The following is a 72089-nucleotide window of genomic DNA, read 5'->3' as shown; positions in this document are numbered from 1 at the left end:
GGACGTGTTCAGCCAGTTTGGTTTCCACAGATAAGACGTGGGCTCGTAATGGGGCGGTGACAGTGTCTTCATAAATCCTGAGTTTGCTAACCAATGCTCCCACCTTGTCCTCTCCCTCCCTCCATTGCAGCGTTGCTAAGTAGCGGGAATACATTTCTGGCCCGAGTCGTGCAAACTTTAACCACATTTGGGAGGTGCACTGTACGGCATCTGGACTCTTAGGGAATCTTTCATCCTCTGAAAAGATTATCTCCAGTACAGCTAACTCCCTTAAGCACCGGATACCTTGTTCCATCGTGTTCCACTGTCCTTGCTGTACGTGGAGGTCCTCCTTGCAAAGGTATCTCTCCCTCCCACTGGACAACAGTCGCCGCCAGAGGCTGAGAGTTTCCTGCCTCCTTCCAATCCCCTGATCAATGACTACATCTCGAGACAGGGATCCCAGCTGTCTGGCTTCACTCCCATCTAGGATCGTATCGTTAGCTGCGGCATCCCAGATTCGGAGCAGCCAGGTCAGAATGGACTCGTTCGCCTGTCGTGTGAACTCTCTCCGGAGCTCACGTAGCTCACCCAGGGATAGGGACCGAGTGATTATTTCTGGCTCTGTCTCCTCCGGTGGATGTGAAGGTCCCGCCTCTTCGTCATCATTTGCTATACGGACTGATTTAGTCTTTGATTTCCTTTTCTGGACAGAGGCGACTGCTATTGGTTTTGCTTGTTCTTCTGGCTCCTCGATGGTTTGTGTGGACACGGTGCCGGTTGGTTTATTTCTTTCTCCCTCTGACTCAGCTGTGGTTTGGGTGGACGTGGTGTCTGCGGATTTGCTCCTTCTCTCCTCGCCCTGACAGTGCTGTACCATGTCAAGCAGTGCCCGGTAGGCAGTGGCCAGGGCCCAGCAGGTTGCTGTGAGCTGGCCGTCTCTGGAGCTGCCAGAGCATTTTTCCTTCACCAGTCTTATCATGCTAACAGGATCCTGCAGTTGTTCAGGGGTGAATTTCCAGATCATTGGAGGAGAAAACTTTTCCAAATACTGGCTGATGTCCTCCCACTTCCCGTGCCACTCAGCATTATCTGCTCCCAGGGCAGGTGTCCAACCAACCTCCCTAAAAGGCACTTTTCTGACCCTAAACATGGTGTACACAGTACAGAGCAGACAGAGCAACACTAACAATAACATTATGCTGTCCTTAACATCAAAAGGGAACTCAATATTTTCAAAAACTGTTGTAGCAGGTCTGAAGGGGAAGAAGGAGGTGAGAGGCTGGAAACCATCCACCCCTGTTCCCCCAAAAAGCTGGGTACGATTTTTAATGAGGCCCCAGAAGTAGCAACCCAAACCAGGACAGGCAAACAGGACTGAATACACATTTACAATGAAACTCATTGCTTCTGATGTTAGAATGACATAAACATAATATACTAATAAAGCAATTTGGATCCCTCTCCCTGGTCTTAAAGAGAGCATCAAAACAGGCAAATAATACCCCATCTGTGGAAATATGAACAGGCTCAAATACAACATCCATGTGAGTGCATCAAACAACATGGTGATCAGGAGTTTCTATATCCAAATAGACAAATGCTTAAAATGAAATTGTGATTCTGACTTCTCTCTCTCTGCCCCACGTTGGGCGCCAAAATGTGCTGGTTTAAAAGTTAACCAGCAGGGGGAATGAACTCAACTCAAAGGAGAGATTATAAGTCAGAATAACAATTTATTAAAATGATGCAGTAAGTACAATAATACAAACCAACAATTGGTCTCAACCCACAAAAACCCAAATGTATAACCCAGTGCCCTGGGGCATGAACAAAGTGGTGTTCCTTGGGCCCTGTTTGAGTCCAAAGTAAAGGGAGAGGGGAAGAACCTGCTGGTGGGAGAGCTGCTGCAGTCTGGCCAGAACTGGTGATCGCAGTCCAGTGGTGGTCTAAGTCTGGTTGAGAGCGATGAGATGCAGCCGTCCTCTGGATCCCACGAGTGGGTTGAAAAATGTTCCAAAACTCCAAGATTATATATCCTCCAGTTCAGGCAGGAATGTTCAGTGCTCCCCTCAGGGCGGGGAGTTCCACAAAGGGTGTGAGGACAGAAACATCTTCCTATCTCACAGGCCTCTTAACACCTAGTTTATAGCCTGAGGAGTCAGGCTCTATGGGCAGAGGGTGCGAATAGTCTATTGACAACAATAGTCTAGTTTCTGGGAAATGACATGGAAGGCTATAGAATACAGTTTTGGGTTACACCCACCATGATGAACTGATCTCAGCTGTCCTAACTAGGACATGTAGCCAGGTGAGAGTCGGTCTCTTCCCCCAAGTAACAAGTGACAAAAAGAGGATATGGCGTCAAGTTGCACTAGGGGAGGTTTAGATTAGATATGAGGAAAAATTTCTTCACTGAAAGGGTGACCAAAGCATTGGAACAGGCTGCACAGGGAAGTGATGGAGTCACCATCCCAGGAAGTATTTAGATGTGGTGGTTTGAAAAAAAGGCCTTTCCTCAGGGGTTATTATTTTTAATACTGAACCAATTGAAAGCTCCTATGCTTTTGTGGAAATTACATGCTCACAAAAATGGAAGAGAAAGGGGTAATTTTTTTAATTGCGCAACTAGAGGGAGAAGTGGCCATGCTTTGAACACGCCTCGTGGCAGGGCCGAGGAACTCCTGTCCCCCCGGCTCCTGGCCGGCTGGGCCAGGAGCAGCCAGGCATGGAGTGGCTGCTAGTGACCAAGGGGGACCTGGAAAGATCAGGAAGGCCCCCTGGGTTGCAGTTTCTCCCCCCTCGCAGCGCTGAAAATGAGCCAGGGCGACTTGAGGAGTGGCCGGAGCATGAGGAGCTGTTCAGCCATGACCTTTAGGAGGCGGCTGCAGCACACAGCCATGGAGTGGCCCGGGACAAGTTGAAGCGGCAGCACCAGTGAATCAGTTGGAATCAGTTCTAGGGTAAGAACTAAACTAAAAGCCCTTAGAACTCTTTGACTCCGGGGAGGAGGGGTGGAAATCCCCGAAGAAGTCTCCTGAAAGCTGGGGCTTGGGGGCCAGGACCTTCACGGAGCAAAAGCAGGGGATAAAGACTTTAAACTTTAATCCCTAGCACTTTGTGCTGCAGACATGATAACATGGGTGTTCCACGAAACCTACGGTAATACTCCCAGAATGAGGTGGCTGAGGAGCGAGAAGCTGGGGTCGACCCCGCCACACCCCTTAGAAGAAAGAAGAATTCTAGCTACAACAAATCAAAATTGCTACCTTAAAAATAAGAAACACTTCCAAAAGCGGCTGAAAATTAATTTGGAAGAGCTGTGGCCTAAAAGTGAAGAAAAAGAACTTCTTCTCCTTTCTTCCTGGACTCTTTTTGAAAGAAAGGAGAGACTTAATCTAATGTAAATATATAGCTTTACCATAGAAGAGATAGTTAAGTTGTTACATGTATATATATGTGTATAATAAATTGTAATATATATTTCCTCTCCTCTTATACCAAGGTAGTGTGTGTGTGTCTGAAAACTTCTTCTCTCTCACATTAGAACAAATTGTAACAAACCTTTTAAATTAGCCTTTTTGAAATTCCTGTTTTCTCAAACCACCACATTAGAATACATACAGATGTGACATGATTTATTGGTGAACACATTTGTACTGGGTTAGCAGTTGGCCTTGATGACCTTAGAGGTCTTTTCCAACCACGACAATTCTATGATTCTGGAATTCTTTTTCTGTTCAAGGGAGAGAGTACTGGTGACACACACCACGTGCAACCTTATAGTTCTTCCTGATCAGAGGAAGGGCATGATGAAGTAGAATGATGAGCCTGCTTGGGCACTAAAAGCACATGTACAGGTACTGTAAGGAAAAACAACAGCCAAAAGGCATCCATCCAGGCAAATTAATGCCCCACTGTCTGTTGAGCAGAGTAGAAGGGCTGATTGTACTTATGACTGATGAAGGGATTTCTGTTTTGCAGTTACAAACATTAAGCAATGCAGAATCCAGCTAGGAATAGAAGGGCCTTGCCTTCAATGAGGCAAAGGGACAACTGGGTTTACTGGACCGTATGGGTTCAATGGCCTGGAACATCAGCCCCACAGGAGTCTAAATCTCTAGTGGACACTGGTGGTATTGTATTAGTATACACTAATACCATCAGATTACAAAGGGACAGCATCTATCTCTGTTTCTGGAGAGATGCAAGGATCCCAAGAACTGTCTGTGTTAGAGGCTGAGGTAAGCCAATCTGGGAACAAGTGGCAATTGTGACTGGTCCAGAGGGTCCATGTGTCCTTGGCATAGACTACCTCAGGAGAGAGTATTCCAAGGACCCAAAAGGTCCTTTTGGTATAGCTGCCTTGAGTACAAAGAAGATTAAACAGCTGTCTACCTTGCCTGGTCATTCAGAGGATCCTTCCACTATGGGGTTGCTGCAGATTAGAGAACAGCAGGTGTCAGTTCCTACCATGACAATGCACGAGGGACACTATTGCACCAATGGAGACTCTGGGGTTTCCACACATAAGCTGATCCAGTGACTGGAGAGCTGAGGTGCGATTATTAAGACTCACTCACCCTTTAATAAGTCCCATATGGTCAGGGCAAAAATGTAAAAAAGTGGAGGCCAACAGTGGACTGCTGTGTCCTGAATGAAGCCACACTGCCACTGAGTGCTGCCATAGCAGACATGCTAGAACTCCAGTGTGAAGTGGAGTCAAGGGCAGCCAAATAGTATGCAACCACTGGTATCACTAATCCATTTTTCTTGATCTCCTTGGCAGCAGAGTGAAGGCCACAGTTTGCTTTCACATGGAGGGGTACCCAGTACATCTGAAATCAACTGGTCCAAGCGTAGAAACACAGGCCTTGTGATGCTCACAAACCGTTTGCCATGGACTCATCCAGACTGCACTCAAACAAGGTGAAGCTCCTGAACATCTGCAATATACTGTGTGGGGCAATACAATGAAGAAAGTCTGTAAGGGGAGAACATTAATGCAGATTCTCTTGAAAGCTGGTTTTGCTATGAAACAACATAAGGTCAAAGTGTGTGCACAGGAGATCCAGTTTGCAGGAATAAAGTGGCAAGATGGGTATTATCATGTTCCATTGGATGTGATCAATAATATAACAGCTATGTCTTCATCAACTACCAAAAAGGAAACACGAGATTTCTTAGGTGTTGTGGGTTTCTGAAGAATGCATATTCCACGTTAGAGTCTGATTGTAAACGCTCTCTATCAAGCGATCCAGAAGAAGAACAACTTTAAATGGACCCTGAGCAGCGACAAGCCTTTGAACAAATTAAATGGGAGATAGTTCATGCAGTAGCACTTGGGTCAGTCTGGACAGGACAAGATGTTAAAAATGTGCTTTATACCTCAGCTGGGGATAATGGCCCCCCTGGAGCAGAGCTCTTGCAGAAAGCACCTGAAGAGACTCATGGTTGACATCTAGGGTTTTGGAGCCAGGGGTATAGAGGATCTGAAGCCCATCACGCTACAACTGAAAGTTGTACCAGTTGGTACTTAAGCACAGTGCTTTTTAGCACCTTGATTGCCCATGCTGTTCTGGATGTTCCAAGGGAGACTCATAGAATCACAGAATCACAGAATATGTTGAGTTGGAAGGGACCCACAAGGATCGAGTCAAACTCCTAGCCCTGCACAGTACCACCCCCAAGAGTCATACCATGCACCCCAAGTATCATCCAAAAACTTCTTCAACTCTGTCAGGCTTGATGCTGTGACTACTTCCCTGGGGAGCCTGTTCCACTACCCAATCACTCTCTCAGTGAAGAACCTTTTCCTAATATCCAACCTAAATCTCGTCTAACACAGCTTCAGGCCATTCCCTCAGTTTCGATCCATGGTCACCACAGAGAAGAGATCAATACCTACCCCTCCTCTTCCCCTCACAAGGAAGTTGTGGACTTCAGAGGTCTCCCCTCAGTCTCCTCTTCTCCAGACTGAACAGACCAGATGACCTCAGCCGCTCCTTATATGGCTTCCCCTCCAGGCACTTCACCATCTTCGTGGCTGTTACACTCTGGATTTAGGCCACAAGCTGCTCAGAGCAGTTACATTTACTTAAGGCTTTTAAAAAGCCTTTGGTTCATTACTACCTCAAGTTCACATCCACAGAAAATGCTACTACGCTTTCTCTAAGAGAATTTCTTTTAATTTAGTGAGAGAAATAAGATATTTTGGCAAAAGAGTTTTACATAAAACAGATAACATACAAGCAAAGAAAAGCACTAAAATGCCCAGCATAAAGACCCATTCCACAAAAAATCCACCACAAACAATCAATACATTAGCTTTAGTAAAACACAGATCATTTGTTTTAAGTTACCCGCAAGAAAAAGAGTAAAACAAGAAAACAGATTAAAAGAGTAAAGAAGGAAGGAAGAAGGAAAGAGAGGAGGAGAGAGAGAAGAGAAAAATAGTTACTGCCAAGATTGGATGGTTCACATGGTAGCAGTTGAACAAGAAAAAGCTCACATGGAGCCATATGGTCCCGCATTTCTATAGTTTGGTCCTGCCTCCCAGGCAAGACACCTGGACCACTGAGTACTCTGTTCTCCTGGCCAGAGTAAGGCATGCTCTAGCCAAACACAGGCTCCAGGGGGTGTGGTGTGGGCAGGCTACCAGGCAGGCCTTCCTCGATTGACAGCCCAGCCACATGGCACCCATGGCCATGTGAGCTGCAGGCCGTATGCTTGCCGATCTGCCATGTGCTCTCAGCAGGCCTTATCATGTACCTGCAGCCTCAGCCCAGCCCTCCCCACACACACACACTCACAGTGAGTTGGCTCCGATGCATATGAATATATAATTCAGTGAGATTTGAATTCAGTATCTCACAGTTGCCCTTCTTTGGATGGTGTCTAAGAGTTTAGTATCTTTCTTATATTGCAGTGCCCAAAACTGCATGCAATATTCCAAGGTGAGGCCGCACCAATGCACAGCAGAGAGAGACAATCCCCTTCCTGGACCAGCTGGCGATTCTTTGCCTGATGCACCCCCAGGACATTGTAGCAAGTCAATAACTATGACAATTCCAGGGACGTAGAAAACTGGAATCCTTTATTGGACTTATAAGTTCATATTTAAAGGGTTTATGGTTTACATATTCATCGGGGGGTTGCATATTCATTCTATTAAAAATGGGGGGTTTCACAAGGATGAAGTAATAGGGAAAAACCTAGGTTGACAAATCCTGGGGGCTTAGGAATTACCTCACGGGGAAAACCCGTATTATCTCAGGGGATTTTACAGAGGGAAACAGGTATTCGGGTCTACAAAATGCAAGGATTCAGGGAACACAAAGGGAGAGATAAGGTACAATGGTTCTTCTGCACAGGTCTGATGAGATCAGGGTTCGGACTCTCTGGCTTGGGCAAGGCATGTGACAACATCATGTAAGGAGTCTCTTTACATCCTGCTGAAGAAGGCAGGAGAAATCCACAGAGATGAGGTCAATGAAGAGGGGTTTTCCCAGCTTCTGTAGCCCAGGGCTTTTAGCAAAGACCACTCAAATCTCTCTCTGCAGATGTCATATTTTGGAATCCAACAAGACATGGCTGGCCCTCCTGGCTGACTCATATTCAACTTCAGATGATGTGCAAGCAGTGGTTTGCTACTGCATCTTGAAACAGATGGAGAGATGGCCCTTGTGACTCCAGAGCACCATGAGTGAGACCACTACGCCAGAATTTTCCTTTAATTTAAATTAGAAGAGTGTCCTACATCTTCCTGGTTAAAAAAAGATACAACTCTGGTACAGCAGCCCCAAGTGCCAAGATCTGCAAGCAACGTGCTTGCAAGTTGAGCAAATCACCCCGTTCATCTCATCTGGACTCTATTTAACATCAGCAAGCCTGAACTCTGTGTAGGTTCCCAATACAGGGTAGGTCACCATCAATATAATTTCATCACGGACCTCTCCGTGTGTGGATTCCTTACCTGCTGTCTTCCCTATCACAGCTTTACAAAGACAGGCTCTACACAGCAACCTCTACACTCAGGGTCATCTGCACTTCAAATCTAACTGCTTCTGAAAGAAGAGATTACTTCCCTGCGACCAACATATTCTATGATTATATACATTGTGTAGACTCCTCTCTATACATCATGCAACTGATACTACATGGATTAAGTGGATCACACTGATAACTCAGTGGGCTCACATGGGAAGCCTAAACCACCCAGGAATCCTGGAAGTGATCATGTACTGGGAAGAGGGCTGAAACTTCAGACTGTCACCAGGTGACTGATGCTGAAGAGACCCCACTGTATAATGAGTTACCAGAAAATGAAAAGCAGTATGCCTCATTTACGGACATATCTTGTCATGTTGTGGGAAAATATCAAAGGTGGAAAGCTGCTGTGTGGAGTCCTACATCACCAGCTCCAGAAACTGCTGAAGGACAAGGCAAATTGAGTCAGTTTGCAGAAGATAAAGTTCTCCAGCTGGCTTTAGACATTGCTGAAAAAGCAATACTTTATCTCTGTACTGACCCGTGGATCATGGCAAATGCTCTGAGAGTTGCTACAGCAATGAAAGCAAAGCAGATGGCAGAGCAGAAGTAAACCCATCTGGGCTGTTGAATTGCAGGGATATATTGCTGCTCATGTGGTAAACCTTGTTGTAAAAGTACATCACATAGATGCTTACATACTCAAGCATCTGCCACTGAAGAACATCAAAATAATGAACAAGTGGACCAGGCTGCTAAAATGGAAGTGGTTCTGATGGATCTGGACTGGAAATTTAGGGGTGAGCTATTTATATCTCAACGGGCCCGTGATATATCAGAACATGTAGGATCGGGAAGAAATATACAAATGGGCTCATGATCAAGGCATGGACTTGATCACTGATGCCATTGCACAGATTACCCATGAATGTGTGCCATAATTAAATAAGCCAAGTGGCTGAAGCCTTTTTTGGTATAGAAGATGATGGCTGAAACATACATGCAGGGAAGCCTGGCAGATTGATTATATCACACTACCGTGAAATTGACATAGCAAGCACTTTGTCTTTACAGTGCTGGAAGTGACTACTGGATGGTTAGAAACATAACCTGTAACTCATGCCACTGCCCAGATTACTATTTTGGACTTTGAAAAGTAAGTTTTGCGGCTGCCATATATTGAAGGTATTGTAACAGGAACCTCTTGCTTGTAGCAAAGCTAGATGGAAGAGGAGGAATTCCTTGTCATGTTAAAACATACAGCCTAGTCCAAAGGGACTAGAGCTGGAGAATGTAATGGATATACTTTTAAATTGTTGTAAACCATTATTTGAGTTGGATGTTACAGAAAGTCCTATAGCAGAAATTACCTAAACCAATGAAGGATGGCCCTCATAAGAAGCACTGGTGCAAGTGCAGCAGTGACCTAACCTGAGCTGGTTTTTGTGCCAAACAACTCTATGCAACATACCATCTCTTCCATCCTGAGTGACAACAATAACAGATGGAGCCCAAAGTCAAAGACCAAGTGAACAAAGCGAGTATTTTTTGGATATTTATGGACATTTCACAAACATACTATGGGGAAATGGGATGTATTGAGATAGGGTATGACCAGAACATGACATAAATTATATGGAATAATGGGTGAGGAATGTACTGGTTTGGGCTGGGATAGAGTTAGATTTCCTTATGGTAGCTTTTACGGGGTGATGTTTTGGATTTATGCTGGAAACAGTGTTGATAATACAGAGATGTTTTAATTACTGCTGAGTAGCACTTACACAGCAACAAGGCCATTTCTGCTTCTCACGTCAGCCCACCAGCAAGTAGTCTGGAGCTATACAGAAGAAGTTGGGAGAGGATACCACAGTGGGTCAGGTTATTATCAGGTGTAAATGGTCAGATCCACTGTCTTCAGAAAATACCTCTGTAAAATATCTGGCAGATGAGTTTTCTGATTTATCTGCAAGTGATGCAGTCTTTCACTGATGAAGACAAACAGCAACATTTTCTGTATTTCTAATAGTTTTTCAAGCTGGAGAGTGTTACAACAGTGAAATGCTGAGGTGACAAAGTGTATTAGGGAGGATTTGGAACATACTGAAGCTTGCAAACCAAGACACCGTTGAAAGCTCAATAGAACAGATATTTATTACAAAGTGGCTGAAATAAAATGGCACTCGGGAGAAAGAGAAAACTAAAGAGGAAATATGACACCCTACTCACTTAGGTGCCATTTACGGGATGATCTTACCCACTCCAGATACTATAAAATTCTCTGCAGCAGCCGCATTTACCGGAGGGTTAGCAGGCTCCCATGATAGCAGGCGTCCTCGCTAAAGGCAACTTGATCCTTCGTGTAGAGCAAGCCCACCACACATGGAAAACCTGTCTGCTTTTATACAATCCATTGAGCACCTCTGCCCGGGAAGGTGTGGCCAGTACCGCCCCGCCAGAGGTTCCCAATCCCACCCTCTTGGTTATGTAAGTTCATCCCTTCAGCACATGCGTGAGAACTTCGGAAATCCCCCGACGCACGCGCAGTATGCTTTAGGGGTCTTTTCTAATCGAGTTGGGGGTCGAGCCTTCCTCCCTTCCTCTTCGATTCCTCCTTCAAATGCCCTCGGCAGACAATGAACCAATAGTAGAACACCAATTAAAATTGGTTATTATACAGAAGTTCTCCCTCCAAGGACGAATTCACTGTTTTATCAGTGAACTTGGCAGGGAGAATATAAACTACTACAGGTGGCTGGAGCCAAACACAGACCAAAAAATATCAACATTCCCACTACACAAAGACAGCAGGTATCTGTGGGGCTCCAAGAGATGTTTGAGTCATAGTCAAAACAGGCAGTCTGTCTCTGCTTCCCACCATTTCTGTGCCTGGGCAATCCTGCCCCATTAGCACAAGTATGGCAGGTTTTGGATTCCAAAGTGCCCCAGTTTATCTCACAAAATGACAGAAAAATGCAATCTTTTATTTCTTGGTGGAAAAGCTTTTGTAAAGGAAAACAGTATCTTTTGTATGACAACAATAAAACACACCAAAAGATATGGGCTGATTCCAATGGGATGAAGTTCAATAAAGCCAAGTGCCAGGTCCTGCACTTTGGCCACAACAACCCCATGCAGCGCTACAGGCTGGGGACAGAGTGGCTGGAAAGCAGCCAGGCAGAAAGGGACCTGGGGGTACTAATTGACAGGAGGCTCAACATGAGCCAGCAGTGTGCCCAGGTGGCCAAGAAGGCCAATGGGATCTTGTCCTGTATCAAAAATAGCGTGGCCAGCAGGACCAGGGAAGTGATCCTTCCCCTGTACTCTGCGTTGGTGAGGCCACACCTTGAGTATTGTGTTCAGTTCTGGGCCCCTCAGTTCAGAAAGGACATTGAGGTGCTGGAGCAGGTCCAGAGAAGAGCAACAAGGCTGGTGAAGGGACTGGAGCACAAGTCCTATGGGGAGAGACTGAGGGAGCTGGAGTTGTTTAGCCTGGAGAAGAGGAGGCTCAGAGGTGATCTCATCACCGTCTATAACCACCTGAAGGGAAGTTCTAGCCAGGTGGGGGTTGGTCTCTTCTCTCAGGCACTCAGCAATAGGACAAGGGGGTACGGGCTTAAGCTCCACCAGGGGAAATTTAAGTTGGATATCGGGAGAAAATTCTTTACAGAGAGAGTAATCAGGCACTGGAATGGGCTGCCCAGAGAGGTGGTGGATTCACCATCCCTGGAAATTTTTAAACGCAGATTGGATGTGGCACTGAGTGCCATGATCTAGTAAATGGACTGGATTTGGACCAAGGGTTGGACTCGATGATCTCGGAGGTCTTTTCCAACCCAATCGATTCTATGATTCTATTCTATGATTCTATATTTAAAAGATATACAAAATACTTGTTTGAGCTAAAAGAGCTCAAACTGGAGAAATTGGGAATGTAGTGACTTGCTCTAAGCTGGACCAAAAAGTCTGAAGCAGATTCAAGATCAGCACTCAAAAAATTCAAGAGACTACATCTCTTAAAAAATAAAATATGATTTTGTGATGCCCAGTACCGTGATTTGTTCTTTAAGCTCAGTCTTATAATTTATATGCATCTGGCTGATCTTACTTGACTTAGTGAGTTGTAGTCTTTTACTATTTTTCAATTTCTCTCTCCTGTTTTCTTTTATTACAGACAAATTTAGGAAGATTTGCTAGCTACCTTTCCCATTTCAGTATATTTGTAATCAGTATATTAAGTTTATTTTTTCTCATAAAAACTGACTAATTGCATCTTCATGCTACCTATTTAGAAAAAAATCTCAGCTGATCAAAATCTGGATTTTTCCAAGTACCAAGTGTGTTTAGGACATATGACACTCTTAGCTTACTTCCTCTTCTTTTGTCTGATCATAGAAAATGATAATATTTGAGTATATTGTAATCCATCTAATGGAAATATAAACAAGAATCTGTGAGTTTTATAAAAACTACAGGAATTTTAGTTTAATAAAAATTGCAGAAACTTTAGACACTCTTCTATATGTGCACTAGTGAGGAGCTTCCATAAAACCAAAAACTGTTTCACTCACCACAGTTAATATGACATGAAACATGCTCAGCCTCCAACCACTCAACAATGTTATGGAGAAAAGAGGCAAGACAGGGCTCAGAAATGTTTTTGTGTTTGGTACCTGTGCTGGTTTTGGCTGGGGTAGAGTTAACTTTCTTCACAGTGACTAGTATGGGGCTGTGTTTTGGATTTGTGCTGAACACAGGGTTGATAGCATAGAAATATTTTGTTATTGCTGAGCAGGGCTTACACAGAGCCAAGGCCTTTACTGCATTTCTTACTGCCTCACTGGCGAGGGGGCTGCGGGTACATGGGAGATTGAGAGAAGACAGCCAGAACAGGTAAACGCAGTCGACCAAAGGGATATTCCAGACCTTATGAAATCTTGCTCAGTATATAAAGCTGGGAGAAAGGAGGAAGAAGGGGACATTTGGACTGATGGTCTTTGTCTTCCCAAGTAACTGTTACTCATGATAGGACCCTGCTCTCCTGGTGATGGCTGAACCCGCCCATGAGAAGCAGTGAATTAATTCTTTGTTTTTCTTTGCTTGTGTGTGTGGCATATGCTTTCCTTATTAAACTGTCTTTATCTCAACCCACGAGTTCTCTGGCTTGTACTCTTACGATTCTTCCCCTGATCCTGCTGGTGAAGCAGCGAGCAAGTGGCTGCACGGGGCTTGGTTGCTGGCTGAGGTTAAATCATGCCAGTCCCCCAGCCATATCTGCTCACAGTAATTGTATTGGTAAGTTAAAGTATTCTTCCATGCCAGGCCCTCTCCAGAAATTGTCTTAGCAGGAAAGGGTAACGGAGGGGAAGGCGAAAGTATCTTGCAAGTGTTAGTACAAAGCACCAGGCTATAAACTCTTGTATGGAAAGGTGCCATAAATGATTTTTGGAAAGCTCTGCTATTTACCTCCCTTCAAAACCTGTATACTGATAAGGGATGATCAAAATATAGAATGGTGATAAAAGATTGTAGCCTTAGATACTTACTAGAGTTAATTTTAGATATCATACTGTTAAATTGCCTTGCTTGCTTGTGTTAACTCACAGACAGGATATAGTTAACTTTATAATGAGAACTCTAGTAGGAGCAGAAAACCTTGGAGTTTCAATAAGGCGCTTTGAGGCTTAAGAAGAGGGACCTTGAAGACTGATAAAGAGAGGTTCCTAGAGATGATACGGGGTTTGAGGTAATTGGACAATGCCAGCTCAGCAGTTCTTAGCAAAGGTGAAAAGTTTAGGGCAGAGGAAGATTGCTTACTTCATCCAAAAGATCCCCAAATGAAGATCCCCAAGGGGTGTTCTGAGGTGGAGTTGGAGGTGTGGTATATGTTAATGATTTTCCCTCCCAATTTTCAGGAATTTGCTGACACAGTTAATGCATATGAAACAAGCTAATGTATATGTAACACAACAATGCATATGTAACACTGTATCTCTTAAAAGGGGCTGCATGTTTGGCGAGATTACTCCCCATGCATCCAGCCGCTGCAATAAATATATCTGCTTCAATACCCTTTGTAAGTTTTGGGGTTTGTTTCCCGCAAGTCAATATATATGCACATTTTGCTAGTGAAGTCTGAATTGGAATGGGAAGGTGAATTCTCATTTGCTAAGAGCACCTCTTTTCCATAAAGATGAATACAAAAGAGCAGCAGGAAGAGACTTTCCTAAACCAGGCAGTAATTAGGTAATGAAGAGGGCATGCAGAAACAGGACGAAATTGTAGGAGGAAGAGGCTGAGCAAATGCAAGCAATATTCACAAAATGCACAGGTCACTTAATCCAGTGAGAAGGGTAACTTAGTGCGACAGGCAGTAGAATTTTTTTTTCCTACAAGAAACCAGGCATGTGTCCATTTCCGCACCTGCCCCAGGTTTTCCTAGTTCCTGTAATTTGTATTTATGTTTCCATGGGTAGTTTGCTCTGAACATTAGGTGCTGCAATCAGGGGTCTTGTTTGCTGAGACACACATGCTGTTTGACTCGGTTGGTTTCAGTACCTGGTGGTGCAGCAGTGTTTTCAGTTCTCCCATGAAAGAGACAACAACATCACATTCAGAAATTATTAGGCAGTTCTTGATTATATTGTACTAGTTTTGTGACTGCTGTGCCAATCCATTTATTTTCCATTGCATTTCCTGGGAGATGACTGCAATGCACACAGTGCACCTCTTCAACACCCGGGAAGTGATCCTGCCTCTGTACATGGCACTGGTGAGGCCACATCTCGAGTACTCTGCCCAGTTCTGGGCCATTCACTTCAAGAACATTGCTATGCTGGAGGGAGTCTAGAGAAGGGCAATGAAGCTAGTGAAGGGTCTGGAGCACAAGTCCTATGAGGAGCAGCTGAGATAGATGGGGTTGTTTAGTCTGGAGAAGAGGAGGCTCAGGGGCGACCTTATCCCTCTCTACAACTACCTGAAAGGAAGTGTAGCCAAGTGGGTATTGGTCTCTTCTCCCAAGCAACTAGCAGTAGAAAAAAAGGACATAGTCTTAAGCTGCAGGGAAGGTTTAGGTTGTACATCAAGAGAAATTTCTTCACAGAAAAGGTGATTGGGCATTGGAATGGGCTGCCCAGGGAGGTGGTGGAGTCACCGCCCCGGAAGCGTTTAAGGAAAGACTAGACATGGCACTTAGTGCCATGTTCTAGTTGACAAGTTGGTGTTCAGTCACAAGTTAGACTCGATCACCCCAGAGGTCTTCTCCAACCTAATTTACTCTGCGATTCTGTGACTGGAATTGGGTCCCGCAGAAAACGAAGTGGCGCGTTCACCCGGCTGTTGGTATGAGTTTCCCGCGCCCAGTCCCGGGGGAACCCTCGAACCCTCCCTCTTCATAAGTGCTTCCCGCCTCCTCCCTCTCCCTCCCTCCGCCCCTTCCCTCCCTCCCCGTCCCTGTCCCGCCCCGCTGGGCCGGAGGGCGGCCTCGCGCAGCCGGAACACCTCGCCGCAATCGGGCGCGCCGAGGGGCCCGGGCGCGCTTCCGCGCGGCACAATGGCGGGCGCCGGGTGGCGGCCGGGCCAGCGGTAGCGGGCGGTTGAGTGCCCTCTCTCTTCAGCGGTCGGACAGCTGGGCGAGGCCTTATCCTGACGGCGGGCTGGTGTCCCCCAGCGTTCTGTCCTCCTTAGCCCGCCCGTGCGCCCTCTTCTCCCTCCCTCCTCGGCCGACCCCGTCTCTTGCCGCGCCCCTCGCCCGGGAGCTCTGTTCCGGACTGAAGGTGGGGCGGGGCCGGGTTGTGTGTCGCCACCAGCCCCTGCACCGGGGTCAGGGGCGCGGCGGGCGGGAGCTGAGGGGCCTCGTCAAGCCCGATCAGCCGATGTGAAGACGGGGAGAAGGGAGTCGAGAGCTGCGGCGTGGGAGCAAGGGAGCCCTGGCCCACGTAGCGTGTTTCGTGCGCCGGTATCGTAACGCCTCCGCCTGCGTCCCGCTGGCAGCTTGTCCGGCGCTGCCTGGTGCTTCTGGCCCCGCAGGAGCCTTGTCGGGCCCGTCTGTGATGCCGCTGACCCTCTAGGGCAGCCTCCCCTTCCCCCTGCTCGCGCCAGGCTCGCACCTTCAGTCGTGGCTGGGAGCCGGAGGCGAGCGCAAACTGACTTTTTGCTTCGTTCCAGTGCAGGGAAGTGTCGTCATCCATCCTGGCGGCAGAGTATGCGCGTTGCTTCTGGGGATGACTAAAACAAGCTGGTTTTAGGTTGCTCTGAAATTCGGATTTGACAGTGGTTTCTTTCCTAAATTAGGAAGCAAGTACACTTTGTGCGTTTGAAACTTTTCTTTCAGCACTTAGCCGTCCGTAGTAGCTTCATTTTCTTAGTTGTACATAACTGCCTAAGAATTGTGATCTTTAGGACAGGAATCCTGCTTGGTTTGTTGCTTGTACAGGAGCAAAAAAACTGCTTAAGAGGGGGATAGAACTGAAAGTCTTAGGCCTATAGAAAACAGACACTGAGATGCCTAAGAGTTCCTTTGTGGCCTGCAGAACTAAAAAAAAAAGTAAGAAAATCAGGTACCCTACTTCAATATTAAAGGCAACAGAAGGGCATCTCCTGCTGCTTAAGTGCTTCTTAAAAATGCTCTACAGCTTTATCTGCATCCTTAAGCACCTGCACATATTTTGAAAGAGAAAACCTTTTTTATTTGGTTGTAAATCATACAATATTCGGTGTTGATAAGACCACTGCTGCTCATGTGGTTTATGCAGTCTCTTCCAGTAGTTCCCCCTTTCACAGTCCACATGGGTTTATGCCAACATGGGAGTTACAGCTCCCTGGAAATGTTTCACAGTAAGAACAGGAATGTGGCTGGGGAAGGGGGTGGAGGTACACAAGCTAATCAGTAGCCCAGATGTTTTAAGCAATGCTAAAATGATATGAACATGAGTACTTAATACTGAATGCTGTGAGACCTCACATTGGTGGTCTGGGTAAAATGTGCAGAGTCCACAGGGAGTGCATTGTTTCTAAATAATTGTATCATATTTGCCAGTTGCAGCTCAACTTCTTCACCTCTGTCTCCTCTGATCATCACAGTTTTCATTCTTAACAGGGTGAACGGTTTCAAGGTGAACAGTTACGTAGAATGGCTTTGGAGCCATCCTTGTTGTCATCTCCTACATTATCGACATGCCACAAAATTCCTTCAGTCATTCTTTCAAAACTTTCCTGTACTGAGCTGAAACTCTGATGTACTATGTCTTTTAAAGGCATCTAGACCTTAATGCTGGAAAAGCCATAGGCTGCCTCTGCATTTTATGAACAACCTATAGGTCTTAGACATTTTAAGAGAAGAAACCTAGCTGAGTTTTGTACTGCCTTTTGTTTGTTTCTGCCAAGACTTGCTTGCCTTATTTCAGAGCCAGGGCTTTGATTGTTGAGATTTCTGTAACAAATAAGAGCCAGTGTTTATTGCTTGATTGTTTTTAAAATGCAACTTTTAACTTTTTGATTTCTAGGTGAGAATCACTAAATTGAACAGCAATAACCATGGGAGATGCTGCAAAACCTTGCTTTGCCAAACAAAATAAGGAACAGGACATTTTGCATCAAGAAGAATTAAAAGGAAGTCCCTTACAGAAAGACTACCAAGCCATGGATGAATATGGAAATGGCCATAGCAATAAAATAGATACCAGCCTTCAAAAGAGAAAGGGAACACCAGGTCATTATGGAAGCAGTCTGAGGCGAGGGCCACATAGTGTTTTGAGTAGCCCAAACTCACTTAAAAACGCAACGTCCAATCAAGGGTCAAAGTTAAATGACACCCAAAGAGACCAAATGAAGAAGTGGACATCTGATGACCACCATTGTGCTTTCGACACCTGGAGAGAGTACCGATCTGTTTCCTGGGTTCCTGTGCATGGCAGGACAAGAAAGGGCTCTTTTCATGAGGTGGAAGGTGCCGGAAAAAGAAATGTAAGACCACAACTTCAGGAAGACTTAATGAGCGAAGATGTACCAGATGTGCAGAAAGGAACTTCTGGTAATCGATATGTTTGTTTGTTTTTACATAGCTATCCAGTGAAGTAGCTTCCTACATGTGTTACTGAAAAGTAAAATTTCAAGTATTCACTGTTAAAGCAAAAAATTGTTTTGTCATATATTGCAAACTATTGACTGCACTGTACTGCAGCATTTTAAACAAATTGTTACAGCAGGTGGTACAGAACTTGTTTTATAAATTGTGTTGTCCTTGTAAACTGGTTTGTAAGTGGTAGGAGTGAGTAGGTTGCAGCGTCTGTGGTGTTCCTGTTTGCAGTTTTCCCTGTACAATTTAATTGAGTCGTCAGGGCTGGTAAGGGATGTTCCAATTAAGTCAATACAGTTGATACAGATTTTGGAGCTGCTTATGAGGTCTGTAACAGTGTGTCTTAATTAAGATTGAGAACAATGCCTTGTTAGTATTGTGAGGACTTAATACAGCAATAACACAAATCTAATTCTCCATACATATTGAACTTTACTGTGCACAGTTGGTACTAATAATGAGAGTACAAGCCCAAAGCATTGAAATGCAAGGAAGGACAGGCTAAGGGAGTACAAAGTGATCAGTACTCTTATATCTTCATTGAATGCAAGTAAAGCAGAAAGAGGAAGCTCTAAAGAAGAGGCTAAGATTAGATAAAATCAGAAAGACTAAGGCACAGATGAGGTGCTACTAACATAGAACACCTATTGACAAGAAATCTGTATTGTTTTAGTTAAGACTGGGAGCCAAAGACAGCACTGATCTGACCCCCCTGCTCAGAGGAAAAGCTATACTGGTTGATACCAGGAAGTCCAGGAATTAAATGTCCTTTCTTTTGATATTAACTGTCACTAAAAAGATAAACTGTGAGCAGGTACCCAGTGTCTCATTGTTAGAAGTAAACTGCACACAGTTCAACTTTGTATGAGGAGAGAGCAAAATCAGAATGCTTTCACAATTTTATTGTCAAATTTTCTGGATATAATGAACTTTTTTCTGTGAAACTTCAGGAACTCACTGAAATACATTTTTGGAACCACTGACAATCATACTTGAGAACTTACTCAGGGGAAGTGAGCTACTAATATAGGGAAAGGGCAAGTGTCTCTTTGAAGTGGAATTGAAAAAACTGGTATACAGCTTTAATCTTGAGAGTCTGTTTTGGAATGAATAAAGTAATCTATTTTAAGTATTTGAAAAGTAACAGAGATAAGTAGCAGTGAGTGTGGATTTGTTAAGAAAAAGGTATGTCAGGTCCCAATTTGTTTCTATAAAGTCCCTGTGGACATGGGAAAAGCAGTTGGTGGATATTGCTGGTACTATATTGTACTACTTTAGATATTCCTGTGTGACAGTTCTGTAAGTAAACTAGAGGAAAATTCTCTGAATTAAATTCATGTAAGAGACTTGCAGAGCTAATTAGATAACTATACTCAGAAAATACTAAAGATTTTGTCAAAATTATAAGAAGTAGTGAGTGAACATCTAGTGAGTGAGGATTCTGTCCTACTCAATGTTTATTATACTGCTCTAATGATGAATGAAGACTCCACGCTTATTAACTGTGTGCTGTTAAAATTGAATATGCTGTGGAGCTGGTAGGAATGGAATGCAGAAAAGCAGGAAGGTCAATTAAAATAACTTTGCAGAATTGGAGAAATGACCTACATATAGGATGAAATACAAAGGACATAAATGCCATTGTTAAAGTAGGTGTATCAACTGTGCAAATAAAGGAGGAAAAGTTATTATAAAGCAGTACTTTTCCCAGAGAAGAATCTGAAATCACAGTGAATCGGAAGATGATAACGACTGAAGTGTCATGGTGTTGTGAGGCATGAAAAATACAGCCTCGAGTACCCCTTTTTCTAAAAGCTTTTTGTAAACTCAGTTGCAGTACTGTGTCCAGTTTTGGCACCCCAGTTGTATGAATAAAATGGAAACAGTTGAAAGAAGGGCAAGAAGATTGTGAAAACATACAGAAAACAGAAACTACTCAAAACTGTGAACAACGCCCAATCTTTCTGCGAAATGATAGGGTAGGGAGGCATGATTCCACTGTCTAGGAAAGTATAATCTGTCTTGTTTCTTTCCAATAGATGAGACACAAAACAGTGGGCCCAAAATTGAGCAAGAAAGATTCAGATGAGGAATAAAGGGAAAGTTTCCAATGGTAAAGCTAGGAAAAAGGTACCTGAAGGCCTTTAAGAACTGGTTACCTGAGCATTGCTCAGGATTGACAAGGTTCCTTTCATTGTGCTGTGAAACAGAGGCTTGGCATAGCTCACCTCTTGAGGTCCCTTCAGAAGCTCTACTTCTATGGCAACTAGCAAAGAATTATTAAAAATGTTTCTTTTACCATTTTCTTTTACTTGAAATATTTTGTGTAGTTGTCCTTTTCCATTACCTTCATGTCTTTTTACCGTAGCTCATAAGTAAGGAGTTTACAACATCTCTGAGGCACTAATTTTTTTACTGGAGCTTTATCTTTAACTTGCCTTGAGTACTTTATTTAATCATTGGCCTATAATTAGGTTGTCACTGTTGTAACTACCAAATATGAGAAGTATTTATTTACTTTTAATTTTTTTTAAAGTTAATTAGTGGTTACAGAAATAATTGATAAGTAGGTAGTTGTCACAGTCTTTCCTGTAAAGACATTAATTTAATACACCTTTTTTTCAGTTTCTATCTATACTGCTCAGTTAAAAATGTAGTCAAACAGCTGTGGAAGGTCTTAGAAATTTGAGCAGGAGAGTCAGTGCAAAAATCGAAGGGCTGTGTAAAGTTCAGAAGCTCAGACTTCTGTTCTGCTCCTTGGAGGTTCCTTTGGAGTACTGCCCCTGCAACCTATTAAGCCTTAGTTCTGTTTATTCCTGCTTAAACTTGTGCTGCTGCTGAAAGAAGTTATATTACCATTCTTGTCCTGGTCCTGTTTGCACTGCTAGCACATGCATGCTGTTTAGTGAACTGAATCAAATAACTGAAAATACACAACCATGTTGTTTCTCTTTTGCCAGTTATTAAAAACAAAAATTGTGGTCACAGAAAAGAAACTTTTTAAATGTATTTGGTAGAGCAGCTGGGTTTTATCTGGGAGTTTTATTGTGTTTTTTTTTTTAATTATTACAAATTAAAACTTCATGTTATAATAAAGGTTTGGGAGTCTAAGGAAGTTACATAAACTTTCTTAGGAGAATGGAACTGTAGAAATTCCATACATCTGGATATCCTGTATAGCTGTACAAGTGAAAGGTAAGATCCGAAGTCAGTGTGAAAGTCTGATCTATGTGTATTCATTCCTGAGATGATTTTTACAGGTATGCTTTGGACCAATAGCAATTTCTGCTTCAAAATGGTGACAAAAGCTGCTTAAAAGTAGATGTGGTATTTACATTAATTTGTTCAAGAACTTTTGCTGTAAACATAGCAAGCTTCCTAAGCATTATTAGTATGTTTTGCAGCTTTACTAAGCAATGTGTGCAAATACTTAGCAAGTCTATTCTTTATTGATTTCAGTAGCCAACAGGGCTTCTTACTGTTTTCAGTTGTCTGTTTAATAATGTGAAGGCAATATTAATGCATATACTGATTTAATTGAAAGGCAAATGACATTATCACCAGTAATAACCATTTGTTAATAAGTTGTTATATGTCATGTAAACCATAGTGCTGTTAGCCTTTACAAATTATTCAGTCTGTGATACTTGTAGTGGCCAATGGGTCTAACCTATTCTTCTACCAAAGCCTGACCAGGCATCCTGAAATCTTTGGATATATTCTGCCTTATCATTATAATGACATACAGGTACATTCCAGCTAGGCAGTGAAATCTATTGCACTGAGTTTTGATTTTTTGCCAGTTTTAACAGAGGTATCTGAATAAGGTCATTGTTTTCAATGGGACAAATCAGTAGGGTTTTTTGTAGTTCATAACAAAGGTACTGTAGATTTTGAAACTAATATACACTCTTATTAGTATCAGACTTGCACAGAAGAGATTATGAAACCATACGGGGTAGATGAATTGTGCCTTCTTTGATTTGCACATAAATAGAATGGTAATTAAGGAAAAATAAATTTAAAAATGCTGTGTGGTACTCTGCAGTTATTTGATATATTTGCTCTCATAACTCTTTATAAGAAATGAAGAAGCTTAGAAAACCAAGAAGATCAAGAAGAACTAGAAAAGATGAGTGTGATCAAGATGAATTGGATGGTCCAGTCATAGATGAATCTGGGCTGTCAGCAAAAGAACTTCTCGGGCTGCAGCAAGCTGAAGAACGATTGAAGCGAGACTGCATTTATAGGCTGAAGAAGGTACCACTGTCTTTACTTGTATAGATCTCTCCTATTTTTTTTATTCTGTAAATACAATACAGAGAGTATGCTTTGAACAATTTCTCTGATTGTAGCTAAAAAGTTTAGTTACAGAATTTTAGTAAAATAAAAATGGTTTCTGTTAATGAATTGTCAAGCGAAGTCAGGTTATCCTTTTGGATTTTTTACTGCAATAAGTCTTTGACAACAATTTACTGAATGCTCCTTTAATTCATGAATTAACACCAGATGTTAATTAAAATGCTGGAGCAGTTGTTTGTTTAGTTAATATATTCTTTCATGGGCATTGGGTATTTTCTACTGTAAAAGATAGGGTGATTGACACAGTAGCATCATTATTCTGGCATTCTATTTGATATGCAAACTTTTTGACTGTAAATATGGAGTTAGGGAAGTTAGGGTAGTTCTGGATTTCAGAGTTAGTCATTCATCTTAGAAAGGGTATTGAATGAAGGTAATATCTTTGTATATTTTAGGGTTTTTTTGTTATCTTTATTTTAGCAACCTCGAAGCTACCCATCAGCAAAATATACCTGCAAATTGTGTGATGTTTTGATTGAATCAGTGGCTTTTGCTCATAAGCATATTAAAGAGAAAAGACACAAGAAAAGCCTGAAGGTGAGTTAAGGACAAGAAAAAGTATAAAATGCATATTTATGATACCTTCCTTACCCCGCTAATGACAATGAAACTGCACTGCTTTTAAAATCATTCCTTGTTCATTTTTTGCTATGTTTCAGTCTTTTTAAAAGCTATTACTTGGTGATACTGGTGAAAAGACTAAACTTTGGGACCTGCACTTTGGAATGAGCAGTAGCAATAAGGAAATGTACTTGGTATGGCAGAATTAGAAATTATAACGTATATGTCAGAGTGAATATTTCAGTTCAGAAATACTATAAAAATTAAGAACTCATTGATTAAGAACTTGTTTATATTCGAAAGAAATTGAGTTTGTTTTGAACATAGGCATCAAAATAATTTCCAGCACAGTGTCAATTTTACTGTTTTTTTTAATGAAATATCTTCTGTTCCTTTTACTTTCTCCACGTGAAGTGGACAAAAATATGTCCTGTGCAGGTTTTCTGTTTCTCCTACCTTTTCACACCTCATAGGTGAGGAAAGAATTAGTGATTTTTTTTAACATACCAAATACATGTATATGTACCTCTGCACATTACTGAAGGCTTCTGGAGTATCAGATTCTTTATTGCTTTTGATTGCCTACCTTATCTGGAAAACCTCTGATGGTGTTACTTGGGATGAGATGTTGGTGTTCATTCTAGTACATTAAGCAACTCAAGGAAACCATTAAAACATCAGTCTTATTATCTCGAAAGGAAAAGCAAGAAGAACAGCTGCTGACCGCTCTGCCTCCTCCAGCGCCTTCCCAGATACAAGCTATTGGTGTTGCTATTGAAAATGTAGTGCAGGAGTTTGGCTTAAATAATGAAGATCTAGAAGAAAGGCTCAACATTAAAACAGTGATGGAAAACTTACTGCGTCAAAAATTGCCAGGTATTATTTGCAATTCGTTCTAAGTGTTAGATATGCCAACTTAAAGACAAAACAATGACAACAAAAACTGAACAAACAAAAAAGAAATCAACTAAAAGAACACAAACCCCAGACAGCTTGTAAAGTGAAAACTGAATTAAAAATCTTGGCTAGCTAAACTGTGAAACAGTGTATTTAGTTACTAGTCTGTTGAATGACATGATGTAGCAATACAACCATGTTTCAGAATTAAATTACAATGGTGCTCATGACCCAAACAGACCTGCAGTAAAAAGTGAAGATGAAAAGGACATGGGGATCATTTGACCTTCATGGTAAGCCTTTACTAGCAGCAGCATGGAAGGCAGGATTTACTAACAATTCTGGGTTTTTGGAAGACCTTCTTTTCCTGGGGTTATCAAAACCAGTTGTAGGTTTAAGATCTATTGACAATGCTGTGAAGTAGCTACAGACTTAGAATTAGGCATAGAGTAAATGCAGTATAATTCTTTTTGTTGCAGAGTGTTCATTAAGATTGTATGGCTCCTCCTATAGCAGATTTGGTTTCAAAACTTCAGACATAAACATAGATACCCAGTTTCCTGCCCATGTAAGTAAGGCTATTTTATTAAGTATGTCTAAGTAGTTTTGAATGTTTGTATCTTATTTAGATTATAGTTTAAATATATCTTACAGTGTGGTAGCAACATTTTTTCTGAAAACCCAGTGAGTAAATAAAGCAGGTCTGGTCTTGGGATAACATTCCTTTCTTCATATAAGAATAGTGATCAGGCAATATAATACAACTTTGTGTTTTGTTGAAACTTCCTTCTGAAAAACTGAAAACATTTAAACATCTGTGCTCTAGCAGTCCCGTGAGACAGATCATTATTTATTTTCTCTTACATATGGATTAAATGGCACTTCTGTGATCTGGTTTCTGTACTGATCTTGTTACTGTACTGACATATTCACATATATGCATGTTTTGACTAGGTTGTATTTGAGCCATGAAACCATATTACGTGTTTTATAGGTAGACTAATTTAAAGTCTTAATTTGTCATGCTACTTGTTTCTATACATCTTTGTGCTTGAACACTGAAAAGGAATTAAGGACTTGACTCCATACTTAAACTTACTCCTGCTGTAGTTGATTTGACAGTGCTATTGTTAAAATTTAGCATTTCCTTTAGGAAACAAAGAATGATCCAAGTTCTTAAAGTGCATATGATTTTAAAAAGCTGTGATTGCAGTCTGTGACCTGATGTAGATCCGCTATGTGAGAATGCAGTCGAATTTAAGCATTGAAATAGTAGTTCTCATAGTGTTTTTTTCCCAAAACCGGGTCTTTGATAGAGGTAAAAATAACTTTACTTACAGTTGCTCAGAATTTTTTTTCCTTCAAAATGAGAAGAGTTCCTGTTCCTTTTGATACAACTTAATAATAGCCAAATACATCTAGAGGCAGTGTTTTAAATTTGAATTGTAGAAAATCACCTTTTTGACAGCTATGAAAACAGCTTTATTCCTTTTATTGACAGATGACTCAACCAGATGTTCTCTTACTGGTGCAAGAAAGTCTCCAGAGCAGTGGTAAGAAAAAAGTTGCTGCCTTCTCAATTCCACTAAATTATTACTGCTTAGTATTGTTGAGTTTCACCTCTGTTGAACAGATAATGCCACATGCTATCCCTTTTTTAGAAAGATCTGAGACTGAGAAATACTGTAGGACAGAATACATTGGCAGAACTGCTTTTGATTTGCTATTCAGTGTTATGAGGGTTGAACTTCCACTAGTTGTGCTGATGTGAGAAATTCCTAGTAGGAAGCTTTCTTCTACATTGTAAGTGAAGATGTCATTACACATGAGGTAGACTCTGCTGCCTTTCTTTCCCCAGACTGCTCTATTAGCCATGCATAGTACAGAAAGTAACCTAAGCTCTTTAGCATGTAACAGAAACTTGGTAAGGTACTTTCAGATGTGGTCTCTTTTCCTGTAATTGTGCACATGCCTCTTAGTGCAGTGAGGGCCATGTGCAAATGACTGCATACACACACATGGGGTTTTTTTCGGGTAATGAGTACAACCCTATGCATTAATACAGGGAAATGAAGTTTACAATCTTTTAAAAAGAGTGCACTTACTCAAACCAACTCAAGCATATGCAGGCAGAAAAAAATGAAAATATGCAGAAAAAAGTTCTGTACTTTTTAAATACAAATTGCAAAAAGCTTCACTGCTTTCTTGCCTTGCTTTGTGCCCGCAGTTGGGAAGTCAGACCATATGGTTCCAAACATGTATATTAAACGTGCATGTATTTACTGATCTAGATTTTTCTCAGTGCCACCCCCACCGTTATTGTATGTACATTTTATTGTCTGGTCAAGTGACCATTATGATATTGGAGAATTTTTCAGCCACATTAGAGAGATCTTGTAAGAATTTAAGATCTCTAATGTGTTTCAAATGCAAGTAATATTTGCATTAACATGTTGTGCAAAGCCTTTTCTATGAGTGAGAATATACAGGGATAAAGTATTAGGTGTTTGAGGTACCCCAATGGCAAAAGCAAGATACTTTTTAAAGAAATTAGGTGTCCAGTTGGCTAGGTAACATCAAGAAAACCTTGTCATTTCAGAATTTTTGAGTTGAGTTTCTAGAATTGTTTCATAGTTTTCTCTCCTCCTGGCCCAGTGAAACAGTGAGGCATCAAAAAATGAGTCCAGTTTGAAGCAATAAACACTACTCAGAGAAAAGACTGCAGCAGGATTTGTACTTTGTTAGTGTTTAGATTAAAATGAAACTGAATTGTATTTGGAAAACTGTATAAAGAATAGGAGGAAAAAAGATTTTAAAAGCATAGCAAAAAGACATTACATCATGTAGGCAAGATAGTTCTGTACTTATATAGAGCACTGTCAGATAACCAGGGAAAACAAACTTTGATTCTTTCTATATATAGTACTGACTTAACACTCTGGATTTTTATTTTTCATGCTAGCATTGTTCCACAGGTGTCATTTGTCTGTATGTTTGCCTAAATTATTGAAACCAGCTCTAACCTAAATATACCTCCTTAATTACAGCTATTGTGTCTGTGTATATATGAATTTTGAAAAGTTCCATTTTTCTTCAGTATTTTCTTAACAGTGCTTATTGTATAGACCATACTCTTCCCATCACATGTGAAAGTTAATCCAGTTGTTCTTGTAAATCATCAGATATACTTTTTTGTTTTTCTCAAAATTAGTCATTGTATTAGGAGCTGAAATTCTAGCTGTACTCCTCTAGTTCCATCCAGTTCAACATATTTTTTTGTCAACACCGTGCTTAACATGGCTTCTTTTTCTTTCTCCTATCTAGAATCTTTTACAGAAGTTGATGCAGATTTCCATGCTAGAGTACCAGTGGTGGTGTGCAGAGAAAAGCAAAGGTCTCAGTTGTCACTTTGTGTGTTCTAATAGTATATAGCAATGTAAATTATGTGTACCAACATCTGATAAATGACGTTTCTGTACTAAATTATTACAGTTCCATGGATCTTGAAACACAAACTAACACTCATGGGCAAGTCATTCCTAGCCTAGAATAAGAGGGTAAGGGTTGTTCTGTCGTCAGCTGTGTATTTCCCAATCCCTTCAACCATTATGGCTTCCAGCATGTACCCTTACCCTTCCATTTGGGATAATTGCTTAAGCAGAAACTTTCCTTTCTTATAGGTAGCTTACGTACCATATTAAATTATAGATTTCTGTAAGGACAAGATCAGTTCGCTTAGCTTTGCTAGTATTTTGAGAACAAGTGAAAGTTATTTTATTTTGCCCATTTAATGGATATCAGTTAAGATTCATGAAACAATCTGTAAACAGCTACTGATAAAAATATTACCTGTTATTTGCTGCTACCTTTATTTTTTCATGTTTGAAAATATTTCATGTGCTCTGTAAACAGCACAGAAACTGTTTTCTGGTGGTTGTGGTATGGGAAGATATTTTTGTTTCATGAAGGAAATTAATACTGTAACTTTTTCAGTTCAGTAAATTAATATCGTTAGAAAAAAATACTTAAATTTGAATTGTATTTTAAAACACTTTTACAGGAAATTATAATGCATATATCTTCAACCTAACCATAAATCAAATTAGTATTGCATGCTGCTTTTCATGCAGAGACACAGTCTTTGAGAGATTTTCAAGTCTTTCCTTACAGCCTTCTGCTACACTGTTCTGTGAGATATTATCTGGCCTAATGGGTGTTGTTACAAAACCTCCAAGATCTTTTGTTTCTTTTTGGGTTTTAGTGGCCTTATTTGTAAAGTGAGTGCAGGGAATGAGAATGCTTGTCTGACAACAAACCATTTGGCTACACTTGGAAAGCTGGAACCTGCTGTCGTACCTTTAGTGACTGCCTTCAGGTACTGGGCAAAGGTAAGAGTCATTTGTGTTCCCCCATCTGTGAATAAATATTGAATGAGTTTCTATGTTATGCTGGTAAGACTGTTGTTATAGCTGAGAAAACAATTGTTGAAACAGTCCTTAGAAAAAGAGTTGGAATAAGGGTATAGATTTTTACAAATTGTAAATTTTGTAAATTATGTAACTATCATTTGTCTGCAATAATGTTCTGCTAAATTTCAAAAGGGGAATTTTAAGCTTCGTTCAGTAACATGCAGACTGTAAGAATCGTGCTTTTTTGCTAAACTAATCAGAGGAATGTGTATGAAATGGAACTGCAAGTTCCCCATAAACGTAATCCATCATGAAAAAAAATAAAGGAAAAAACTACTTTTCTCCATTGTAGATGAAAACCATCTTGTGAATAAACAATGTGTTCTAAAACTTTGTGTGCCCACCATTAAAATATTATTTAATTTTAAAAATTGAAAAACTTTTGTCTTGTACTGTAGCTACATAAAAGGAGTCATCATTTTCTGAAAATGGTAAACCAGACAGCATATAGCACAGTCTGCATTCTATGGCTCTTATACTGAAAATGTTACAGTAGTAACATACCTGCAGTAAATATACAGGCCTTGAGAGCAAATTCCATCCATTGAAAGCTCAAAGATATCTGAATTTCTGTCAGTATTTAATGTGTAAGGCTTCTGAACCGTAATTAAAAGAATATTTTTCATGGTATCACTTCAAAATCTAATGACTGCACAATTTGTTTTTGCAGTTGTGCTGTGTTGATCGTCCTGAAGAAGGAGGCTTGTCACCTTACGTGTTTGCTTTAATGGTTATTTTCTTCCTACAACAGAGGAAAGAGCCTTTACTACCTGTCTATTTGGGATCATGGGTATGTGTATTTATACAGCGAATAGTGTGAATGAGAGGACCAGTCACTTGTGGTGCTTTGTAATCTGTCAGCTTCATGCTATTCTGAGCAAGCCATAAGCAAGCCATTTCTGCAGGAATTAAGAACGTGAATTCATCCAGACTACACCTAACCTTTGTATGCCTGGCTGTAAGATTGCATTTCACAATCTTAGCCATCAAATTAAGTGCTCTATTGCCTCTTTTGTGAATAAGGAGAGCTGGACATTGAATAATGCATTTTGCAACAATTTATTTTTTCGGGTTTTTTTGGCCTTTCTTCCAGAGTCTTGTGAACTCAATCCACATAGCTACATCCCAAAACAGTATCTTGGAGTTTGACATCTAATTCTTCAAAACATAGACCATATTTGGGGAGCACTCTGGTGTGATACCTGCCCAAGGGATCAGATTAGAAGTTTAGAGCATGTATTTCTTGGTTTTAGAAACTGAAATGCTTTTTAATATCAAGAGTTGTATTATGGATGCAAATCCAGAATCCAATTCTCCAGGACACCATTTAGGTGTTATATTCATGGCACCCATTTTTGTTCCTTTAATCTCATTATATTAAGTGTGCATGTTCCAGTGTCTGTAACCAATTACATGGGCCTTGTAGTTAAGAATTTACTTCAGTACATTAGTGACTCATTCCAAAGCATCTCAACTCTCTAGATGAGAGAACTGGATGAGTAAAAATGTCCTGTTGTATATGGTGATGTAAGTAAAAGATACATGTTTATGGTTGTCTAATGTGCAAAGACAAGGTTGCATGATGCAGAATCACAGAATGGGTCAGGTTGGAAGGGCACAGTGGGTCATCTGGTCCAACCTCCTGTCGTGTGGGGTCTTTATATGATAAAGAAATGGAGTCAGCTCCCCAATGAGATGGTAATCAAAGAGAGTTTAATTCAAACCCAGCACTGTTTTTATCCCTTAAAACCATGTGACCTTGTGACCAATGAAGGTACATATTTCTACGCATGTCCCCTGGGCTTCCCTGCCTCTGCCCCCCTGGACACACGTCCTACAACCTCCCTGCTCAGGCAGCGTCATCCTAGAGCATATGGCACAGGATTGCATCCAGACAATTCTTGAATATCCCCAGAGAGAATACACAACCTCTCTGGGCAACGTGTTCCACTGCACAGTCACCTACACAGTAAAGAAGTTCTTCATGTTCAGGTTCAGGTAGAACTTCCTGTTCACCTGTTTCTGCCCCATCTGTTGATTGGCACCACTGAAAAGAGCCTAGCTGCGTCCTCTTGTACCCTCCCTGCAGATACTTGTATACATTGATGAGATTCCCTTCTCAGCTGTCTCTTCTTGAGGCTGAACAGGCCCAACTCTCTCAGCCTTTCTTCATGAGGTGATCCAGTCCTTTAATCAACTTTGTAGCCCTCTGCTGGACCTGCTCCAGGAGGCCCGTGACTCTCTTGTCCTAAGGAACCCTGAACTGGGTACAGCACTCCAGACGTGGCCTCACTAGGGATGAGTAGAGCGGCAGGATCACTGCCTCAACCTGCTGGCAATGCTCTTCCTAATGCACCCCACAATACCATTGGCCTTCTTGGCCACACGGACACACTGCAGGCTCATGGACAGCTTATTGTCTGGCAGGTCCTTCCCCAAAGAGCTGCTTTCCAGCAGGTCAGTCCCCAGCCTGTGCTGGTGCCTGAGATTATTATTCCTCCCCAGGTCAGGACCCTTCAATTGCCTCTGTTGAATTTCACTGTTCCTCCCTGCCCATCTCTCCACCCTGTTGAGGTCCTGCTGAAGGGCTGCACAGCCCTCTGGGGTATCGGTCACTGCTCCCAACTTTATGTCATCAGTGACCTTGCTGAGGAGGCATCTGTCCTTTCATGCAAGTCACTGATGAAAAAGTTAAATAACAGTGGGCCCGGTATTGAACCTTGGGGGACACCACCAGTGACAGGCCTCCAACTAGACCCTGTGACACTGATTATGAACCTCTTGGGATCTGCCATTCAGCCAGTTCTCAATCCACCTCCCATTTGTCCACATTCCGGAGTGCATAGCCTTCCAAAAGCATCAAGCTCTAGAAAGCTTTTTGTAGAGAAGTATGTGGAGAAGAGAGAAAAAGATTGGGCCATATTCAAGACCTGTAACAGCTATTTTTAAACTTTGCTCTGTTCTCTCTTACTGTCATAGGGAGTGGCGGTAAGATTTAAAGTTCATATGATGCTTAGCTATATGTTTCTTTTTCTGTTTCTTTAGATTGGAGGATTCTCATTAAACAAATTAACTCATTTTCATCTGAAAGAAGTCAAGAGTGATGCTGTGGTTTGGGAGCGTAGCCCTACTGATGATTCTGATTTGCCACAAGAAACTTCTCCTAGAAGGGGCAAGGTCGGAACTTTTAAATTTATTTCTGTAGTAGTCTAGCAATTGTTTTTGTTCACAAAAAAGAGCCATGTTCTATTTTAGTTTTGTATTTATGTTTCAAAACCATGTGCTGAACTAAGATATACCTATAGGATATCCTTACCTATTGGCTAAGAAGCTGGCAGGCAAATAGATGTTATTTCAAAATCTTTGATAAGACCCTGGGTTTTAATCTGTCATGGGAGAATAGTTTATACAGTTGGAGCAGTTTTATCTCAGAAGTAGGTTAAGCATATGGAAAATATTTCCTCTATGCTTTGAACTCTTCCTTATTTCTACTATAACAGCTTTGTAAGAAACAGTATCACTATATGATTGCATGTTATGAGAGTTAACAGTACAGCCTAGGCTTTGCTAAAAAGTGAGCTTTATAATCCATTCTGTCCTGTTAGATGAGATATGCTACTTTCCTGGAAATTTATAAATTATGGCATAAAAACTTAAAGAAGCAATTGTTATCATTGATGCTATTCTTTACCATTGCTGCAGTCTTTAATTTTGAAGTTTCATAATCTGATTTTATACTATGGCTTCCAATTTTTTAATTACAGTTATATTGCAATTACAGGAGTATAGTAGCAGTGATAAATTCTGTCATACTGTATTGCAGATGAAATACAAGGCAGTGTAACAGTTGAACACCTGTGCACTAAATATTATTTAAGATTTTCTTCTGTAATTGACAGGTTCCCTTAGTATTTAATTTAGGTCAGCAGTGTTCAGCACCTGTTGGTCAGCTCTGGCTTGAACTGCTCCGTTTCTATGCCTTGGAGTTCAATATGGCTGACTTGGTGATTAGCATACGACTCAAAGAAACAGTGTCTCGTGAATCAAAGGATTGGCCTAAAAAGCGCATTGCTGTGGAAGGTATCTCAACAAACTTCAAAGAACTGTTGTTTTAATTTTGTAGAGTACTGACTTGGCTATTGACATTGCGTGTTATAACTTGGAAATTTTCAGTATTGACCTGTGCTTTCCAATATACTAGAATATGTCTTGAAAAGAATCAATTTAAGTAGTATTTCTCTTGCGTATTATTTTCAACATTATCAGAAGTAATTAAGTGAACTTAAAAATTGTCTTCAGCACAATTCGGAGATCATATGTCCTAACACAGTGTTTAAGACTAACTTAACAGTAGTATATTCAAATTCTGTAAAGCTTTAAGTGTGTATTCTTTTTTTTTAAAAAGTGAACTCCTTCACTGCTGGCTCACTTCTTCTTTTTACTAGACCCATATTCAGTCAAAAGGAACGTGGCGAGAACTCTGAACAGCCAGCTAATGTATGAGTATATTCTTCACTGCCTGAGAGCAACTTACAAGTATTTTGCCTTGCCTCATAAAAGAAGTGCAAAATTGAGCAAAAGACCCTCTTCAAATGCCAGTGAGGAGAAATCCCAAATGCCAAACCATGGGAAAGGTGCTATAAAGCATGAAGATTCTGACTTGCGAAACTTGGATGGTAGAACAAACACAGCAGTAGTGGAAGATTGTGTAAAAGAGACTGCATGCACTCCCAAGGAACGTAAAATTGGTCCTTCAAAACTGTATGATGGCTCAGAAAGTTTCACAGAAGAAGAATTGGCTGATGATATAAGTCATTTGGGAATTACCCATGAAGACTCAGACTGTATAATCGAGGAAATTATTTCTCAAGATAATGAGGATTTTAAACCAAGTTGTGAAGAGACAGAGAGTGGAAATGAAGATGAAGAAGAGGAGGAAGAAGAGGAACATGAACAATCAAAAAGACAATGGAATAATATTCTGGCTGCTGAGCAGAGAATAGATGAAGACAGTGACAGTGGAGATCTCCTAGTTACAGTGAACGAGCATGACGTGGAGACATGTAGTACTTCAGACTTAGAAGGTTTTCAATATGCTGCACTTACAGAGAATGATGGGTTTGGCTTAGAGTGCAGTGGTATAATGGATGACAAGATTGACATTGATGAGGATAGCAGTGAAGGTACTGATGAACTGGATGAATCCCCAGAAAAATTCGTATGTTCAGCATGGAGTCAAATATCCCAAATTATTAACTCAGATGATGAAGAGGAAGAGGAGGAAGCACCAAGCCTTCAGAGAGAATGCAGTGTTACCATAAGAGCTGGAGATGAACTAGATAACACATACACTGGATCTGGAGAGGATGATGCACTGTCAGAGGTAGAAGGTGGTTTTTCCGTCCTAAGTAAATATGAGAATAAACATTTCAAAGAAAATGTAGATGGACCTCTGCGGGTTAATTTGAGTGAAGAAGATCTTAATGAGAAGAAAAGCCATCTTGAAGACAACACAGCAACAGAGCAGTGCTTAGAATCTGAACTTTTTTATGAATTCAGTAAACAAGCTTTTACAAAGGGCAAGGTAAGCAAGCTGTATCAGAACATAAACATATTGCTTATGTTCTGTTAGAAGTTATATGAGAGTGTTGCTCAAATTCATTAAAGTACTATAGTTTTTAAAACCAGTCTTTGCTTTCTGTTCATGCAGTCTCCTACAGTAGTATGTAGCTTGTGCAAACGGGAAGGTCATTTAAAGAGTGATTGTCCAGAAGACTTCAAGAAAATTGAGCTTGACCCATTGCCAGCACTGACACCCAAATTTTCAGTTATTCTAGATCAAGTTTGTGTCCAATGTTACCGTAAGTTTTTTCCTTTGAATATTGTTGTGTCATAAAAAAAGAATCAGAAAAAATTATAAAGTAACCACAGGCTAATGGCATTACAAAGGGTGACCGTTTATTTGCTACATAGCCTCCAACTCTTAGATACAATTCTAAGATTTGTAACAGCTTATTAGGACTACTGAGTAGTTTGTATCTAGAGAAACAGAAAGTGTTTAGACTTGTCTTCCACGGAGTGGCTGGCTGATTACTCATATAGGCAAATAAATTTAATTTCTGAGAATCTGATTTTGGGTGGGGTTTTTGACTGATGCTTTTACATTTGTCTGCTTTGAATTTTGTTAGTTACTTACCTTGTAGTTTTTAGTAAACAAAGATTTAGGTGTTCTAGGAAAAAACAGTCGAAATACAGTTTTGTAATACTTCTCCACTTTTGTTCTTTTCAGAGTGACCCAACTTTCCTCCTTTCTCTCTCGCCATTTCTGACCAGACAAAATGCATTATTTGTCTAATTAATGTTTTTCTTTGAACAGGTATTTTTCTCCTACATCCTTGCTTTCTTTCCTTCATATGTGAATCTTCTCTTGCTTCTTCTCTTTTCCCTTCCCTGCCCTACTGTAAACCCCTCACTATTTGCATTTGAATCTTTGCTGTTCGCTCTTTCTACAGATGTCTAAATTGTTGTCTTTTGTTTTTAAGATGATTTTGCTCCAAATATAGTAGAGGATCAAGCTCGGGAATATATAAGACAAAACTTGGAAATCTTCATTAGACAGGATTTCCCAGGTAAAAAGGCCCATTCTAACTTCACATTTATACTTTTGACTGTTCATATTTGAGTGTTTTCCAAGAAAACATATAATTTCAACATAATAAACACTTTAGTTTTCAAGATTTGACATATAAATGTTGCATTTATACCAGCATTGCCATGTTTCATTACATTAATTTCTGTTCTAAGTCTTTTAAGGGTTTCATTTAAATTTGGGGGGTTTTATGTATTCATATCTAGAACACAGTAGGGAGGAACAATGGCAAGGTAAGGAAAAAAAAACAATCAAAGCAGCAGAGAGTAGTTTTGTAATAATTATTTTAACTTGATTTATACATCACATTTCTTACAGGAACCAAGCTGGATTTGTTTGGCTCCTCAAAAAATGGCTTTGGCTTCAAACAAAGTGACCTTGATATCTGTATGACCATAGATGGACTGCAAACAGCTGAGGTAGTTTGGAAGTATTTTGGTTTTGTTGTTAAAAAAATGCAAAATTTTACTGTTATATTGTATATCTAGTGTAACAAATTTATTATTTTATAGAAGCTTTTCATATTAGAAGAAGGTGCCACAAAGGCAGATTATTTTTAAGGTTTTTGCTGTTGATCTAAGCATTAGTTTAAGAATAACTTTCAGTAGCCAGTTTTCTTCTGAATTCTGCACTTCTAGTTTTATCTGTGCGGATAAATAACATGCTTTGGAGCATAAGCAACTAGGAATGGTAAACAGTGGAAGGGCACTGTTAGGCCCTTCATGCCTGATATCAGTTTTTTTAAAAGCTTACATTAATATATTGTCTACTGTTGATACATGCTATTTTGAAACAATTTCTGGTATTCAGACATATACACATTTTGTATAACACAAAATGTTCAATTATACAGCTTTAAGCTTAATGGCACATAATAAAAGGTTTGCTAAAATAGAGCAGATAAATCTTTCAACTTTTTTTCTTAATGTCTTAGGGACTTGATTGCATCAGAATCATTGAAGATTTAGCAAAAGTTCTCAAGAAACAGTCAGGTAACTTTCTGGAAAATTGAAATAAGTGATTCTGTTTATGTGACTTCGGTTGATGTAATGAGAATGTTCTGGGGCACTGTAGATGAAAATCCTTAAGATATAATTAGATTGAAGGGAATAGTAGTAAGAGTGAGATTAAATATTTTGAGCATTTGGATTTTTTTATTTTTTTGCATATGAGGTTATAATAGGTCCACATCTGAATTGGACAGATATTTATAACCTACATGTATAAGAACAAACAATTTAAGATTTGAGGCTTCAAGTTAGTAGTTATGTTGTATTTGTATGTTCAGTGAGTAGTAAGTTGATAGTCAAAGATATTCTGATACAAGTTTGCAATGAGAATTCTGTTTTTTCTGCAAGAAATCATGACTTTCTTAGTGCTTGTTTTGGTGGATCTCAAGTTAATTTTGTATAATTAGAGTGAACTGTCAATTCTCTCTTAAGCTTATTTCGCTATAAAGAAATTATATTCTCGCTTATTTAGACTGATCTTGGTTTTTTGAGGGGGCTAAATGTATAAATTATTTTTAGCAGATTGATCATGTTTGACACATATCTAAAATCACTATTAAAACATAACTGACCAACATAAGTTTAGTATCAACTAAGATTTTATTCTGTAGCCTTTTTGCTACAGTTAGAAGTTATTTGATACTATGAGGACTGTACTGTAGTCATTCAGTAATAAAACATTTTGTCCTAGGTTTAAGAAATGTCTTGCCTATAACAACTGCAAAAGTCCCTATTGTCAAATTTTTCCATGTCAGAAGTGGTCTTGAAGTAGACATCAGTTTATATAATACTCTGGTAAGGTTATCTCCTTTTCTTATTTTATGTTTTATAGCAAAAAAACGCAGATCTATTTTGTTATCTGGTATTGTCATGACAATCAGTTTAAGGTTGGCAAGCCCTTCCCACATGACTTGAGAAGAATCTGATTCTGTAGTTAGAAGAAATTCTTCAATATGTATTCAAGGCCAATCCCAAATTAGAGTAAGAGAATAAACATCCCACATGCTTAAGATGTTCTCTGTATCTAAAACAAACAACATATTGTCAAGGACTTGAAGTTTTGCAGCACTTTTGACCAAACTTGAATCAGCAAAACTTTGAAGAGACGCCAGGGCATTGGTAGTGTCCACCTCCCATTTGGAGAGCACATGATCTCCTTAACCCCCAGTTATCAAATGGATCTTGTTCACTGGGTTGCTGATCACAGAATCCTGACAGCCCAGGCTGTAATGCTCCTCTGTGGAAATGAAGGTTGACTTTATCTGTCCTTGTAATTTTTTTGCTATAGTCATGTCCATCTTCTCCTTGCTTCCTGTGTTTTAGCAAGTGGGAGACATATAATGCAGAAACATCCATTGCTTGTGAGAACAAACATGTGATAAACATTTGCATCTGCAATATCTTTTACAATAAAGAGGTTTAAGTAAGCCTTTTCACTTGAAGAATATTCAACCAAAATCTTAGTTAGCAAGGTTTGTTTGGATGGAATGTGAATAAGATGGAAGTTGCCACTTTTCTCACCAACCACTAGGAATTGTTTTTCTTGACACATACCAACTACATCCAGGTTAGTATCAAACTGAATGTGGAGCAGAAGAGGCAGCCTGGTGCTGTCTGGCAGTGCCACTGATCTGTCAACAACAACCACAATGTTGCCATCCCTTGAGCTGCATCCTTGGAGCTATGAGTTAACAGAGACCTTTTCTGAAGATGTGATTTGCTGCAGGGTATCCACCTGGTACAATGCAGTGCCACATTCCTGTCCCAAACCCACAGGGAGCTGCACATTCCCTGTGTCATCACTGACAAGGAGCTCAGTGTCATTCCATATCTTCACCAGTAACACTTCATGCCCTCAGTGCCCCCTGATCCCCTCACGACGCCCCCTCTCCCCTTCTTGAGGTTGAAGTGAGTGACTGTTTCCAATTAGCTATTGCAGTTTTATATTTAAAAAAAACCTTTTTTTTTTTTACTTGACTTTCCTTTTTTACAATCGTGACTTTGGAGTTGTCACTTTTCTAAGAAAATCTGTTAGTTCTTCACTAAGAGTAAGAAATAGTGGTTTAAGTGTCTAAGTCTTTCTGTAAATGAGAGAAAATAATGTAACCTCAGCCTTTTTACACTCCACTTCCCATCATGGCTCTTGCCTAGCCTTGAGACCTGAAGTAGTGATTTTGAACCCAGCTTGCCTGAACTATAACATATTTTTGGCCAAATATTTTAAAACCAGGTTTTGTTTATTTCAGTATCTCTAAATTTTGAAAGCCAGTTCCTTGAAACAAAGGAAAGTTAAATCTCAAAGCCAGTTCTTAAGCTTTCTGAAGATTTTGTATGAGTTCAAGAGCAGTCTTAGGAATACACCTCAACCACTAAGTCTGAAAGTTTTCTTGAAGTTATGCATCCATATGAGTCTCACGTTTCTGGACTGACTCTTGGTTCAAGAATTTACCTTCTACCAAATATTAAACTGCAGTAGTAGATCAATACTTCTTGTTTTGAAATACTGTTCTGTGAGTGCTGCTTGGTACCACATCCACAGAGATTAAGGAAGTTGATTGGCTTTTTAACAGAGCAGGTGATAACCTCATGGTGGAATGCTTCCTTTCTTAATCTATGTTCCTACTCTGCAGGGCTTCACATCTGCGTTTCTTGAGGACACAACTTAGAGTTTTTGTTTTTTGTGTTTTCAGCTTATTTCCTTAATGTCTTCAGAACTCTGGTGTTTTCTATATGACTTTCTTATTTTTGTAGGCCTTGCATAACACAAGACTTCTGTCATCTTATGCAGCTATTGATCCTAGAGTAAAATATCTGTGTTACACAATGAAAGTCTTCACAAAAGTAAGTATATTTCAGACATTTGAAAGCAGTAGTGCCTGCAGCAAGGAGTGATAACCATGAAAGATACAAATCATGTTTCTTTTTCTAGATGTGTGACATTGGAGATGCATCTCGAGGTAGCCTGTCATCTTATGCATACACTCTTATGGTGCTTTATTTTCTTCAACAGAGAAATCCACCTGTCATCCCTGTTCTTCAAGAGGTACGGTATATTGGAAAGAAACGCATATCTGTACACAGTATTGACCAGAAGAATGTCAGTGCTGAATATGAGGGGCTCTTCTAATGGGTTTTAATATTATACTTTCAGATCTACAAAGAACCAAAAAAGCCTGAAATTTTAGTTGATGGCTGGAACATATATTTCTTTGATAAGATAGAGGAGTTGGTAAGTAAATCAGGCTAATTGGAAATGCTGTTACCTGTAGCTGGGCAAATGAAAAGAAATTTCTTTTAAAGACATTGTTCCCAAATATAGTGGTTGAGTATCGTAGTTTAACCCCAGCTAGCAACTAAGTACCACACAGCCAATCTCTCATTCCCCCCACCCTCTCCCAGTAGGAAGGAGACTCAAAAGAAAAAAAAACTGTGGATTGAAATAAGAACAGTTTGTTAATTGAAACAATATAAAATACTCATAATACTTACAATACTACCACTACTATTAATAATAATAGTAATTAAAAAAGAGAGGAATAAAACCAAAGAGAAGCAAGAGATGCACAGTACAGTTTTCAGCACCCGCTGACCAGTGCCCAGCCCATCCCCCAGCAACCATGGGGCTTTCCTGGCCAGTTCCTCCCAGTTTATATACTGAGCATGATGTTCTGCGGTACGGAATGTCCCTTTGGCCAGTTCGGATCAGTTGTCTTGGCTGTGCTCCCTCCCAGCTTCTTGTGCACCTGCTGGCTGGCGGAGCAGGGGAAACTGGAAAGTTCTTGACTCAGGTTAAGCACTACTTGGCAACAACTCAAACATCAGCGTGTTGTCAATATTATTCTCATACTAAATCCAAAATGCAGCACTGTACAAGCTACTCTTATCACAACTGAAAAAACAACAAATATAGGAGTGGAAGTAGAGGAACTTCTGCTTTGAAATCCCAGTTCTCTGCTGTAAAGCTTTTAGAATATAGTTGTTTGTAATTCATCTGTGAAAATACAATCTCCAAAATCTGAAAAAATAGATCAAAAGGATGTTCATGATGATTAGTCGCTCTGTATGTCTCACTGATTGGAGGTAACTCTTAAAAATACTCTCTGTATATCTGGTCAAAGCTAGTTAATCCTGTTGAATAATTTTATTTTATAATATAGATACATAAAGGGAATTAATAAATTCTTTTTTATACAGGCAAAACCTAATGCTAGAATTTTTATTAGTTGTCCACTTTTGTTTTTAATAAATAAAAAAATATACCGTTTAAAATCACTATTGGATTATTAATACCAATTATGAAAGGAAGTATTCTGGTATAAATCAGTTTTGTTTCTTTATAAAATAAGACTTATATTGTTTGAGTTTGGAAATTATGGAAATTATTCTGCTTAATGTAAATACTGGACATAAAAATATTTCTGTCATTTTCAGTCAGTTGTTTGGCCAGACTATGGCAAAAATACTGAATCTGTTGGGCAACTGTGGCTGGGACTTCTCCGGTTCTACACAGAAGAATTTGATTTTAAAGAGCATGTCATCTGCATTAGGAGAAAAAATCTGCTCACAACTTTCAAGAAGCAGTGGACTTCAAAATATATTGTAATTGAAGGTAAAAGCATATGAAGTTTGTGAATATATGAATTTCTTTAATGCCCACCTGAAAATTCTGGTTTTCTCATAAGGCTTATTTATTTTGCTGTTACTAGATTATAAGTTATTTGCTCCTGTTTTGAAATCATCACAAAATTGCGATTCAGTTTTGGTAGTGCTTAAGGGGTTTTTTTGCTACTGAAAAGAAGTTGCATAGCAGACTTCATACTTTTCATTATGACAGTAACTGACAGAAAAATAGATTTAAGGAAATGCTTTGATAAAGCAATTAATTGTAATGCAGTTGAGGTTTTCTCAAAAATACTAAGTTTAGCTGAGCCCATATTTACATTACTTATTTAACCCTGTGTATGATTACACTGTTAAATATTACACTATGGTCTCTGACAAGAAAATGCAGTGACACATTTTAGAAGTGTTCTGTAAATCATTTTCTGGCCCATTTCACTTTCATGGAAAGAATTTCTGTTCTCTTGCTTGCACGTTCAGCTTACTCTTTTACAATAATTCAGTTGGTTCACAGCTGGACAGCTGTGATCCTTTGTCCATGGACTTAATTTGTTCCCAGTAGATCTGTGAACAGATCAATTTCACTGTCTTAATTCTGCATCTGGAATAGTTGCCTTGGGTTGTTCATTTGCCTTACCGATCTTGCCCTGGACTTAGTGATGCCTGTCATGTTTTTTCTACAGATCCCTTTGATTTGAACCACAATCTTGGAGCTGGATTGTCAAGAAAAAGTAAGTCTTCTGTTAACAATTTCGGTTACAAAGTGGAAATCTTGTCTTAGATGTCATTTTACTTTCTGGTTTGATATTTAGATGAGTATTTCAGTTTGGTTTTTTTTTTTCTTCCCCAGTGACAAATTTTATAATGAAGGCTTTTATCAATGGCAGAAGGGTGTTCGGTACCCCTATAAAAATATTTCCTAAAGAATACCCATCAAAAATGGTAAGTTCTTCTAAGAGGAGTATGTGTGTGCTTTTTGGCGTGTAACTTACTGTTAGCAGGAGTAGAGTTACTTTAAACTATTTCTCTTACATTTCCACAGTACTCTAAAAACCTTTATGTGAGTTATTGATGAGTACTGTTTTAATGTTATTTGCATGTAAAATATGTTGGTAAGCAGAATGCTAGTCAAGTCACAGTTTCATTGTACAGACTTACGTATTTTAATCCAGATCAAAACCACCATTTCTTAAAACTGCAGTTTTATAAAAGAGCATGCAGACCTGGTTGGTAGGCTGCCTGTCAAAGAAGAGGTCAGTGGCCAGTTAACTTCACAAGTCTTTCAGGGTTCAGCTGCAGACACCAAGTTTATTCTTTTCTGTAGCTCTTACTGTTGTTTTAACAGTCTGCGTATCTGTCTTTATTCCCAAGTGTATGGATTTTCATTTTAAATGCATGATTTCTTCTACAGGAGTACTTTTTTGATCCCGAGGTACTAACAGAAGGAGAATTGGCACCAAATGATAGATGCTGCAGAACTTGTGGTAAAATTGGCCATTTCATGAAAGATTGTCCCATGAGACGAAAGTGAGTGTAGTATTGGTGTCTGTGTGTAACTTTTTTCCCTTAGGTTTATTTGAGAAAGATTAGAATAGTAATGCTAAAGCAAAACTTGTACATACTACAGATTATTTCCTTCACTGTTGAAATTAAGATGTATCAGTACCAATTTTGGCAGTGGTGGATGGTATTGTTGCAAAACTGTTTAGCTTAAGGTAGCAATGCTGACTCTGCACTTCATTATATAGGAAAGGAGTAGTCAAAGAGAAAAGCAGAGCTCAATAACTGTGTTCTGTGAAAAGCATTCATGGATGCATTTTATACTTTTTTTATTCAATAGCATCTACTACCAGAACTCTGCGCTGCCAGCAAGACACAATTTTATCATGTTCACAGAATCCTGTAATTCATGTCAAAAAGCAAAACAAGAATGCATTATTTTTTGTAAGCACACACATATGAGAACAATGTTCTGTTTTATATCCAAGAGAATGTTTCCTGACCCTGAACAACCACATGTCAAATATTCAACAATTTTCTTTTTGCAACAGATAAATTGGCTATATGGCTTTTGTTGCTCTTCCTGTTATGAAATGTCTAAACTTGAAACTGATCGTTTCATTTTGTTTTCTAGTTTAGACAAATCTCTTTAAAGACTTCATGTCTATAAAATAGTGAAAACTGACAAATAAAACTTAAAAAGAATGAAATCTTGAAAAAGCCTTTATGCTCACTTGTAAGATGGATGGCAAAATCTAACCATTGTTTAAAGTCTATCTATGTTAAAAGCTGTAACTAAAAATCACCTAAATAAAAAAATACATTGGGTTGAATGAAGTAGCTGTTCTATTCCACATTAGAGAATTGTGAACTTATATTCTTGAGACTATTAATTTGGACATTTACTCAACTTCAGCAAATGCAAGTACAGTAGCTGATGATAGTTTGAAATTAAAGAGTGCTGAAGGTGGTGCAAAATGTCTAAACTACTATCTCACATGGATTTTTAATCTTGCATTCTAAAGTGAAACACCAGTTCATTGCACATACTCAGCTATGTTCAACAAAACATTAGAGGGAAAGTACGTGGGATTATGCATCTAAGAACAGAAATGCCTTAGCGGGTAAAACCACTGATACATTTGAGTCCTCTGTCCATTCATTGCAATAGGGGTGCTGTCTATGGAGTGCAAACTAGTTGTCTGTTTTCTGTAGTCTCTTCTTACTTATTCCCTCAGCATCTGCAGTTGCTGTATAAGAGATGTTAGAGCATATACATGCCCTGGTCTGGTAATGCTCATTTGTGGACTGGATTTGTTTTATGATTTCGTCCTTTTAGTTGTTTGTTTGGGTTTTTTTTCCTGAACCTGATTGTCCTGGTTTCCTTAACAGTCTTTTGTGGCAACCAGTTCCATAAGAGTTCTGACCGATGTGTAAAGTAATACTTTCTTGTATCTGTTTGAAGCCAATCTCTTTTTAGTCATCCATTAACTTGCTATGTCCCTAATAAGGATGTTAAATAATATTGGTCCAAATACAGACCTTTAGGAACACCACCCATAGCTGGTCTTCACAGGGACACCAGGCTATTGACCACAATGCTTGGAGTGCAGCTATCCAGCCAGTTCCTTATCCAGTGAGTGGTCCATCTGTCAAGTCCATGTCTTTCCATTTTAGAGACAAGTATGTTGTGTGGGACAGTGCTAAATGCTTTGGACAAGTCCAGGTAGATGATATCAGCCACTCTTCCCTTACCCACCAACTCTGTAGCCCTCTTATAGAAAGCTACCAAATTTGTCAGGCATAATTTGCCCTTAGTGAAGGTGTGTTGGCTGTCACCATTTGCCTGTCTGTTTTCCACATGCCTTAGCAATAGGTTCTAGGAGGATCTGCTCCATGATCTTACCAGGCAGAGGTGAGACTTAACAGCTTGAGGTGAGACTTGAAGCTCATGCCATTCTTTTGCCCGTTCATGCCATTCTTTTGCCTGTTCATTCAGTTTTGTGAAGTATTTTCAAGTTGCTTGCAATTAGCACTGCATCTCATGACCAGAGGAGCCTAGTAACATCTTCAGTCTTGGAGGTTTCACTGATGTCTCCTTCTCTAGGTCATGTATAAGGAAAGATGTTAGATGAAACAAGTCTGGCAGTGGTAGCTGTTTCCCCACTGCTAGATCTTTAAGTTACATAGAATGTTAGAAGCTAATCCCAATAGGCATTAGTCTCTACTTTTAGAGTGAATATGCACAGGTTCAGAAGGAAGGAACTGAGTTTTGATCAAATTGTACAAATAGGAAAAAAAATAGAACAGCAGCCCTGTTTTTTTACACTTTGCTGGCATTTTGCTTCGTGTGTCTTTTCTTCCACTGTCTGCAACTTGAGCGCCCAGATTTTCAGTCATGTTTATACTTTTCGAGTTATAACTATTAGAATTTAGGACTGTATTGTCATCTAATTGTAAGGTTAAGTTATAAATATATGTTACATCAGTGTAGCACTGTTTGGTAAGAGAGTCAAAGGGAAAGGTACATGAATTCACTTTATTTAACCCACTGAAAAACTACTGTTGTCTGTGGACAGCACGTGGTTTTTCATTCTGTTTTTTTTGACTCTGTGTATGAATGTAAGGCCTGTGAACTCTGCAGCATTTCTCTGCTTCTGCAGACTAAGACGGCGTCGTGATTATGAAGGTACACAGAGGTATGCTGAAGTCAAGGAGAAAAGAAGCAAAGAGGACAAAGAAATGCATAATAAATCAACAGAAAAGGAGAGCTCAATCAAGGAGGGGAAGTTGCATGTATGTACACCTCAGAAGAGGAAAGTAGCAAGGGCAATAGTGGAAACTGGAAGGGAGAAAACTCCCAAGCAATCAGCAGAGAAATGGAAGCGCCCGGAAGACAGAGACTTAAGAGAAAAACGTTGTTTTATCTGTGGAAGAGAAGGTCATATTAAAAAGGAATGCCCACACTATAAAGGAGTTGCAGGTATGAAACAGATCAGGCTGAGTAGTTTAAACAGCGCTTATAGGTTTTTGGTAATTTTTTGAGGATTGACTAACAGGTAAGGTTTTTACCTTGAAAGGCATCATGTAAATGCTATCTTTTTTTATTTAAATGCAGTCACATTTAACCTCTTTTCTCCTCATCTTCACCTTTCATTCAGAAATTTGCTGCATCCCAGGGGATCTGGTATGGTTTCCCTTAGCAGATATTTGTAATGAAAAGGGTATGAGTATCAGTTATGTTGAAATTGCTTCCGGTGTTGTCACAATATATGAGCTTGCTAACATTTCAGATTACAGCTTCTATTCCAGTACATCATAATTGCAACAAAAGCTAGCATTATGTAGCTCTTCACATCACCTAAACCAGAATTATTCCATATGAACCTGAAGTCAGTATGAAAGTATACAGATTGCTCAGATGGAATACTGTGAATTAAATAAAATAAAGAATATTTCTGCCAATTCAGCAGTTGGAGGGATACAGCAGTCCGTCTTACAGATCCTGACTGACAGACCTGAATGAAAAAATGAAATACTTCTGCTTAGCAGTATCTAAGTCATCCTTTAAATAATTTGGATCATCTGTGTTGTGAAGGAATATCTTTCTTAGATAAAACTGAGGCTTAAGACAATAGATAGTATTTGTGGTTAGGTTCCAAAGGAGCACTGTGTCACAGTTCCCTGTAGGTAAACCTAAGTCCATTTAAATTCAGGCTGGAATTACAGATTACTCATGGCTTGACCTCTTAAAGGAACAGATAGGAATCTTGTGTATAAACATTTTTCAAACCAGCTTTTCTCTACTAGCAAAAACATTCTGTCTGGCTTAGGTCAGGAGACCCTTCATAATCAGATGTATTTAGTGAAAGAGGGCATAACACTGTGTTAAAATACTGGAAGAGGGAGAAAAGTGGTACAAATATATTCAGAACTGTGAAGGTATTTAGAAGGATTCCTAGTTTGATAGACCTCTAGAAGTATTGGATGTTCAGAAAAGATGTTTAAAAATTGAAGTCATGCTTCATTCAGCCTCTGACCTTTTGAAGGTGTATGTCAAGTCTAAATTTAACTTTTGAGTTTGTTTATCTTTGACCTTGTCTCGTTCAGCTTTTCTTTCTGCCATTCTGTTTGCCATGATACTGAGTTTGCTAAGGTGGAGGGGAATATGCCTGAGTTGTAGTTAATGGTTTTTAGCATTCATCATAGGGGAACTGTGCTTAGGCTGTACAGTATATATGTCTAAAATAATAAATTCTGGAGTAGGCGTTTTTGTCTGTTACCTGAATTTTGGGAATTTCTGTATTTGAATTTGAAAGGAATTGCTATAGGTTGGGCTTTGTCTTACATTGCTTGCTTAGTGCCTGAAGTGTTCTCTCTAGTTGAATAAAGTACTATGAACAAATGAACCTGAGAGGTCAGACTTTGCTCTTTGATCTGCTACATTTTGTAAGACTACGGACAATTCACTTATCACCATATCTTCATTCATTCTAAGTTCCCTGGTTCTGGGTGGGTTCCTAACATGTCACCTGTGTCAGTTTTCCATGTTATAAAATTAAGGAAATTTACACTGTCTTACCTTCTATTTTCTGTGATTCTAGATTGCAAATATTTTGATATTCTTCTCTTATGATATCCGAAATGGAAACTAGTTTCAAGTTAGCAACTCATTGTTATGACTTTTTCAGGTGGCTCAAAACCAGAAGTGTCGTGTGGATCCCCTTCTTTGCCCAGTACTGTCAAACATGCTGGTAGATTAAATCAGGTAAACACCAAGTGTCCCTTTTGTTTGATCTTTAATTTTTTATATGGTTTAAAGTCCATATAAAGTAATTAAGAATGACTTTCAGGGAAAACCTTTTATGTTGTGGAATGACATATTTCAATTTTGTTGATGTGTGTATGTTTTTTATAGGGAGTGCTTATACATGAAGAAAAAAAGAAACAAAAAGGAAAAGTGTTTTTGAGTCCCCAGTCAGGTTTGTATCTCTTCATTTCAGTTTAGAAACTGTGTAAAAGCAGTGTTGGCAGCAGGTTGAGGGCAGTGCTCTGCTCTGGTGAGAACTCACCTGGAGCACTGCATCCAGCTCTGGGGTCCCCAGCACAGGAAGGATATCAACCTGTTGAAGCGAGTCCGGAATAGGGACACAACAATGATTAGAGGGATGGAGCACCTTTCCTATGGACAGGCTGAGTAGGTTGGGGTTGTTCAGCCTGGAGAAGAGAAGGCTCCAGGAAAACTTTATTTTGGCCTTTCAGTTATAGAAAGGGGCCTGTAAGAAAGGTGGGGACAAACTTCTTAGCAGGGACTGTTGCGATAGGACATGGGGTAACGGTTTAAAACTGAGAGTCAACTTTAAGATGAGATTAAAGGAAGAAGTTCTTCACAATGAGGGTGGTAAAACACTGGCACAGGTTGCCCAGAGAGGTGGTGGATGCCGAATCCTGGGGAACATTCAAAGTCAGGTTGGGTGTGGTTCTGAGCAACCTGATCTAGTTAAAGATGTCCCTGCTCATGGTAGGGCAGTTGGACTAGATGACTTTTAGAGGTCCCTTCCAACTCAAACTATTCTATAATTATATGATTCTCCATCACTCCATATGGAAGCTCTGCCTAATTTGCTGAACATAGTGGCAGTCTGGATAGATTGAAGACACTCTTTTTTTTTTTTTTTCAGCTGGAAACATGTACAATTTTTAAGTTTTGTTTTGGAAGCAAAACTTGGGCATAAAAATTCTGTGCACTTATTTTATTGTGAAGGATATGGTGGGTTTTTATCAGTATCTCTTTCCTGTTTTGGCACAGATGGGGTTCTTTGGTTGTTCAGGGACAAAACATGGAGTGCTTTCTTGGGCATTTTCCTCAGAGTAATTGTCTAGAATTATACATGATAAAATAACTTGGGAGAGACAATCAAACTACATCCTTGGTCTGAGCTGCCAAAATGCAAACAAGTTAGAATTACATTTAAAAGTAGTAGTGAGATTATATTATAAAGGCCTTTATGTATTCTTTCTGGATCAGAGATGTTTTGCTTCAGATGCATGATTACAAATGTAACTTCCTTACAGTAATTTCACATACTTATTAACAGGTACAATGAAGATTTTAAAAACAACTGTTTTTTTCAATTATTTTGAGTTTCTAGTACAACTCTGCAAACCTTTTAGCAGCTTGGGTTTATAATATACAAATCTCTACTGAGGCAGCTGAAGGGAGACCTAATTAGTTTTCCAAAAATTGTAAAGACTTTACTGCAATTAACTATCTCAAATTATCAGTTTTGTTGGGAAGACACAGTGGATTTTGTCTTCACCGCAAGGCTTTTTCAAATCTATGTTTGGGGATTTTTAACACAAAGTGATCTGTCACTAGATGTTTAGTTGAAAAAAATGCTGATTTTCAATTTTGTATTTTAATATTTCTTACTGTCCTTCAGCAGGTAATGATCTAAAATTGATCTGTGTGTCCTTTCATTATAGTTTGACTTAACAGTAATTATCTCCTTTCTGATTCTTTCAGTTGGTTTATGCCTTGTCTTTTTTAAAAAAAAGAAAGAAAAAAACAATACCTTTAAAGTGTGATGCTTTCTTCCTCCCAATCTTAGGCAGCCTTTCCAATAAATACATGACTCAGGGAAAAGCCTCACAGAAGAAGACCCAGCAAGAATCATGAGGGTTATTAAGCCCTGGTAAATTGCAGTACAGGCCCATCATTCGTTTAAAAGAAATGTCCTTGGCTAAAGCATCTGGATTCACAGGACAGCAGCACAGACAACATTCGACTTAAGTTTTATTTTAGATTGCTTGTACAAGCAACTGTGGATTCTAATATGGAACCCTGCTCTTAAATAGATTGTTTAAACATTTTAATAGAAAGCCGTGATGTTTTGTATTTGTTTACTAGGTAAATCATCTAGAAAAGGGCAGGTACTAAAATGAACTGGTTTCAACGTTTTGTTGTTCCACCTGACCATCTTAAACTGCACTAAAATTGTGTGCAAGCCAAATAAATTATATTTTCTTCAAAAATTAATTTTTTTGAAGGAGCAAATTATATTTATTAATGTTAATTGTTTACTGAATCCTTGTGTAAGTGTTTGAAATGTTTGTAGATTGGTACATTATCTTTAATTTCTGTAGAGAACTGAAAACATAGACACTAGTAAAACAATCCCTGGCCAAGGAGCGCCGTTGAGATTTTGTGAGGTTTTTTTCTGTTCTGTGACTTCATGGGAGTTCATTTGCTGCTGTGCTTGTGTTCAAGCAGAAAAAAAGACTAAGAAACAGGTCTGTCCTGTTTTGTTGCTGCTAAGAATCTTTTTCAAGGCCTTGGGGATACAGACAAAAGGAATAGAAGTATTTTAAGGAATAGAGTTATTATATTTGGCAAATGGGGAAAAACACACGTCTGTTTTCATAGAATGTGAAGAGAATCCTTGTACCAGTCAAGAATTTACATTCATTAGTAGTATGAACTTGAGCTTTACTTGAAGTCCTTCCAGAACTGGTAATGTACCATTTTATCTTGTTCAGGAAAGGATGAATTACATGTTAAAATGGAAACCACTGTTAATTTATGAGTCTGAAATAAATTAAAAAAAAAATCAGATTTAAGATCTTGTAATTTTTCTGAGGTTGTAGTTTTCAATGTTCCTGACATAAATGTAAAATTAATGATGAGTTATTAGAATTATCTTTGTTTTAGAAATATCATGTTCAATTTTTTTTTCCTTGTCCATCTATTCTTATTAAAGTTGAAAACTAGAATTGCCAAAGTGGTCTTAAGGAACTGGGATCCTAACTCGTGCTTTGGTTTTCATCCATCTGAAGTCAGCTATCTGTGAACTTCTAGATGTGCTACTTTCACAAAGAATTTGTTCTGTGTACTTTTCTAAACATATTTTCAAGCAAAATATTAGCCAGCAACAAAGAGACAATAATTCCAACTTTGTCTTCTAGAGCATATTTCATCATCTGAAATAAAGTCAGTTCTTCCCTCCAAAATAAATTAATTATTGTAGTTTTTCACTCATATATATAAAAAAAAGGCTGACATGAATTCTGTGTGCTTTGTTTAACCCTTTGTTCAGAGTTCCAGTTTTGCTGATGAGAATGAATTGTGTAAACCTCTAGGGGACTATGGCTTAATCTCAGAGACAGAAGTTATTTTTAAAAGAAAAACATAATCAGATTTATGTATACTCACCCTTTTATCTTTGTGATACTTTGTAGTTCAGTGGTGACATTTTCAACAGTGAAATTTCTAAACTTGCATCTGGATAAAAACTCATTCTGCAGATCCACGAGTCTTCTCATTTGAAGATGCTGTTTCCTTATGCAACTACTAATTCTATATAGTTGCTAATCTCAGAGCCCTGAAGTGAAATGCCTAAACTTGGGATATATATTACAGACATTAAACTATTAAGCAATCCCTTGTTTGTTTAAAAAGTTTTTAAATACCACAGTCATAATTTACAGGATGTCTGACATAGAAGAAATGCAGTTGAGGAGGCATAGCATATATATCTGCTGGACTAAGTTGTAAAGTATAGGAGATTGAAAATTAAAATTGGAGACCTGTAAGTTCTTCATAACAATTCTTGACATAGAAGATACCCTGTTTGCCTCATGAGAGTATGTTCTCAAGGGAGCAACTTTGCACATAGACACACTGCATTAGTAAAAAGTTTCTAGAAAAGGAATTATATTAAAAGTAACAGTAATAAGATAATAGTTTACAACTAAATTCATACTAATAAAATGTAGTAATAAATACTAATAAACAAATAGTTTTAGAAGACCTCTTTTGAGCCACTTGCATACTCTGTCCCTTTATGCCTGCATAAAGACTGTGAGTGATTATATTGGGTTTAGCTGAGCTGGAGTTCATTTCCTCACAGTAGCCCTCACAGTGCTGTGCTTTGCATTGGTAGCTAGAAGGGTGTCGATAACACACCACTGTTTTGGCTACTGCTGAGCACAGCATCGGCACTGTAACATTCCTTCCTTAGCTGAGGGCAAGATCCTGGGAGGGGACCCAAGTAGGCCAACTAACAAAAAGGGGTATTCCATACCATATGATGTCAGCTCAGATAGAAAAGCTAAAGCATGGAGCAGGAAGGCAGGCATTCATTGTCTCCAATGGCTGCCTGCTGAGGAATCATCACATGTCCTGAAGCCCTGCTGCTCGGGAGTGTCTGACCATCGCTGCTCATGGGAAGTAGAGAAAAAACCCTGCTATCTTTCGCTTCGCTTCACTTTTGCGCACATAAGCTTACAGTTTGCTTTTTGCTTTAAATAAACAGCCTTATCCCAACCCAAAGTGCACACAGAGGTATCTTCGCTACAGCTGATATGTCAGCATTACATGATTATTAATTTTTGTTCTCTGCATTCCTGTTACATATTATGACATTTCCCAACACTTATTAGCATATATCCTTATAAGATCTCTCAGTGGCTTCACCAGGGGTCTCTGGTGGTCATTTCTGTCTGGAGCCCCCAAAGTTCTAAGTGACTGCCTTATGAACATCTTTAAGACAATACACCTGGTTACAGAGTAAATGGGTGTTGCCCACCTGGCTGTTTTGGTCCCATTCTTCATTGTTTATTTACTTTGCTTGGCTAGTTTCTTTAAATTGCTTGGCTCAGCTATAGGTAATTTTCCATGGTACATTCTCTTGTACTAGTCCTGTTACACTTCAAAACTCTAGTATCAGGACTAAATGGTGTGTAGAGCAGAACGGAGACACTGTAAGCCATGCTCCCTGGCACAGGAGGAAATTTGGTGGTACTTTCTAGCTGATAAGCTGCACGGCAGCTGAAAACCAAGAGAGATAAAGGAAGACATCCCACTGTTGAATCAGCAACCATGGTGAAATCATTCTCCTTGGACTGATGCATTTCCCATCCCAAGGTTATTTCAGGTACTAACTGAGATATCCACCCCAGGGTATGACCACTGCTCACTGAGTAAGATGTATGATTGGAGTCACTCAAGCTCTACCTAAACATAAGGAAATAATACAAAAGTGAGTTAAGAATAGGGGGAAATTAGGGAAGACTCCATCATAATTTTTGGGGTCAGTCAACAGGCTGAACCCATCTTTTCCCCCATGGGGATGCCTATCAGGTAGGAACAGTGTTCTATGCACACTGAATTACTATCTTCAGCTAGCTTTTCTTTGGGATTAGAGCTCGTTAATAGGTTGCTTTGAATACGTTTTTGCAGTCAGATATTATCACCAGCAACCACTGAAACTTGCCTTGTTAGAATCCTGGGCTGCATCAAAAGCAGCATAGCCAGCAGGCTGAGGGAGACAATCCTGCCTCTCTGCTCTTCTCTGGTGAGACCTCACCTGGAGTGCTGTGTACAGTTCTGGTGTCCCCAACTTAAGAGCATGGAATCGTTGGAGCAAGTCCAGAAAAGGGCAACGAAGTTAGTAAGAGTACTGGAGCATCTCCCCTTCCAAGATAGGCTGAGAAAGTCGAGGCTGTTCAGCCTGGAGAAGAGAAGGTTGTGTGGAGAACTGAGTGACCTTCCAGTATCTAAAGGAGGTTTACAGGGAAGCCAGAGAGGGACTCTGTCAGGAACTGTAGTGATAGAACAAGAGGGGAAATTTAGGTTAGATATTAGGAAGAAATTCTTTACTGTGAAGTTGGTGAAATGCTGGGACAGGCTGCCCAAGCAGGTTGCAGATGTTTCAACCCTGGCAATGTTCAAAGCCAGGCTGGATAGGGCCTTCAGCAACCTGGTCTAGCGGATGGTGTCCTTGCCCACGGCAGGATACCAGGGCTGGATTTTATCTTTAAGGTCAATTCCAACCCCTTAACGTTCTGTATCAATAAAGACTGTTATTCCATCATCAGTTAACGTGAGTCCTTCAGGGGCGCCGACAGACTAATCAAACATTAAAGGATTCGAGAAAAACCTTCCCTTTTCACGTGACACCAGACAGCTGTTTTCGCTGCGTCCCCCGCGGGTGCACCCTGAAGAGCAGCGCGTCCGACCCGCCGGCCCTTTATCGCAGCGCGCAGCCCGCCGCCGGCGGGGCCGCCCGGGCCGGCGGAGCCGCCGCTCGTCAGGCGGGCCGGCGGCGGTGCGTGCGCGGTGGCGGTCAGTGGGGCGGGCGGCCCTGCTGATGGCCAGGGCGGCGGGATGGCCTCTCCTGGTGCGTCGCTACGGTGCGCGCCGTCAGCAAGGCAGGATCAGGCGACCCGCGCCGCTCCTACCCTGTAGCTGCCGCGGTGGGCGCGGGGCAGGGCCCGGGGCCGAGGCTCCTCAGGGGTGCGGGAAATGGCCACGGCTCCCCGCCCCGGGTCCGGGGAGGCGGCCGCCCTGGCGAGGCGAGTGGGGACGAGGACGGGGCCGGGCTGCTTGGCGGGAAGCGCGGGGGGACCGCGGGCGCCGGAGCCCCCCCCCCTGCGGCGGGCGATGCTCGGAGGGGAGTGCTGCGAGCGGCCGGGGGGCTGTCCTTCCCCCTTCGAGTTCAGGGGCTGCTGCTCCTCGCTAATCCCGCTGACAGAAGGTCCCCCGCGCCGGCTGGGGAACCGCGGAGTCCCAGGGCAGGACCAGAGCGGCCCTTCGTGCACGGGGCCTTGTTGCCCAGGCACCCCAGGAAGTGTATTTTATGCATTTATTTAAAATTTTTTTAAAAAGGAAATGCATTACCTACCAAAGCTGACGAATAGGTTGTTTCCACGAAGGATTTATGTCCTGTTGTTAATAATAAAGGAAGTGCATTCTGTACTAGCGGCCGTACTGGGGAGGCCACGCTTTAAAACTTGGTGTTCGGTCATGGGTTGGACTCGATGATCTCAGAGGTCTTTTCCAGCCTAATTGGTCGTGAGAGGGGTCAGTGCAGAGGAAAGTACAGTCAGTTCCCTCCAGGAGCAGGGGCAGATTGTGTGCGCACACAGTTCAGTCGTTTGTCAGAGCAGGTGGTGCCTTTTCAGTAGTGGTTCTGTAACAAACGAAGAGTGGGAGCAGTAATTAGAAAAAATTTTCTACTGCAAGGCTGTTTGTGGTTTGCTTTGTATGTTTAAGCCGGCTCAGTGTAAGAACTTCATCTTACTAATGCTTTTGCTTTTCTCAGTGTCTTAGAAACTTGTAGGCATGTGATGGAAATTTTAATGCTTGTGTTGTATTCTTGAATTTCTGCAACAACTAGATTTGCATGAACAGTGAATTTTATCTGCTGTAAAGTCACCCTCTAGGATAATGGGAAGAGAGAAGTAGGCCATAAGCCCTCCTGTGCCTAATTGAGAAGCTTCGCGGGTGCTGGTGGATGAGAAGCTGGACATGACCCAGCAATGTGCACTTGCAGACCAAAAAGTCAGTCATATCCTGGGCTCATCAAAAGCAGTGTGGCCAGCAGGGTGAAAGAGATGATTCTGCCCTTCTACTCTGCTCTGGTGAGACCCCACCAAAGTACTGCATTCAGCTCTAGTGTCCCCAACACAAAACAGACATGGAACTGTTGGAGCAGGTCCAGAGGAGGCCACGAAGTTGATAACGGGAGCAGAGCACCTCCCCTACAAACACAGGCCAAGAAAGTTGGGGCTGTTCTGCCTGGAGAAGAGAAGGTTACATGCAGACCTCATGGCAACCTTCCACTATCCAGAGGGGGCCTGCAGGGAAGCCAGAGAGGGACTCTTTGTCAGGAACTGTAGTGATAGGACAAGGAGTAGAGGGTTCAGACTGAAAGAGGGAAATTTAGGTTAGATTTATGGAAGAAATTCTTCTTTGTGAGGGTGTTGAGGCACTAAAACAGATTGTTCAGCGAAGCTGTGAATGCTCCATCTCTGGCAATGTTCAAGACCACATTGCATGGGGCATTGAGCAGCCTGGTCTAGTGGAAGGTTCCCTGCACACAGCAGGTGGGTTGGATCAAGGTGATCTTTAAGGTCCCTTCCAACCCAAACCATTCTATGATTCTAACAACCAAAGCCCCTACTTTTAAGCACTGCGTTTCTTGAGGTGGGTGAGGAGGCAAGTGAAGAGTTATTGTGTTCTATATGGATTAGTTTCAACAGACATCTGTTTTACAGCAGAGTGTGTATCTTCAGATACACACAGGCATCAGTTGCAAGTAGAACACAGAATAGTCAATACTGATAGGTGGCTAATGCTGAAGGGGGACTTTGCAGATGGAAGACAAATGTAAACTAAGAAAATCTGAGTACACAGAGTTGGAATAAAATTTTTTTACAGTGAAATTAAGTACACTGCACACTTTAATACATGCAAACACAGCAAATAAACAAACAGAATAATTTCAAATTTATGTGTATGGTTCTGTCTTTCAGACCCCATCTGCTGTTCAGAAGATAAAAGAGCTTCTGAAAGATAAACCTGAGCATGTAAGTATAGATAGACAGAGTCAGTCTGTACATTGTGCTAAGGTATTAGCACAGCTCAGCTCATGATTGCAAACGATTTCTGGCTAACTTAGAAGTTTGAAATAAACACTGAGGTGCTCATTAGTGATATTGACATCTTTTTTTTTGGAGGGGAATGCAATTCTCTGTCAAGCTTCATTTTGTTATAAAATGAAATGCAGGAATGAAATGAAATGCAGGAAATAACCAACTGTAATGACATTTCACTGTACAGTTACTGTTGAGATTAAAAAAACTGAAGAAGTTTTAAGCTTCAGATATTTTGGAGCTACATTTTAATGAAGCCTTTTAGTACGGCACAGTGGTGACTTCTAGAGGGGAAAGAGATCTTCAGTTGTTGATATTAAGAAGTAATTTAAGTTCTTTTAGAAATTCTCACTGTGAAGTATACAATAATAAAGTTATATTCATATGCATTAGAAAACATCTAATTCTTAGGAAACCTGCCAGACAATGTATTTTTCATGTAATCAGTGTTTCCCCAAATAACTAATTGAGCTTGTCATCTTTTCTTCTTCAGCAAAAGACACACAGAGTCTTCCTTTATAGCCTTCCTTTGTAAAAAAAGACACAGTCTTCCTTTGTAAAAAAAAGCATTAGATTTTCTTTACTGTAAGTATTACTATTACAAGAAGAATTATTTCTCTTTTCTCTTTCCTACAAGACCCATTGTTTGTTTTGCTTCCTGCTCATCTGCAACTCATTAGACTATTTGTTCTAATGTTTTAAACCATCCTAAGGAGGCCTTGGGCCTACAAATTACATGGTCAGTCATTCCCTTGCCATGAATGGTGTTTACATTTTCCAGCACATTACTGGTAGCAGTTCCTGTAGAGAAAGGTATTTAGTCTGAAAGGATCAGATGTAGTTTGTCTGAGAGCCCATTTGATGGCAGGCGATATGTTTTGATACATTTTTATCATAACATTGATTACAGAGATAGATAACAAAATTTGCCTCTTCAGTTATGAAGCACTGGTGTGTGGAAGGTGGTACAGATACTTCTGAAAGATTGTTGTGCACAGATAGTTTTCGATTTCATTAAAACCTTTTCTCAGCGCTTTCCTTACAGATATACTCTTTTTGTCAGACTTGTTGAATGCTGTGTTACAAACATTGACTAGGTTAGCTTTTAAGGTCAATTAAAACAGTAAGCAAATATACATACTTGAAGGGATTGCTTTTTAGGTGAAACTGGCAATAAAGGTAGTGACGAAATCAAAGTTTTTTCAGAACTTCAGTTTGAATTAAATTTTCTGATGGTGTCATTACAAGAGTTCTGTGAAAATCTGTTAGCTGCCCTTGTCTGGTCTCACAGCTTTATAATTATGTTACCATCAATAATCTTTACGTAGTACCTGATTTAGCATCTGAGTAAACTTCAACTTAAAGTCACAAAAATACTGTCTTTGAAATTTGACTGTCTTTATGAGACCCGGTACCTACAAGGATGCCAACAATGTGTTATTTCAAAACTTTAACATCCTTTAAGGCTTGATCCACAGCAGGAAGTATCTGATGTTTTCTTTTACCTTGGCAGTCAAATCTGTAAAAGGAAAAACATGTTACCTCTTAATCCATTAAGGTAATTCATTTCTCTATTAAGGCAGTGAAGAATAATAAATGTCAGCATTTTGTTGTTCTGCATACTTTTTAACTTGATGTTCCACAATATGTTTTAAAAGAGAAGTCATGCATGTGGTGGTGGCTTTTTGTTGTCTTTTTTTTTAGGTGGGTGTGAAAGTGGGTGTTCGTACAAGGGGATGCAATGGACTTTCTTACACATTAGAGTATACAAAATCAAAAGGAGACTCTGATGAAGAAGTAGTTCAAGATGGTGAGTTTCTGATGCAGCAGAAAAACATTTGGTGGTGGGGGGGGGAAAAACCAATCATTCTGAGAGAAGAACATTTGTTTTTTCAAAGTTTTGGGTCATCTTGTTGGATTCACAGACTTTAAGAAGGGTATGAAATGGTTTACTGTCTGTAATGCATGGGAATTGTGTACTGAAGCTGAGATTCGTTCACAGGTTCTACAGCTTATTTTCCTCAGTATCATTATTTTTTGTCCCCCATCACAATACAGACATGCATGTCCACACACAAGTAACGGTTCTAGACTGTTGCCAAACTTCTGTAGGTAGAGTGAAAACAGTGATGAAATTAGACCAGGGAAACCAAGTTATACTGGTAGTCTTCTTATTTAGCTCCTTTTTTTTTAATCACCTGGCAAAAGAGAATTTCAAAGGGAATGATGGTTTTGCTGTATGTAATTCCTCTTTTTTTCTGTTATCTTCAAGGGGTTAGAGTGTTTATTGAGAAGAAGGCACAGCTGACACTTCTAGGAACTGAAATGGACTATATAGAAGATAAGCTGTCCAGTGAATTTGTTTTCAATAATCCAAACATCAAAGGAACATGTGGCTGTGGAGAAAGCTTTAACATCTGAAATCTCAGGACTACTTCTTTGACTTTGAACTGCCCAAAACACATACTATTACAACATTCAGAAGCAGATGTGTTTCCTTCAGGTTCGTAGCCTGTGTAAAGTGGGGATACTCTTAAGAAAAATAAATAATTTTGAAAATGTAAGTTGTGTGGTAAATTCCACCACTGATGTAGTTATCCTGTAATTTGTGATGAGTTGGGATCTAAAAGGTAAGAACAGTAAGTGCTGCAAGTAACATCTCTGTACTTCCACTTGGCCAAGGAAATAAAATCTCACTGTTCTTTTCCTTTGTCATTTTCTTTATCCATCTTACTCATACTTGCCCATCCAAAACCATTTGAAAGAATACACTGTGTTCTGCTTTGATTCGAAGAAAACAAACAAACAAATGAACAAAAAAACCCAACCATTTGTGTGTGTGTTTATAGAAATGTATATATACAGGCACACAGTCCTTGCTTGCTTTATAGTTTTCTGATGCTTTCATCCTTTTACAAGTGCGTTTCTGATGGTTTATTTGCCCTTAAATCCAGGGAAATAGAAGTGTTGTTCATGTATTAATATAGTGGTTACACTGCTTGTAGAAATGCTTTGAAGAGGGCTAGCCTAAATTTAGGTTTTTTCCTTTCCTTGTTGAAGGCACAGTCTCTGCTGTACTTGGTCATTTTCAAATCAAGAAATATTTAGGCACTGGAGGACTAAATCGCGATACATGTGGGCCTTGTTTTTCACCCTTCTGTTGTTTGTCATTCCTCAATTAAATTGCAAAGTTGGTAAAACAGCCTCCACATTCTGATTCTCCATGTTCACAAGATGTGCTCTGTGTGTGCACCAAAAGCTATAAATGCTTTTTTTGAGAGACAAATTTTAGATTTCTCATTACTTTTTTTTTTTCTTTTGTAGTCATGCCTGCTACTAATTTTGTTACAGTCTGAACTCTTCTTTGTAACTCTCTAGGTATAGGATTCTTTCACCAAAGCTTATGGTAACTTCTGTTTAACTCCTGTCTTGAGGTTAACTTGGTAACAGGAGAAAATGTGTTTTTAATTTTAAAAAAATTAGTAGTTCATAATAGTTTTAATCTAGACAGTAATTAAAATATACAAGAGGCCATTTTTTTCTTTGGAATTTAAATGTACTTAATCAGAATTTGGTTTTATTAAACAAGTGTTTTTCGAGCTTATATGGTCTTCAGCCCTTTTTCACTGATGCTGAGGTGGAAGTGTAAATATCTCTCCAGACGTTCCCAAAACCTGTTATGAGAGAGGAACTGTTCTGCCCATTTATGTCCTGATTATCCAAAGATGACATTGTGCAGCTAAGCTGCTCACTTGTGCATGAGAGAAGATAACATCTGCCTGGGCAAATGATTGGAACAGGTGGTGAAACGGGTGCAAATAAAAAGTAAGGGGCAACAGGGATCTTGCAGTCAAGAACAAGAAGGTGTTGAGATGGGAGAGAACTGAGAGTATTAAGGCTGCATGTTGACAATCTGGAGGTCATCTTGATCTGGACAGTTGTGCCCATATGCCTGTCACCAACTGCCGTAGATGTAGAATTGCAGCTATAGTTTGGTTCTTCCCTTTATACTTTCCCCAGGCCAGAGGGAAGAATAAAAATTGAAAAATGAAATAATGCTTCATCTGCTTTATGTAGTGCACAGGAACAGAAAGTCAGAATTACCTATAGTCTAACACTAAATACTTGAATTTTGGTTGTATGTCACCTTTTGAAATAAAAACACTGTTTCCTTCAATAGTCAAGTATTCTACAGAGTTACTTTATGTAGTAATTCAGACATCACTGGTAATATACTGGCTAAGTGCTTCTGTAGTGCTGTAAGTCTTTCAATCTTGCCAAACAAAAACATAACATAGCTGCATTACACTTAAAACGCCAGTCTAGGGGCATTTCTTCAAATAAGACTTCAAATATGGTAACACTGGTGGTTGCTAAGAGTGCTGGTACTTACTCATTTAACTTGTTTTGGGGTGGGGGGGATTGGTTTGAGGTTTATTTTAAACCTGTGGCATGTATAGCAATCCTTTTCATGTGTTTGTGTGTATGCCCTGAGTGAAAGTTTGCACAGTTGTATTCCCATGAAATAATTATCTATGTTGTCACCTTACTAAGACAACTAATGCACAACGTGTTAAACTTCTGCTAAAGTGCTATTTACAGTTGCATATGAACATGATTTTGTTGATTGGTCTATTATAATTTTATGGAACTATATGTGTAGAGTCCACAGTTATAATAATAAATATTGCCTGTTGATAACCATGAAATATTCCTATCTTGAACAATTTTTTAAAGTACTAAAGCACAGGTTTGTGTGCTGGGATTACAAAGTAGATGCAATACTATTGTTACCTGAGTTAATGTTTCTCAAAAATATTAAACATTTCCAGATAGTATTATATTCCACCATTGAAAGAGCATAGAAACATATGGGGGAAAAAAATTAGTTAACTACATATGTAAGGTATTTTCACATACCCAGAAGGGTGACTAAATGCACAGACTTCTATTAAACTTCACAACACGGTGTTCTCGGGGTAAAAATTCTGGCAGGCAAGATCAATATATTTTGAAGGCTTTTATGTACCAAAAAGTCATTATGGTATGTTTTAATGCGGGATAATGATGTTGACCAAAGTAACTGTTGACATAAAACTTTTTCTTAACTGGTGAGATAGTTTGAGTGTGAGAGTCAAAGGGCATTCCTGGCCATTCCACTTGAGTGCTGTACCATGGCACTAATACACTGTAGTGTACGATGCTCATGATACACTTGGGGTTTTCTCTTAGGTATAGTCTTTCCATCTCTAAAGTTAGGCTTCCTTTTCCTGTTACGTGAAGATTCTGAACAGTAGGAGGTGAAGTAATAAATTCTGGAAAAATGTGAGAGATCATTGATACAATTGCATACTCATGATGCTGGAGAGAGAGAAACAAATCCTTCATCCGGTCAGGAGCCTGGAAAGGCAACAGTTACTTTTCTGTTGGAGCTCTTACAGAACTTACAGAAACAACTTGCTTGCATGACCAGGTCAGTATCCTTGTTTTTATAGCTCTTTTTGAACAGCTCAAGAAGACTTGTTTATGAAAACATTGAACAGTTCAATATGCAAGTCATCTGCACAACAGGTAATGGGACAAAAAGAATAGGAACTATAAGTAAGATGCAGGAAATGAGACTGAATTTTCATGTAAAAGAAACATTTTTTTTTTTTTTTTTAGTTAAATCCTATATTCTGTAGGTTGCTACTGTTGGGTTTTGGGTTTGCTTTTTTCTTTTTATTGTAATTACTATTCCCATTTATTTAAATTACCACCTTTAGTAGTGGAAGAAGTCTCCAGCCACACCATTATTGTGCTTACACTGGCTGCCTGGCCATTTATTAGTCAAATTTTATGATGCTAAAATTTTGCAGTTTTTTCTTACAGAAGAATTCCATAGTTGTCTGATGTGGCAGAGTATGCACCTCTGTCTTCATCCCAGGGGAACCCTCAAAAGAGTACTCAAATTTTAAAATAAAACAATACTTTAAAATTACTTTTTGTCATGACCAGTACAGCTTTTCACCTATAGAGTGATCTGCCAGTGAGCAGTATGAGCTGCTATGCATTTTACTGCCACTTCTAACAGAGATATGCTGCTTCCATATGGTGTCAAAAATGTAAGTACTTAATGGAATTCCACATGCATTTGGGCTTGAACAGCATTTGAATGGCAATTTTTGTTTGCAATGTCTGGCATTTTTCATAAAGAGAGGGACAGCAAGGGAAGAATAACTGCTCAATTTTAGCGGGGTCTTCACCCTCACCGTTTTCATCCCTTTCAGTGGGCTGTTCTTCATCCTGTGTGTGCCTTAGCTGGTAGCAGTGCGCTCCAGGCTCCCTACAAAGGGAACCCCGGAGTTCCAGACTGTTCGTGGGAACAGATACCTACTGACACTGGGTGACAGCAAGTTTCCAGTCCACACCTTTCAAAAGGCAAATCACCTTTCCCAATTCCCCTGTTCTAAGCTTCCTATTGGATTTCCCAAATATCAGAGCACTTTTGCTTATACTAGTGGAAACTATTGTTCAGCTCTGCTGTTTGTCCTTCCTGCATTCTGTTCTGTGCTTTTTATCTGGTCCTGAAAACGGGCAAATGATTGCAGAAATCCAAAATGCCAAACCACTTCCAAGCTTCTGTCTCTGGAATGTTTGCTAAAGAGGATGAGTTATGAGACAGATCAAACTTCTCTCAGCAGTTGTAAATTCAAAATTAAGGGGCTTTAATCGAGGAAGTGTGGAAAAAACAGAAGAAATAACAACCCTTTATTAAAAGATATATGTATGTTGGCAAAACCAGTAACAGAACACAAAAAAACTAGGCAGTAGTCCTAGGAAAACAAAACAAGTCCGAAGGAACACTTCCCTGTCCTTCAGCGCAGCCCTACCCGTGGCCGGCAGGGGGCGCTGTCGGGTGGCTGGAGGCGCAGAGCCTGCAGCTCTGTGGTGGCCGGCAGGGGGCGCTGTGGGCCCGGCGGTCCCCGCGGGCAGAGGAGGAGCTGAGGGAGCGGTCACAGACTGCGGGGGGGCCGGGAAGGAAAGGGGGGGTCCTTCCCTCTGTGGGGGAGAAAGGGGAGGCAGGCAGTACACTCCCGTGGGACTCACCGCTGTCTCAAGTGATGGCGTCTCAAAAAAAAACTCCCCCTTCTCTCCCGCGGGCACGCAAACTCTCCGATGAGGCACAGCAGATCCGGGGAGCGGGGCGGTCAGGCACGCCGAAGCCAGCAGGATGAGAAGTCGAGCTGACCAGGATGAGCAGCCAAAAGGAAAACCAGACCCCCCAGTCCCTCTCCCCAAATGCCTGCGTGCAGGCAGACCCCCGTCTCACCCCGAGAGCCAACAACGCAGTGAATTCGGCTAGACCTTTTGTAATGCTAATCGGCTCCCTTCCCCCTACTCAGTCCATTTTTTCTTGCAGTGAAGCAGGGAAAGAAAAAATTCACCTCTCAGATTATAACCTATAACAGCTTCTGATGCAAAAAGAAATGGAGAAGCTTTTTGATGAGCTCTGACTTTTCAAGAATTGGGTATTTTTCACTATTCTTCCTCGTCTTCACGACTTCCTAGAAAGAGATTGACTGGCATTTGGCTGGCATTGGGTGCTGGACATAAACTCAGCAGAGGTATACCCACTTCCTTAGGTTAGGTTCGTTAGAGGTTACAGCTTCCTTAGGTTCACTTTCTCCCTCCTAGTTATCTGTTTTATTCAAATGTCATAACACAGTGTTCAGACAAATTACATTTTTTAACTACTTTTGGACAATTCTATTAATCAAGGCATGAAGTGGAAAATTAGAGGGTTGTGTTTTTTTCATGGAGCAGTTGATTTCTACAGTCTTATAAACATTATAGAAGATAAGCATAATATTACATATCAATCCAAAGGGAATGTATTCTGTCATTATTGTGGGAGAATTGAGAATAGAATTAATTGTCTCTTATGTGATAATGCTTTTATCTTCATACCTGGCCTGTGATTACTTCTCATACAGTGTTTAGATTGTAAGGTTTTTGTTCCAAGGATGATTTTTTTGCATTGTATGAAGTTCAATGGCTACCAAACTGTGACTTTTGTCACTGCACCATTATTGTGAAAATTTTCCTGTATGCTTTTCAGGTATTGTCATCTCTCACAAATAAGAAAAATGAGCAGTAAAAGTACCCATGTTTTCTGGAGCAAGAACACATCTCTCATTTTTTTCTATGCTGTTAGCAGTAACATCTAACAACTGGGATGCTACAGCATGCAAACAAACACAGCTTTCTTTCTAATGAGTCTGTTCGTAGCAGTTGTTCACAAATAGATGTTGAAATGCACAATGCTGAATCACCAAGAACAGGAATGAGAATCCTACACATATCTTCATATCTTAAGATACAGAACAGTTCTCTAAATCAAAGTAAAAAATATCTGTTGCAGGAGGGCACAAAGAGTGCAGGTGTGTGACCCATGGCAAAAAGTTATACTCCCTTATGTGATTTTGCCAGGTTTTTTGATCCAAGACAAATACTCTGGGGAGAGGGAAGGGGAAGAGATATGTGCAAGATACACTACTTCAGGAAAAAGACACCAGTGAACATTCAAGACTTCCCTGATTTCTACAGTTCTGATGGCAAGCAGTCTGTACTGATAATTATTTATAGATGTCTTGGAGTACTACAAATGGGATTTTTCAGGAACAACAGAACAGAACTTAAACAAAAAATAAAAGAAGGAAAAACCTGAATTCTAAGAGCCAGCTCCTGGAAATAAGAATTCAGACATTACACTCTGAAATAATTTGTAAATAATAGAAACATGAATATATAGGACATAAAAAAAGATGTTTTTCAAAGCAAAAGTAGGCAAATAATAGTAATCTCCTGCATTTATTTACACCAAAGATTAATTTTTCCACAAAATCTGCAAGAAATATTGAAAACATATACAAAATCATGACAGGTGTTTCAGAATGCTTTCAGATCCATGTGCACAGATGTAGTTAATTCTTACAAGATTTTTAGTTGCTCCTGACATTGAATTCAGTGGGAAACTTCTCTTGGATTTTGGTGGGATCTGGATTCATGTATACAATTTTCTCCTCTCAACTTAATGACACCTTGCTTTTAGCAGTAGATTTTTTCTGAAATGTATTAACAGGCTCTTTTTGTGGATCTGCTGCAGCTAATGGCTTGATACACTGTGACCATTCTGTGTGGAGAGACTACCCTACCAGTGCATCTTTGGTCCTGCTTGAATAACAAAGGGAGAATCTGTGCCAAAGCAATACTTTCAATATTTCTTCCCTCCTTCCCACCTCCATTACTTCAAAGTACTTTAGGGCTTATATGCTGGTTTAAAGGTAAACCAGCAGGGGAAATGAACCCAACTCAAAAGAGATTATAAGTCAGAATAACAATTTAATGAAAATAATACAATAAATACAATTACACAGACAAACAATTGGTTTTAATCCACAAAACCCAGCACCCCACCCTGGGGCATGAACAGAGTGGTGTTTGTTGGACCCCCCTCCCCGTGCTGAGCCCCACGTGGTCCCCCTGAGTCGAAAAAGTAAAAGGAGAGGAAAAAACCTGTTGGTGAGAGTGCTGGTTGCAGCACAGTCAAGGCTGGTGATCACAGTCCGGTTGGGAGTGCTGTTGCAGTCTGGTCGAGAGTGGTGACTGCAGTCTGGTTGACAGAGGTGGTCGCAGTCCAGTCCAAGTTCTGGTCCTTCTCTGGATCCTACGAGAGGTACCAGAAGTCCCAAGACCCCAAGATTATATACCCTCAGGTTCAGGCAGGAGTGCCCAGTACCTCCCTCAGGTTGAGGAGTTCCACAGTGGGTGTGAGGACGGGAGTATCCTCCTATCTCACAGGCCTCTTAACACCCATCTTATAACCTGAGGAGTCAGGTGTGCTCTGGGCAGCTGCTGTAAATGGTTTATTGTTAACAGGTTCTGGGAAATGGCATGGCAGGGTACAGAATATACAGTTTTGGGTTACACCCACACAGTGATGAGCTGGTCCCAGCTGTTCTAACTAGGACAGCTTGGTATCAATTTTTTATGTATTATCCTGGGTGTGTGTGGGTGTGTGTGTGCATGTGTGCATGCACGTCTAAGTGAAACACTGTGGATCTGAGTGGCCTTCCTGCATAACTTGGGAAAAATTAAAGCAATTGTTCAACTTTTGCATTCTCGGATATAATATCAAATCTTCCAGGAACAGTTTGGTGGAGGCTAATTGTTTTCTGCTGTTACAATACTTTTGGGTAGGTGAGTCTGTACCTGAAAACTGCCACACCACAGTCTTCCTTATGCCACTTAAGAAGCTGACAACTATTCAGGCAGACAGTTTCAATTGGTTCTCATAGTGTCTCTGCCAAGATATTCCTCAGAGGCCAACAGTGCAAAATCCATACCCCAAAGACAAAGGAGGCTTTAACATGGGGACAGAATGAAACAGACTGAAATAAGATCTGGTTTTTGCTTAAAATGATGCAACATAGGCAGTGTCAGTTCAAGGCTGTCTTCCTATTATCTTTCCAGCAACCGATACTTGTGCAGTTGTTAAGTGTTGACATCAAGATGGTTTTGGCTTAGTGACTGACACTGGCAATATGAGTGTCAAATAGTGATGGTATGTGAATTATTTTTCCTCTTGACCTTGTAATCAGTAAAAATCTCTCTATTCACCTCCATGAAAGCAGGACTAGGCCTACTCCTTTTTTCTTTTTCTTTCTTTCTTTCTTTCTTTGTTTCTTTCTCTCTTTCTTGTTTTCTTTCTTTCTTTCCCTCTTTCTTTACTTCTTTCTTTCTTTCTTCCATTCTTCCTTTCTTTCCTTTCTTCCCATTCATTCCTTTCTTTCCTTCCTTCCTTCCTCCTCCCCTCTCTTCCCATCTCCCACCCTTCCCCTCTCTTTCCCTCTCTCACCCTTCCCCTCCCCTCCCTTCCCCTCCCTTCCCTTCCTCTTCTCTCCCCTTCCCTTCCCTTCCCTACAGCAAACAATGTAGGCATTTATCAAGAGGGCATAATTCACTGGAAGTCTTGTGTTCTGAACTTAAGTTTAAATTTTAGCATGCAGAGGTCCGTGTTCTGCCTTGTTAAAATGTTGAAAATGTTGTATTGTATGTGTTAATGTAATTTATATTTTTCAGAAAATTTATATTTGTCAGAAACACCTATGTGTTCTTCCACATTCTGAAGGGATTGCAATGGATAATTTATGAAGGCACTTCACAGATAAAAGAGCCTTTCTCAAAAATTTTGTAAGAAGTATTTACAGACCTTTCAAATACCAGAGGGAACAAGTCAGAAGGCACATTATGTTCTCCCTTTGACTTTTGAGGATTTGATTATTTTTCTGGTTATCCTGCATATCCTGTTCTGCATCATGAATTTAAATGGAAATGACTGCAGCTCAGCAGAGAAAACAAATAAAACTGTAAAAGCTGTAGGCAATTTAAAAAGTAATCATTATTTTTAATTATTCTTCAGATTGTAGTAGTAGCTTGAAATTGAACATAGAGCATGACCTCTTCATTCTGTATAATCACAGCTGAATAATATGATCCTTCCTAATGTTTCAGTGTTCCTCAGATGTGGAGCAGCTGGAGAGAAGCATAAGCCTTCAGAAAAACAAGGTACATGTATTTCTTTGTCTCTACAGGAACATAATGAATTGTTTATAAAACAAGTAGTATGTCTTTTTCTGTTCAATGTAATTCCCAGTCTAGAGAGTTTGGCTCGAATAACCACTGTCTGAGATATCTCCAGATCCTCAGATGTCCTGAGAGTAGGCATATTCTAAGTTAACCATCCAATTTAACTAACCAGGTCGTGCTCAGGCCAGACTAAGGAACTCAATCTGTCCGTCCTCCTTTCTCATCCTTTAATTTCTTGCTCTCTCTCCTTACTTTTGTATACCCATCTCTCCCTATGTATTTCACTGTTGTCTTCTACTCTTTTTCCAGACAATGTCTTGGTCTTTTTTCAATCACTTTTTCTTTCATAGTCTTCCCTTATTGGTCATGAAGGAGTCCTTGCTTCCAAATGTCCAGGGAACAGCCCCTCTCTCAGTTTGTTTTTCTTCAGGGACAGATTTCCCAGCTGTATTCCTCCTTTCTCCTCAATTCTCCTTTGATCCATGAGACTCTCCTGTTTTATGACAGAATTCCCTCAGTCCTGATTGCAAAGGAGATGTCTCTGTCCCACCCACAACCCTGCCTTCAAGTGTTAGCAACAACTTTGCTAACACTACATTGCTAATCAATTTGTACAGTGGTGTTTCCTCACTATAAACTCCCTTTTTTCTAGGTGCCCAGAACAGTCACAACCATTCTCTTCAGGCTACTGAGAGGCTGATCCATCACTGGGAGCTGCCTGGTAACTGTGGTCTTTATCTGTCTTTACCACGCAAATAAGTTATTCCTTGTAGGTATATATAACTGTTCAATCCAGCAATGAAAACAGTCATTTCACTGGCAGATGTTTATTTTTTACCTGAACAAAGAATACTGATCCTGCCTTAGCTGCCACCATTAGCTATTCTCTCAGAAATCGCACTGGGTGAGAGCTGTGTAAGAATTTCTCCAGAGAATGACTCTAAAGCTGTAAAGTATTCTTCTAGGATGCGTAAATAGTGTGGTAAAGACCAGAGTCAAAACCTCATCTGGTTTCTACTTTGCTCGGCTTTAATTGTATCCTCCCACAGAACCTGACATCTAGGTGGTGAAGTACTTACTGCTTTGTGGTTTTGTGCTTTTAGTTAGTTTGGGGTTTGGGGGTTTTTTTGTGTTTTTTTTTTTTTTTTTTAATGATCAGATCTGAAGATAATGAAAACCTCTAGGCTTCAGTGAACTTTGGATTAGGACCATGAAGCGTGAAATGGATTCCTTCTGACATAAGAAAGATAACTATTCAGTGAGTATTCTGGCCATTTTCTGGTAATAGCTGTTCTTGCTCTAGAATTTTAGTTTGAAAGGACACATAGCTTCATTCCCCAGACGTGTGCAATCCCCATGCATAAGAAGGAGCTTCATCTGAAAAAACCGTGTGCCAAAGGGTTCTAGCTGAAGGAGAATAATACAAATTTGTGGTGGAAATTATTAATTTTAAAAAAGGAGATGTTTTAACGCTGCCCAAAGGCAAGACTGTGCCTTAGCTCCTGCGGACTCTTGCATCCCACTCTGATGCTGGACACTAGAAAATCCTTCCCTCACAAAGTGATCTACAGAATCACAAAGCAGACTGTGTACCTCTGATTCCTTCTGCACATAAAAACACATTCAAAACATGAATCTTACCTCTGTTTAGATGAGTTCATACTAATAGAGAGGAATATGTAATACAAATTAAAGCTTGTTTAGATCCTTGAACAAATGCCTATAAAACAAAAGGAAACTGGTGCTCGTATTTCAGTGTTTTATTTATGTAGTGTGTAATTTGCAGGAAAGATTTCCTAGTATAAAACAAAGATTATGTAACTTCTAGGAAGTCAACTTAGGCTGTCTTTATTCATGATGTTTAAGATTCAGACAAGCTAAACCAAGCAAAGAGGCTTTGGAGAAGTCCATGGAGAGAAAGCAAATGCGAATGAGGAATGCACTCTAATCTGTGTTCTGTATCAGTGCTTTTACTGATGTAGTAGTTCTTACACTGATGAATTTAATACAAATTATTATAACATCTTTGCTGAAACCGAGTAACTAAAAGTTATGTAGCAGAAATACGGTCTATTTTTCCATATTTTCAGTATCTACTACACTTATTGAGGAGCAGTTGGAACTATTACCCATCGTCTGTAGTTACTTTTATTAAAAGATGTGAGAGTCAAACTTTCAGTGATGGTTGTGATGTTCAGTGTTTAGTTCTGAAGCGCTTTATTTCACAGAGGTTGTTGGAGCTGGCTCACTGCACTCTGCACTGCAGGGGAAGCCTCACTGTCTAACCGGGGTCTTTGAATTCTGCTGTGCAGCATGACAATTAAAATTACATCTTAAACCTCTCCCCTCTCTTCCATCTCTTCCCAAAATCATTCCAGTGAAGTTTTCCCTAGTTCTCTGATATTTCACGTGGTAATATCTTTTTATTTTCTTTTTTCCCATTGTACAAGTAAATATTCTTGTCTCACTAGTTTTATCTTGTTAATATACTTGTGGGGTTTTTTTCTATAGTCTAGATGTTTCTGTTGTGTTATATGCATGATGCACATACACATACTGGACAACTACCAACTTATGAGCATTAGAGCACCTCTAAGGTACAAACACATGCATAGAAAATTAAAATTTGTATCTCCCCTCCCAAGGTCATATAGACAAAGTATCACAGCTGGAAATAATATTCAAGAGCTGTTATCAGAATTCACAATTATAAATTCTTTGTAATGCAGGTGCAAGACCCTGACTATGGTTTCTTCAGTTATTGCAGAGAAAAAACTCAGAAGTTGCAGGCTTTTGAAAAAAAGTGTGAAGCATGTCAAGAGTTGGAGATGTGGCACAAATTGCAGAAGATGCACTGAGATTTGCAAAACCACAACTTCTAGGCCCTGCTTCAAATTGCTTTTTGGGTTGCCTTCTGTATAGAGAAGTTGAAAGACTAAATTAGAATGAAGACACCTCAAGACAGCCTGGATCCTCTTTCCCTCCTGAAACGGCAGTGACTCAGAAAGCTGACATAGAAAAGTATTATGGGTCTAGCTAGGAAATCCTTGTTTTCTCTGGGGGACTTTTTTTTCCCCTGTCAAGGTGGTTTTGTTATTAGGAAAATTTTGAAAATTTCCTTCTTTGTGAGATGGCAGAGTAATATTAGCAGGGTGAGTGGCACACAGATCATGACCAACAGTAGGTCTGCAGACTTAGAGTGCTGCTGAGCAGCCATTGGGGAAAAAAAAGTGAGAAGGTTTTTGTGCTCTCCCTATGTCCTGGAGTATTCTGGGGCAGGCAAAATTCTGTTGGCAGTAACAGCTTGGAAAATGGTTCTGAGGCCTGTAATTTCTTGCACATGCAGCTGATCCCAGGGTCTTAAAAATCCTATTCCAACAATCAGGGAAGAGAAATGCTGTACGCAATTAGTCCCTGCTTGCAGCTCTCGGGCAACAAGAGAGACGGTCTGTACTGAGCCAAGCTACAGTGGGTTGTCACATTGTTGTTTGGAGTATATTATTTCAAACACATTACTTTTAGAGCCTTCAAGTCTATAAAGGCCTATGGATGTTGGATCAGGACCAGGTCTGACTGCACTGCTAAAAGTGGTGGCCACAAAGAGCTATTCAGGGTAGTTCAGTGGGTGACATGCAGATCTGGTCTATATTGGGCCAGCTGTGTTTTTCTGTGCTGCAGGGCTGCCAGCTCATGAAAGGTGCTTGTGTGCAATTTATTGTTGGACCTAAGGCAGTCTATGGCTGTGCAGAAGAGTATGAATTTACTTCACAAAGTAGCCTTAGTGTACCATAAGCAAGGCACTCAGCAATAGGACAAGGGGGCACGGGCTTAAGCTCCGCCAGGGGAAATTTAAGTTGGATATCAGGAGAAAATTCTTTACAGAGAGAGTAATCAGGCACTGGAATGGGCTGCCCAGAGAGGTGGTGGATTCACCATCCCTGGAGATTTTTAAACGCAGATTGGACGTGGCACTGAGTGCCATGATCTAGTAAATGGACTGGATTTGGACCAAGGGTTGGACTCGATGATCTCGGAGGTCTTTTCCAACCCAATCGATTCTATGATTCTATGATTCTATGAAAAGATAGCAGAGCCCCTACACATAGATGTGTTTCAACTGTTGCATAGGTTCCTCTTCCACGATACAGCAGCAGGATCACATCACTGTGCCACGTGTGATATATTTATCACTGCTGTTCTGAATAGTCTTTTGCCATCTGTTTTCTATACAAATTCAATGATAAGATTAGCACTGCTAGCATTATACTTTCCACCACTGCTACTGTCTATATCATTAGTCCCCATGAAATAATTTAATCTTCTAGAGACATGATAGAACATAATACTAAATAGTACCTCTTCTCAAGGAAAACTGAAGTCACTGGTGGACAGGTGCAGATATGCATTAACTTCTGTCATCACAAGGAAGGTGGTAGAAGCAGGAGCAATGGATTATCTGTAGTAAAGTCCACACCTTTCCATTTTCCACTGCTATGAATCCCTGTTCAGAAAACAGCAAAGAAATCTAGGCAGAGCATTATTTCATGTAGAAACTTTGATGGGATCTTGTAATGGAGGATGTATATTTCCACAACAGCTCTGCTGGCTGCCAATATAGTATTAAGGGAAGAGGTACAGATGAGATCCAAAGGAGCATGAGGATCAAAAAGAACTTTGAGACAGCCAATTTGCACCAATTTGCCCATACATATGGACTCTTAAAGTCTGTATTTTGCATACTTTAAAAGAAAAGGATTCAAATTTATATCTCAGGATAAAAAAATGTTAGTCTTTGAGAGGCATGAGTCACTCAAAAAGCAAAGCAACATTGACATCCTTTGAGCAGAGGTGAAAATGACCTTGTGAGTTCTTCAAAATCCATCACCTTCTTTCCTGTCAATATCTCAACT

General features: G+C 40.0%; 2 protein-coding genes across 4 annotated transcripts; both read left to right on the top strand.

Annotated features, from left to right (window-relative positions):
• The first annotated feature begins 15497 nt into the window (after positions 1–15497).
• On the top strand, positions 15498–50121 carry TUT7 (terminal uridylyl transferase 7). 3 transcript variants are annotated; one of them, XM_008934194.3, is made up of 29 exons: positions 15498–15562; positions 17472–17998; positions 22128–22303; positions 22826–22942; positions 23665–23842; positions 24343–24431; positions 25365–25416; positions 27188–27257; positions 28125–28251; positions 29003–29122; positions 31378–31509; positions 32232–32412; positions 32778–33916; positions 34043–34193; positions 34875–34961; positions 35300–35400; positions 35916–35973; positions 36683–36786; positions 38743–38832; positions 38921–39034; positions 39143–39220; positions 40423–40600; positions 41295–41342; positions 41462–41553; positions 42023–42138; positions 44775–45094; positions 46803–46879; positions 47030–47093; positions 48723–50121. In XM_008934194.3, the coding sequence occupies exons 2-29, from the start codon at positions 17503–17505 to the stop codon at positions 48788–48790; spliced, it is 4623 nt and encodes a 1540-aa protein (XP_008932442.3). In that variant the 5' UTR covers positions 15498–15562; positions 17472–17502; the 3' UTR covers positions 48791–50121. The 3 variants fall into 3 exon arrangements, with proteins under 3 accessions (XP_008932442.3, XP_017936451.2, XP_017936450.2); XM_018080962.2 differs by lacking the exon at positions 15498–15562 and adding an exon at positions 16151–16169; XM_018080961.2 differs by lacking the exon at positions 15498–15562 and adding an exon at positions 16165–16276.
• Positions 50122–55404: 5283 nt separating this feature from the next.
• ISCA1 (iron-sulfur cluster assembly 1) lies at positions 55405–59152 on the top strand (the record flags this gene model as incomplete). Its single annotated transcript, XM_029962901.1, has 3 exons — positions 55405–55482; positions 57253–57358; positions 57821–59152. Coding segments are annotated over 3 exons (333 nt in total), but the record flags the coding sequence as incomplete, so codon positions are not given.
• Between the last annotated feature and the right edge of the window lie 12937 nt (positions 59153–72089).

The sequence above is a fragment of the Manacus vitellinus genome, unplaced genomic scaffold (assembly GCF_001715985.3).
Source record: "Manacus vitellinus isolate BGI_N305 unplaced genomic scaffold, ASM171598v3 scaffold_50_pilon, whole genome shotgun sequence".
Classification (NCBI taxonomy): Eukaryota; Metazoa; Chordata; class Aves; order Passeriformes; family Pipridae; genus Manacus; species Manacus vitellinus.
Note: the sequence above shows the minus strand (reverse complement) of the source record. Positions and strands in the feature narration are given on the sequence as shown.

Excerpts from the sequence above, each read along its gene's own strand:
- TUT7 (XM_008934194.3), top strand. The coding sequence starts at position 17,503 with ATGGGAGATGCTGCAAAACCTTGCTTTGCCAAACAAAATAAGGAACAG. Across the intron at positions 31,510-32,231 it reads CTTCTCCTAGAAGGGGCAAG|GTTCCCTTAGTATTTAATTT; the intron begins GTCGGAACTTTT and ends TGTAATTGACAG. Across the intron at positions 35,974-36,682 it reads AGTTCTCAAGAAACAGTCAG|GTTTAAGAAATGTCTTGCCT; the intron begins GTAACTTTCTGG and ends ATTTTGTCCTAG.